The sequence below is a fragment of the Ammospiza caudacuta genome, chromosome 2 (assembly GCF_027887145.1).
Source record: "Ammospiza caudacuta isolate bAmmCau1 chromosome 2, bAmmCau1.pri, whole genome shotgun sequence".
In the NCBI taxonomy this organism is placed as follows: Eukaryota; Metazoa; Chordata; class Aves; order Passeriformes; family Passerellidae; genus Ammospiza; species Ammospiza caudacuta.
In genome coordinates, this window is record NC_080594.1 from 117,261,840 (window position 1) to 117,333,928 (window position 72,089).

Below are 72,089 nucleotides of genomic sequence, written 5' to 3' on the forward strand. Positions count from 1 at the left end.
TACAGTTAATTTTTAAAGCATTGAGGAACTACTTTAAAACAGGCCTGTGAATGGTAAATAAGAAAAACGTATTTTTTGTTAGAAAGCTAAAATTGGAAAATGGAGACCCTAATCTTTTAGCAACTTTTTTTTGGGGAGGGAATGAAAAGGGGTGAATGGCCTAGAAGACAAATCAGAAAAATCAGAGTTACAACCAGCAAATTAGTAGGACAGCGACCATGCTAAAATATGTTTAAGTGATTGTTATAAAATTAAAAAAAAAAAAAAAAGGAAGAGAACACTTATTAAGGGCTACTTCTTTTTAAATTCTAAAACTTACCTTTTGTGTTTTACTTTTTGCCTACCTCAAAAGAAATTCTGTGTGTGCCTTCATGGTCCAATGTAAAAAATTCCCAGTATTTCAAAGACTATCTGACCAAAGATCCAGGCAGATACAAACCATTCTTATATTACCACTGCACAGTCATTGATATCAGTATGTTTTACGATTTCCTGTCCTGCTATTTCCCAGCTGGGGGGAAAAAACAGCACTGAGTTACACGGAGAGGGGAATATTCAGCAGCTGGGCAATGATCCTACCCAAAGATGGTTGTGTCCTGTGCTCACCTGGGAGGGGATAACTCCCAGGAGCACCAAAAGGCACCTTGGAGTGCTGGTTTCCAAAATATTCAGGCAGGTGGAGCCTTGCCAAAGGAAATGGGGGCTGTGGGATGTTGCACCTACAGCAGCTGCTGTCTCCATGTGGCTTTTGTGGTTTGGAGCCACCGCGCCCAGGGGTTTGGCTGAAGGCATTCCCAAAGAGAGGGAATAATTCCCATAACCAGGATGCTGGATTACTGCCAAGCCTGGATTAACACCTAATTAAGCCTCAAAAGCCAGCAAATCGAACTGGCTCAGAAGATGGCGCCTATCCCGTTACCAACTTGTCTTCACTTCTCTCAACAGCAGCCAGAAATGAACAATTTATCAGTCAGAGTCAAGTCTGACAGGAACTAATGTATTGGTAAAAAGTACAGCCCTTTCTGAAAAGGATCAATCTCTTATGCTCTTGCAATTTTTAATAAAGCTAAAGGCATCCTATTTATTTTTCTCTCTGTAATTCCTTTTAATTGCACCTCCATAGGTCACTGTACCAGCACCTTTCATTACATCACTGATATTGCTGTTTCTGTTTGTGTCTGAGATGAGGATATGACAACCAACACCAGCCCAGTTGTTGGAAACCCTTATGAAAATCAAAGAAACTTCCAGCAGCACAATCATGTTTTAATATTGGAAAATTTAAGGATCTCTCTTTCTCTCCCTGGCAATGTGCAGTGCTATGCAACTCTCACAAGCCTTTTAATATTTAAAAGGAAAAGCTTGGTAGACAAATGGCTCATCCTTCAGTAAGACAAAGGCAGCCAATACACAGCAAGGAACTGGATCAGGGTGATTTTTTGCTGATGAATTTTACAGCTGTTGACAACAGGAGATACCAAAACCCCTTGATACATTGCATTTAGGATGACTCAACATGCACATCCTAAACACAATCCTTCACCTTAAAAACAGAACAATCCCCTCCACCTAACTGCTTTTACAGCGCCTTTTACAGCCTCATTAAAATGCTTCATCTGTTTCCCTTAGCATTTAAATTGCTCCAAAAAGCCCATGACAATATTTCTAAAAGGCAGCGGGATAGAATTAACCTATTCCCAGGGCTGGGCTTGGGTTTAACCACTGGAACTCCAACCACACTCCCTCCAATCCCTGGTGATGGCACCAATGGTTTTAAATTACCTGCAAGGCTGCAGCCAGGGCAATGCAGCTTCCTGACACTTTCCTGGGACGTGGTGTTACATTCCCATCAGGGGAGAGCTGGGTCAGCAAGAAATATTGATATTTCTTGCAAGGGATGGTTTGGAGAGCTGTGATTTGGAGCATCCTGTCTTTCATAATAAAGGATATTTTTCTGTACCATCTTTATTCAATACTCTTTTTTTCATTCCCCTTCCCTCCTTTTTTTTTTTTTCTTCTTAAGGTGTGGTTTATTCTTACACCTGAAGTTAACAGGTAACAGGAACATAATATACCTCACAACATATATATTTTTTTGAAATATATCAGGGAAAGAGATCACTGAGAGTTACCAAGTGACTACACTTGGTTATGGTGTAGTCTATCACTGTGTTTCATCTTCCACACAAAACTGCTCGAGAGCATTATTTTTCTTAATGTGTTGTAGGCTAAAAATGAACCCTCAAGGGTTTCCATTGCTCTCCTTGTTGCCAGAGCAACAAAGCAATGCTCACCTGAATTTCTGCCACTGTAACTATCAATTTACAAGCCCAGATGAAGTTTGTGCTGCTCGCAGGTGTCACTCACAGCATTTTTACTACAAGCCACGTTTTTAGTGTGAAGGAATGCCAGGAAAACTCAAGAATATATCAGTATTTCTACTTGGTTATTGCTCCTCTTAATTCAAGTGTTTCCCTTCAAATATCTTGACCAAGGACATTCAAAGGGAAAGGGTAATACTTAAATCTTTTACATGAAATCCAGAAAGTCACGATGCAGGGTATTTGGTGGGATTTTCAACAAAAATTTGTTCACCAACTCAGAAGAAATCTCTTTAAAAAGCCTACTCAGAACCTTTCCCAATAAATTCCTTCCTAAAATTCTTTGTGGTGAGGACATAGGAGGTTCTGAGGTGAGGGGAGCAGTGATGAAACTTTTTAAGAGCATACAAGTTGTTTTCACTTTCTGAATTGAAAGAGGGTTTATTGTTTAACACTACCCATCCAAAATCCATATGGTGTTTCTGTTTGAAACAAGTGACAGAAGCAGAACTTCTATTGCCATACTGTAGAAAAAGGAGGAACACAACTCTCGAGTTATTTGTTTCGTGTAAAACCAAAGCCAGGAGGACGACGTGGAACTCTTAATTAAAAGATATTAATAAAGAGATATGGAAAATAGAACACTGAGACAACAGTTAAGCTCTATGGCTTATTTCATGTAATTCACAATTTTTCTCCTCTTAGAAACTAAGAGGCAGAGGAAGAAGGAGACAAGCTCAAAATTCCTTCCTGTTTCCAACTTCAAATTCCACGAGAAATCATTTTCAGACGTTGGATCACAGCATCAATTATTTTACTCCACTGAGCCAAGCAATCTGAAAGTGCAAGAATTGAAAAGAAAACCACAGGCACTTCCAGTTATGACATGAAAGACGTAAGGTAGTTAAAAAAAAACCCCACAGTGTTTTATTTTCACACACATGATGTGCACCTCTGTAAATGCACCATTCCTGAAAAAAAAATTAAAAATCTTTCCTTATTCCATGCAGAGTCAGATGCAGAGGCAGTGTGAATCACAGAGCTATATGAAGGGATTTTGGGCAGAAAATTGTCTAGGCAAGGGATTGAGAAATTCAGAGCTAAGCTTTTTTTTTTTATTTCCTCATTTCCCATACAGATATGCAAACTGCTCTGCTATCAAAATGAAAACAAATATTTTTTCCTTTTTTTAAATGTATAAAAAACCTCACAGCCTTGCACTCTTTTCAATCCAAACACTTAGGCCAGTGTTACAGAGAAGCCTGAAACTAGAGAAAAGAAAAATTGTCCTATCTGCAAAGAAAACACCTCATTCCTACCCCAGCATGAAGATCTGCACTTGCAGGATGGAAGCCTGGTCAATACACCCTCCCCGGCTCTCTCCCACTATTGTCTCCAGTCCCACCACGTGTTTGTTTTCAGGCAGGACACACACACACTTTTCATTTGATTGATGCCAAACTGAACATCTCAAGCTGAAAAACAAGCCAGCATAAAGACTTTCACTTCACAGCCTGTCCATAAAGACAGGTGCTTCTCCTTTGAGTTTCTAGGTTGCTGAGCTCAGCCAAATTAAAACAAACCAAAAAGTTGTCGTTCTTATTTTGTTTTCTTTCTGTTACACTCTCTCTAGAAATACAGCAGAACACAGACCTTGCTGTCTTGTCTGTCCATACATATGCAGATCAGCCTTTTCTAAATATCAAACTCAGAAAAAAAAACCAACAAAAACCCCACACAAGAGGGGGAAACTGAAAAGTTTCTTTTTTTTTTTTTTTTTGGTGCACCAAAGTGGAAAGTCGTGAAGTATTGATTTTTATAAAATCCCAAAAAATTCAAAGCCAAGTAGTTCCATTTGGTTGTATGGAGCATCTTTTGTGCTTCAAGACCAGTTCTAATCCACACACTCACCAGTGGTAGCATCCTTGTAAATTAAGAGAGGTAGTCTTGTTTTACTCTAAGGCTGAACAAGTTTGTTTCCCAGTTTTCACCACCTTGGACTATATTTTGTTACAGCTCTCAGGGAGGGTGACCCTCTCAAGTGGCAGCAGTGATCTCGAGGGAAAGAAACCACAAACCAACACTTCTTCTGGATCTCCCTTGCTTTTTCTCTGCTGCTTAAGTCTGATTTTTCTCCCTCCCCCAAACCATAAGCACAGTTTCAAAATAAACTGATGTAAACAGAAAGCAGTATTCATTTAATGCAATTAATAAGAAAGATTATTATTTTTTTCTCTTTTTCTACAGTCAGGGCTCGATTAGTTAGAAAATACTGACAGCTCCTTTTTCTTTTGTGAAAGAGAGATGGACAATTTTGTTCAGACAGTGGAAGAACATCATGGTGTGGCTTTTTATCTTTTTTTTTTAACTTTTTTCCATTTTTTTTTTTTTAAAGAAGGTACTGTAGAGAGCATAAAGGCTCCTTTTACTGCAGTAACAAATCCAGTACCGTAGCACTTCAGAGGTGGTTAACAGTGCTTTGGTTCAGAACCGGTGTTAGAAAATAAAGCTATAAAAGTCACGATGCAGGGGATTTGGTGGGAATCTCAACAGCGTTTTCTAGGAACGTAGGAGGGACTGAGGAGGCATTGGCTTCTTCCCCTTAGCAGAGCTCTTTGTCCTTGGTCCCGTTTTTGAGTCTGTTTTTGGGATCCAGCCCCTCACTTCCAGCGGTGGCGCACGAGGGAGGACTCGTCGTTGACCACGTCGTTGTCGGTGTAGCGGTGCTGGCAGCGGGGTGGGATGAGCAGCAGCACGATCAGCACCAGCAGGATGGCCCCACACAGGCTCATCAGGGCGTAGGAGGCGATCCAGAGCACGGGCTCGTGGAAGGAGACGCTGGAGACGCAGTTGCTGGCCACGTCTGCCGTGGTGAAAGGGCCCTCGATCTCGGAGACGGGCGCGCCGTCAACTTCTGGGGAGCCACAGAAAGGAAAGGATCAGGCAGACATCATTAAAAAGTACTTGTACATCCCTCTGTCATCACAAATCTCAATACACTAGAGTTTTACTGTCACAGACATCTTTTATGGAAAATCCTTTCCTTAGGATTTTTTCTCCTGAGAAGCAGGGAGGCCTCAGGAACAAAATGTAAAAAATTATTATCTGCTGCTGTGGAATGCAACAGGTGCATCTGGGATTGGTCTCATGTGGTTGTTTTTAATTAATGGCCAATCACGGCAGCTGGCTCGGACTCTATCCAAGACAGAAGCCTTCATCATCATTCTTTCTACTCTATTCTTAGCTAGTCTTCTGAGGAAATACTTTCTTCTATTCTTTTAGTATAGTTTTAATGTAATATATATAATAAAATAATAAATCAGCCTTCTGAAACATGGAGTCAGATCCTCATCTCTTCCCTCATCCTCAGACCCCTGTGAACACGGTCATATTTTACTACATTTCTCATTGCAATTAAAACGTGTCTTAGGTTGAAAATGGGTGTGTGTGTTCTATTCCTATCAGTGGGGCAGTTCTCTGCTGTTCCTGGGGCAGTTTTTCCTTTCTCTCTCCCACAGCCAACCCTCCCTGCAGGAGATCTCTGCTGTCCATGGCCACTGAGTGTCCCTGCAGGGCTGATCCAATCCCAGCATCCCATGGGGAGATGCTCCGCCCAGGGGAGGAGCCAAGCATTCCTGCCTGGATCCAATCTGGGCCTGGCACAGCACAGCAGCCTTTGCCCCCTGCATTGCCAGAGGAGCAGCTTTCTGCTGCCCTGCATGGCCAGAGGGAGCCCAGGCCCATCTGCAGCAGCCCTGGAGCTGCAGAGGAAAACTCCCCCCTTGTGCAGGATCCCTGCTGCAGCAGAGCCACAGCTGGCACTGCAGGAGGGCTGAGCCCCCCTGGGATGGGGCTGGGACACCGCCCTGACACACAGGGGACAGGGACTGCTCTGACTCTGGCAGGGTTGTTTTGTATTACTGCATTTTCATTTTATTTTTATTTTTTTCCTAATAAAGAACTGTTATTCCTATCCCCATATCTTTGCCTGAGAGCCCCTTAATTTCAAAATGATAATAATTCATAGGGAGGGGGTTTACATTTTCCATTTCAGGGGAGGCTCCTGCCTTTCTTAGCAGACACCTGGCTTTTCAATGCAAGACAAAACAAAAGAATCCCATGTTTATGAAAAGGGACTCTGAAGCATAAGGAGACTGTGACTCTCCCACATCTCCACAGGCTGTCCAGGAGAGGACAGACATTTCAATTAGTCAAAGCCCAAACCATTGGATCACTTTTTTACCTCTGCACTAATCATTCAAAAATATCCATGTAAATATCCTACAACATCCACCCTGCTGTAGGGCAAGGCTTGGGAAGTTTTTTGCTCGTTTCTGGCACTTCCAACAACTGGAAAAGCACCTCAGGTGAATCTTTGATCTGTGTTTGCTGTCTTCTTAGGGAGCAGCAGGAAGGTTCATCAGTTTGACAGATACCTGAAAGGACTTTACCCTGAACACAAGGTGCATTGTGGAAAGCAGCCCAGACCTTCTTGTGGATGAAAATCCAGAAGGAAGGGGAGGTGAGGCAGGAGAGCTGGGTGACAGATATCCACAAAAGGGGAGTGGATGAGAGGAAGGTCAGTGTCAGGAGTGAGGAACAGGCACATGAAGGAGCAATGGTGCTGGGCCAGGAGAACTAACCCAGCAACTCAAAAAATGATGACAAAGTTAAGGCAAGGAAGCAGTCATAATTCACTTCTCTAATCAGCCACTTCCATGGCACATCTGAATATTTTTTCATGAGGGCCCCAGTTTTAACTGTCCTGTCTATTTCTCACACATTTTACATACAGGCACACTCTTGCCTGATTGGAAGCGATCCCACTACTAAAAACTGCATCTCTTATTTTCACATATCTTAGTCACAACTGCTGAAACCACATTTAAAGAGACTACCATAAACTACCCCCTTGGAAGGAAGGAGGGAGCCTGGATTTTGCAAAGCTAACCTTTAAGGTTCTTCAGGTTTAAAAAAAATGCAGAATAGGTTGGTTCCTTTAGCTGCATAGATTTTGGTCGTCATTCAGTGCCTGGCCTCACAAGACCTTGTATTATTTTAAGATTTAGGTTTTGTTAGATTCAATTCAATTCAATTGTGGGCTGGTGTTGAAAGGGGCAATCCTGCACCCTCACTCCTGTCCCTCACAGCCCCGTTGGTGTTGGAGGAGGGAATGGGAGGCTGCAACTTGCAGATCAGATGGGACACCAGCCTTCACAACAAACAAAATGCCCAAACAAGGAATTTTCTGTGGAATCACTCATCTGAACCAGCCCTTTCTCCACCCCTAAGTGTGGGAAGGCTCCTTGAGCAGGAATATGCTGTGAGAGCAAACTGGGGGCATCCGAGGCTGCACCCACGAGGACCCTGGTGCTGGTGAATAACCAAACACCCACTCCCCAAACTCATTAGATGGTAAAAACTCTGCCTAGAAAGGTCTGTGGAAGAAATCCTTTTTGTCCAGAGCCCCAGGATTGCACTTTGCAATTATTTCTTGTGCAATTATTTCTAATGCAATTATTTCTTCTGGACATCTCACCCCCTCACACCATTGGTTTGTCTCTATGAAGTTCTGCAGCAACACCAAACTCAACCACATTTAACACCAATTTCAAATGCAAGGCCTAGATATCATTATTTAGTTGTATTTTGAAGAAGTGAGGGAGGAAAGCAAAAGCAGCACAATTTTCCACCTTGAAAATTACTTTGAACATAAACAGTCTCTAATTACTCATTATTTGGCTCCAGCACAATAATTACGCCTATTAAAGAAGACAATACAAAACTGTTGCCATAGTGGCTGACATTTTAAATTGCATTTTGAGAATGCTTGATAGCAGCACAGCCTCTGCTTTCTTCCCTCCAAAAGGGAAAAAAGTTTTCCCTCACACTCTTTCACCTTCAGGGAAATTGAGAGGAAATTTGCCTAAATTGTTCAAAGAAACCCTTAACATAAACTAACAGTCACACACTCAGCATATTGCACATTAACTGAATTAGAGGATTTTGATGTATTATTTTAGAATATCTGGTGGTACCTAACTACAGTACTTGTATAACCTTGAATAAATGAGATTTTCTTCATTGTTGGTAATTACAGGACAAAAAAGGTGCCTCTGGAAAAATGCTATTTTCTAACATTTGTGTAGAACTCAACACATGCTAGCTCACCCACTTGGATGGTGACAAAAGCAGTAAACCTGGAATCAGATAAAATTCATAATAGAATTGTGAACTACAGCTTGAAAGGGGCCCCTGGAAGTCACCTAGACCAGGATCCTACTCAGAGCAGGACTGTCAGAATCAACAGATCAGTTCTGCTGCAGGTTTATCCAGCCAGGCCTTGTAAAACCCCGAGGATGGGGACCCTGTTTCAGTGCTGTGCCACCCACCTCGTGAAGAAAAAACTCCTCATGTCCAATGTTCCTGAATGTCCCTGGTAGATGTTGCTCTTTGTTATGTAATTTCATTTTCACCTTCCTTAGCTTGCATTCAGCTAAGGGTCTACCAAACCCCAGTTCTTTTCCCACAGGGTTATTTATTTCTTCCTGATTTTTTTTTTTCTTTGCTTGGAAAGGGACCTTAAAGATTATCTAGTTTAAATCCCATGCCACGGGCAGGGAACTTTCCATTAGACCAGGCTGTTCAAAGCCCCATCCAACCTGGCCTTGAACATTTCCAGGTTGCTTCACTAAAACCAACTCGTTGATCTGAACATCCTGTCTCAAGAAGGAACCTGATCCAAAAATCTGTCCTAGTCGTCCTGTAAATACTAGATTATCAACAGGCAACTCATAATTATTTGTCTGAATAAGCCTTAAAGGGTTTCATGTAATGAGTTAAAGGCAAATTTCCTGCTGCAATGGAAGAGCTTCTTGCAACTATCTAACTTTCCTGTCACACACATCTTTTATGGAAAATCCTTTCCTTAGGATTTTTTCTCCTGAGAAGCTGGGAGGCCTCAGGAACAAAATGTAAACATTGATTATCTGCTGCTGTGGAATGCAAAAGGTGCATCTGTGATTGGCCAATGTTGGTTGTTTCTAATTAATGGCCAATCACAGTCAGCTGGCTCACTGTCTGTCCGAGCCACAAGCCTTTGTTATGTTATTCTTTCCTTCTTTCTCTATTCTTAGCTGGCCTTCTGAAGAAATCCTTTCTTCTATTATTTAATATAGTTTTAGTATAATATATATAAAAAAATAATAAATCAGCCTTCTGAAACATGGAGTCTGATCCTCGTCTTTCCCCTCATCCTTGGACCCCTGTGAACACCGTCACACTTTCCTCATTCTTGGTACATCCTGGAGAATAAAAATGATCAAAGGAATAATATTGAATAAGCCAGTTCTCAACTCTAGCCAGGCAACCTGGAAGTAACCTGGAAGTTCAATGAAATTAAGGTTTTTAGTGCTGTTCCCATAATTTGTGTAATCATCATGTACAGCTCTACCACCTTAGAAAATCAATTGGATTTAATTTAATGTTCACACTAAGAAAGCAAAAGTCATTGCAAAGCCACACTGAACAGTCTTTAACATTCCTCTGTTCCTGAAGATTGGAGCCACCAGTAATTCAGTTTAATTTATGCTCACGAGCTGCCTAGAAGGCTCCCAATAAATGCCATGAACACAGTTGCTATGGAGGGCAGGGCTGGCCTCCACGGGAAGCTCCATCCCTCATCCTGCACTCACAGCCGTGGCTCTCTCATCCAAGGGCTGTTAAATATGGAAACCACAAGCTGTGAAGGAGTAAAACTCAGCATCACTGGCACAATCCAGCAAAATGTCATCTGCCTCATGTGAGTGGAATCTGGCAGCTCCGTGCATCTCGTCTCAGCTGATTCCTCAGGAAGCTGAGTTCCTGTGATGCTGGTGAGACATGTGCAGAGAACGTGGACAAGGAGACCAGGAGGAAATGGCTTGGAGCACCAGCTGGGTGTAATCCCATGTCCAAGCTCATGGAAATTCCAGTGGCAGCTCTGTTCAGCAAGCTCAGCTCTTCCTCTCCAGCAGAACTACCTGAAGTGGCCAAACTATGCTTGCAGGGAGCAATACGAACACCACAATGTTGTTATTATGGTTCTCAGATTATTTTTCTCACCAAAGCAGTTCCAATGCACAGCAGCTCCCCTGCTGACCATGTGTTCTCTCTGATGCCCCTTCCTCCCCACACTGATGCCTGCAGCAGGATGGGGCAGGAGGCAGCTCCACTCTTGCTCCAGCTGCAGTCAGGAGGCACCAGGAAGAATGAAAGGCAGGGAAACCTGGCCTGCAGCATTTGTCCAGTTACACTCTCCTGCCAGATGCATTCAAAATGTGTCTTTCATCACTGCCTGGCACCTCACAGAAGTGTCTATAAAGCAACTCGTATCAATATCCAGATTTTCACTGAAAGCAAGCTGAAAGCCAACAAGTCTGAGCTTGTTAACAATGGCAAGAGAAGGAAGGAAGGAAGGAAGTGGCGGAAGGAAGGAAGTGGCGGAAGGAAGGAAGTGGCGGAAGAAAGAAAGAAAGAAAGAAAGAAAGAAAGAAAGAAAGGAAGAAAGGAAGAAAGGAAGAAAGGAAGAAAGGAAGAAAGGAAGAAAGGAAGAAAGGAAGAAAGGAAGAAAGGAAGAAAGGAAGAAAGGAAGAAAGGAAGAAAGGAAGAAAGGAAGAAAGGAAGAAAGGAAGAAAGGAAGAAAGGAAGAAAGGAAGAAAGGAAGAAAGGAAGAAAGGAAGAAAGGAAGAAAGAAAGAAAGAAAGAAAGAAAGAAAGAAAGAAAGAAAGAAAGAAAGAAAGAAAGAAAGAAAGAAAGAAAGAAAGAAAGAAAGAAAGAAGCTTTAAAACTGCCCTAGAGCTGCAACTCAGCCTGCCAGTATCTCTGTTTTTCCCTTCATTAAGCACTCCAGTTCTAACTACCTTTACCTTCTCTAAGACCTTAAAGAAGCACTGCCACCTCCAGTCCTTTGTCTCACCTGAAGTTTGCATGAGAAATGTTTTTCAGGGCATAGACCATTCCTGTTTGGGACAGAGACCTGAATATGGGTGCAGATCCTTCCCCTCATCTCCCACTTGTGATGTCAAAGCAATGTCTGAACAACAAGGGGAAGAAACCCCAAAGCTTTTGGGTTTTAGCTGCCTTTGGTGAGAAAAGAGAAATCATGAAAGTTAACCAGCACAGTAAAATCAGCCAGAAATGATGAGCTTCCTCACAGCTAATTGATAAATTAATGGCTTTCAGCTTACAATGAGAAAAGTAATTGTTTAGAATTAACACAAACACTACACAGTCTTAATGTGAGTCCCATTTTCACCTCAGTTCTTTCTTTGCCAATTTCTGAGGGGCTGAACAGGCTGAATTTACATTAAGAGAAAAGTGTGAGCAAGGCACTTCACTGCACACTTCAAGAGTTGGTTGAAGAATCCATTTATGCACAGCTCAGAGCAGGAACCAGCCCAAAATGAAGCTGCATTAAAAAAAACCAGGGACTCATCTGATCTAACTGTTGGGGAAAATGCACACACAGACAGATGTCCCAGAAAGATCATCTCTGTGAGAGGGAAGAACCCAGCAGATACCCAGAGCTGAGCCTGATTCACTTCATGCCAAAAGATATTGCAATAGTTTTCGGTTTTATTTATTCTTTTCTTTCCCCCCTTCCTTTGAAATGTGAATAACTTGGAATTTCTTCAAAACACACCCTTCACACTGCAGGAGTACCCGCACTTTCTGCCAACAGATACGTGGCAAAGGTGTTTCTCTGATTTTCCTCACTCCCCAAATCCTGAGAAATTTTCCTCTTACCTGCACAGGGACTCACTGCAAAGCCCACTCTCCTCTGGGCTCTGTCAAAGATGACATAAAATCCTTCCATGACTGTAGCACCAATGACCAGAGCGTTTGTGGAGGAGGAGATGCCGAATCTGTAGCACTGCAAATTATCCCCTATCACGAGGATGGGTTGAATGTAAAGCTGTTAAAAGGAAAATATAAAAAAAATATATTACATATATTATAAAAATAAAAATAAAGCCAGAGTATAAAAAGCAATACCTTACAGCAGGTAGAAGTTCAGACTTTTTCATTTTTATAGTTCAGGCATGAAAATTCCACTGGAAATGGAGAATGGATAGGGGCAAACAGATTTTTGTACATGATTTAAAACTGGTCAAAGCTAACAGGCAGGTAAAGAGGTAAAGCTGGTGGATTCTAAAATGAGTTTGAACATAGTCAGTCGCTACATGCAGGTCAACAGCAAATTCTCAAGATTCTCACTTTTTACCATATTTTCCATAAGGGAAGGGTGGCTGAGGCAGAGCCTGGGAGATGAACTCAAATTAGAGAATTAGTTATTAAAAGAATTATTAGGATGGAGTTGATTCAGAGAGCATTCACTGTCAGCTGCAAGGTTCTAGATTTTATAAATTCAAGTCACATTTCACCCCCTGTCTCCTCGGGGAAGATGAATGATTGTCAAGCTACATGATCAATACAGAAAAAGCTTATCATAAGGCTTTACTATATTTCAAGTTAAAATGTACTTAATAGGTTCATTCTTTCCTTTGCTCCTGCCTGTCCCTTGAGGTAAAAGAATGTATTAGTAATGTTAGACAATACCAGCCTGTACTGCAACTGACACTGGGAGGAGAAGCCAGAGAAGAAAAACAAAAGTGGCACATTATACTCTAAATATAATGGAATAGATGGAATATTAATAAAAGATAAACCAGGCGAGTTGCAGAAACTGGTGAAGAGCTCACAAAGGGTCATTGCCAAGATTTTCATATTCAGAAGAAGTGCTCCAACTCAAAATGCCACGAGAAACAAATCAATTCCCTTTCCCAAACGAGAAGATCAAAACGAGCAGAGACATTCTGTATTGACATCTGATGTGGCCAAAGCTCACGAAAACAAAACAGAAAGTTGCCTGTTTTTCCAGACAAATTGAAAAAAAATCATTCCCAACTAGATGGACTGCACTGAGAGGGAAACTGTGCTTTGTCCCTTTCTTTTTTGCTTTTAGGTTTGAGAAGTTTGTTATTTTCCCTATTTAAAAATTGATTTTTAAAATTTGATTTAAAAAGGTTTCCCTTTGCACGCAATAAGCCAGTTCTCTGTTAATGCTAAAAATAGCTCTTATTTCTTAAGAGCATGTGCTTCATAATACTATTTACTATTTTATAATAGTAAAAATAAATGCAAAGATGAATAAACAAAGAGACCTGTGGTAGGATAGAGATCCGAAACGACCTACTGGAGTTTTCATCCCTCAGGTAAATGGAGAGTTTGGGAAATAAGGACCAGGGTTTTTCACTTCTATCCCAGCATGCAAGCTGTGTGCCAGTCCAGAATTCAGAGGAGAATTCTTGTATCTGTAAAACAAACCAACCAAACAAAATTATGCTTAAAGGTTACAGCTATTTTGATAGGTTTTTGTGAATCACTGCCAGTGTTTGATACTTCTTTCATTTCCACGGAGAAATTCAAGAACACAAATCTGAGCTGCTTCTTTAAGGACCAAGGCAAAAACCCAAACCCCAACACCCAAACTGAGATGTGTCATGACCCAGCATGACCTGGAGAAGGGGGAAGAGGCAAAAGCAACTTTAGCTCTCCCTTCCCTCCCTGTTTTTGTCCCATTATTTCCTCTACAACAGTGAACACGTGGCCTCCCTGAGCAATCACTTCCACAATGGGATTTTACTGCCTCCCTCCCTCCCATCTGACCAAGCACCAATGGTTTTGCATTTTACATTCTATAAAAAACACAAACCAAAGCACAAACCACGTGAATGTGTCATGAGATAATGAGGTCACCTCCCTTCCTCATGCACCTACAGCTTCAGAGCTTTGAAGCCAAGGGCTAAGCCAAAAATCTCCTGGCATCTGAGGGAATCAAGGTTTGCTGTAAAGGAAAGAAACACACCCTCTGTCTCTTCTGAAGCCCTGTCACTCCCTACCAGTACAACCTGGTATGCTTTTGAATTAAACCGATTAACAGCATTTTGTAACACATATCAATGGAACTAACAAAACAAAAAGCCAACCCCTACAGAGATTGTTTGGCTAAGACAAACATCTTGCTCAATGTTCCTGCTCCCTGAAGCTGACCTGCTGCCAGATCTGAGCAAAGCCCTTCCTTATTTTACTGCATTTCTTTGGCTGGTTCTTGTTCCCCCACAAGGCAGCAGAAAGGAGGAGCTTGGTCTGAGGCTGCACAGCCAGAGGCTCCCATCTGGATGAAGGAAATAATGGAACCCAGCCTCTGCACTCTGCTCACTTGTATTTATCTGTGAGATGGATCATTCTGTAAGCATCAGCTCATTCATTAAAATATGGCATTTTACAGGTGGCAGGCCCTCACCATTGCCACACCAGCCAGTGAAGGGTTTGTTAGGGCTGCACAGAGACTCCTGTTGGGAATTCTGCTGGTCAGAGTGACCCTGAGGAGAGTTGGAAAGTCTCTTTTCTGAGCCTGGCACTTGAAGAAGGAGTCAGGGCTCTTCATTTCTCTGTCTCAAGGCTGTTTATTCTATCTTATCTATAAAAAAGTTTTCTCCTGCCCTGCCGTGGTCCATCCAGCAGGACAGTCCAGGCACTCTGCCTGCCCCAGGGCGGTGTTATCTTTATATACTAAAAACTACGTGTACAATGCTTACAATTACTTTCCAATACCTATCACCTATGTTAGACAGTGAGCTTCTACTCCAAACCAATCTGAAAGTGCCAACATGACAGCAGAAGATGGAGGCCCAGAAGAAGAAGGAGAAAGGCTGGTCATGCCCAGATTCCTCCATCTTGCCCCTCTGAATCCCTATTCTACAAACCCAAAAATCTACTTTTCCACCCCGTGATAACTTCACTGTTATTCTACCTAAACTGTTGTGGCTTGCTGATCTTCATCTAAGGTTGGTAATTTGCTCCACGGGTCATAATCAGAACCACAGGGGCATCTTGGGCTCTGTGCCAGGGTCTCTGAGCCCCTGGCAGGGTCTGGGCTGCTCAGCACAGCCAGAGGGGTGTCCTGGGTTCCCACAACTCCTTCCCATTTCCAGGTGCTCTGCTCTTGGGCCTCAACAAGCAGAGACTCATGTGAACAAGGAGATTTCCCACCATGAGAGGCCTTTTACCCTGAGCTCTCAGCTCCTGCTGAAGGGCATCCCTTGGCACAGAGCAGAACACTCTTCCCTCACAGCTGAGTCCCAGGCCAAACCTGCTGAGAAATACAGTTCTCCTCTCTTTCCTTTTGGTCTTGAAAAGCAGATCTGAGAAAAATTGCAAGGTACCACCCAGCCAGGTCAGGCCAAGCCTACAAAGTGCTCTGTTTTAAGGGCCTGCTTTAATTTCCCAGAATGATTGCTTAATGCACTTCATTTCTTTCCCTTCCTTCTGCACACTGCAGCAATGCAGGTGGGAGATTTGAGTGCATGATCCCCAAAAGGCTGTTAAAATAAAGATTTTAGGATTATCTGAGCCTTCCTGTGTTTAACTTTTTAACTGAACATTGTATTCCTGCTGTCCTGACCTCAGCTCAGTGAGGTGTAGTAGGTGTAGTATCTGCCAAAATCACCACCCTTCAACACCAAACTGCATCATAACAGCTGCTCCCTGAAAGCCTTCAGTCCAGATAATTTAAGTTTAAAAAACCCATCTGCACCACTGAAGAGCTCACAGCCTTGTTTTTGAACTGAGCTGAATAAAGAAATGTGTCACACACAGTTATCCCAGTTTGTCTGAGGGGGAAATAACACCTGGCTGGGTGCTCATAACAAGCTATGAGGAGCAGGAACTTGTTAACCTGGCTCACCTGTGGTCAGAAAAGTGTGTCTGACCACAGCAGATTATTTTATTGTTTTTTTCAGTGGTACATCTCCTGCTAGAAGCACAGAGCTGCAGTACAATTGCTGAAAATACCCATTTTCCTGACATTGCTCCTACACAGCTGGAATCCCATCCCTGCACCCCATAACTACTTTTCTTATTTAGCAGACTATCTCCTTTGTTTTGAGCTGTCAAGGTAAATTCTGGGCTGTGTGGAGGGAAAGGGGTCCTAGAGATTAAAAAGAACTCAGAAAAAAACGCTGCTTTATGCATTTTTAATAGGAAAAAAAAATTAAGTAGAGTGAATGTTTCCCTTCTAATACCTTATTGATCTATGCACTGTTTCCTTGGGAGGTGGAAGGCCCCAGTTCAAATGTCCTGACAGCATCAGAGGGGGGTGTGGATCACTGTGACATTCCCCAGGAGGATTCCTTATCCACAGGGTGACATTACAAGAGTTCCTGGGCTGGATTCTCTCAGTTCTCCCCCCAGGGACTGAAATTGTTCCGGCCAACATTTGAGTGTTGTGCAAAGAGGAGAACTCGTAACTGGTACATTTATTTCAGATCCTGGACATCTGCAGGCAGTGAAGGACACTTCATGCCAAATCTCTGCTCTCCATCAAGCAGGAAAAAGGATCTCAATCTTGAATTATCAGCACACAGGCAAACACTGTCTTTGGGGAAGCTGCTTTACTGTGTTCCCTGTGATTTGCATCAACAACCACTGGCTGATTGTGAGCCCATGACAAAAATATCAAGTTTGTTCACACTGAAATAGCTGGTGTTTATTCTTCCTCTTTAACCTCCTTGGTGCTGTTGCTTGTATTGAACAGAAATTTATGAATAGTTTTTATTAAGCAGAAAATGCTGCCTCAGCCACTCTGCACACAGAGAACTCCACCATCCCCTGGCCCTACTGCTAAAGCCCACTCTGTTCCCAAAGAAAGATGCTTTTGAACATAAATAATTCAATAATGAAGGTCAAAAGCAGCTTTATTGATATGAATAATCCTAATGAATGGCATTTATTCTAGACAGCACTAAGAATTATACTTGGAAAGGAACTGCTTGCAGCAGCAGGTTCTCCCACTTTACAAAAACTCTGTTTTGAATGAAAAGACTGAGTTTTGCACTCTTAATACTTTGAATCAGAGCAATGGGGATTATGTCTGTGTTTCTGAAATACTTAGAATAAAATACACCATTTTTGCCCTATTTCTGATGCATTTCCACACTCACACTTCTTGTCTGCACTTGTGTGTCGCAAACATCTTCTCATGAAAAAAATCCTTTCCTTAGGATTTCTCCTCCTGAGAAACTGGGAGGCCTCAGGAACAAAATGTAAACAATGATTATCTGCTGCTGTGGAATGCAACAGGTGCATCTGTGATTGGTCTATGTGGTTGTTTCTAATTAATGGCCAATCACAGCCAGCTGGCTTGGACTCTGTGTCCAAGACTGAGACAGAAGCTTTGTTATCATTCCTTTCTATTCTTAGCCAGCCTTCTGATGAAACCTTTTATTCTTTCAGTATAGTTTTAATGTAATATATATAATAAAATAATAAATCAAGCCTTCTGAAACATGGAGTCAACATTCTTGTCTCATCCCTCATCCAAGAACCCCTGTGAACACTGTCACACTTGTGCCCTCCCTTTTTTTTCCACCTCTCCCTTTCCACTAAAGTAATTTCTGCCTTATTAACAGGGCTAGACAAGGGAAATTTCTGCTCCCCTCAGGTGTAAAACCATGACTTGCAAGCCAGGCAGCAGAGCTGACACCCCTTTCAAAGCCCCTGTGATCCTTGAACTGGAATTTCACATTTCTAAGCAGGTCTCACGACATTTTCTTACCAGGGATGTGCGAGCTATTGCCTGCACCACAGCACTGAAGACTTTCTCTGGCAGTCGAAGCAGAGTGGTTCCACTGTCTACTATGGCTTTATCAGCATTGTACTGGGCAGGGGAGAGAAAAAAGAGAGAGAAGTTGTAAGCTGTAGTTACTGTAATGCAGATCCCAGTGTCTCCTGAGCAGAACAAAGCTGCTCCTTTTTGGCAGCTGCCTTCCCAGAACTGCATGTCATACTTGTCAGCAGCTCTCTCCAGCTGACAGCTTCAATTCCAGTGAAATCTGAGAGGAAAAAAAAAAAAAAAAAAAAAAAGAAAAGGCAAAAAAAAGCAAGATACTATCAGATACTATCAGCCTAGACACAAGAGTGGGTTTATCTGCACCGGTCAGGAAATTACTGTGTCATCACAGCTGGTGCAAATGGCCTCACTGCTGTGAAAAAGTGGATTCTGGCCCCTCTCAGAGGGAGCAAAACCACTTTGATATTCAGCAGAGAGGTGTTAAACACCCTGATGCAGATTCCAAGCACTGAATCAGGGTCTCTGCTAGCATGAGAACAGCTCTAGTTTAAACACAGCATCCTCTTTTATTGGCTGGCATATCTAATATAAGAATAAGCAGAAAAAATTAGGTCTCATTACACATCTGTACTGGTTCAAGAGTACAAATGTCACACCTTTATCCCTTGACTGCAGAAAACCCCTAAAACACAAAAAAAACCAAACCAACAAATACAAAGAAACTTGAAGTTTGTCTTGCTGCCTTAAAATCTGCATAAAAAACCACCCATAAGAGAGCAAACACCTCTCTTATTACTGTAATGCTGTTCAACCCTAAAATTAAGAGACCTCAGCAAACTTCAGGTACAGTCAATGAGGTATAAACTTTTAAAAGGGTAAATCCTTTTTCATGAACTCCTTAAAAACTATGATTAAATGTCGGGGGGGGGGGGGGGAAGCAAGTAGCAGTGGCAGCTATTTGCATTAACTACATTTGCTGCCAGCTTAGGCAGAAGGATTAATATAACTGAGCTGTGACATGTTTATGGCATAATCATAAGACACAGGATGATATACAGCCTAAGCTACTTAAGAAGAGGTCAAACAGCAAGTGAAATTTAAATACACTGGTTTGGATGTTATCAAGTCACATGGAGTCCCTTTAGGGCAGTGACAAAAATAAAACCCACCAAAAAAAGTCAGAAAAAAGTAACTCTTGACAGTTATTTCCACTTTTTTTTGAAAGAGCTGCTATGGGGCTGCCATACAGAACTGACAGAAAAGCAAACAGGAAATAATTTATTACACACTTGGGAATACTTCTAAAGAGTGGAAAGAAATGCCAAGGCCTTTTGGAGTCCATTTTAACAGGTTTGTACCACAAAATACACAATCACTGGCATCCTGGAATACATGGAAAAAATGTATTTTTACCACCCTTGGGGGAAAAAAACCAAAAGCAGTTATAAGGGTTGACCATTGATATAAACCTGTGCAAAAATCTGGGAGTAGTGGGATTGCTCACAGGGATACTGAGCACCTGGTCTTGCCTTCTTGGCTTTGCTGGTTAATATTTAGCTGTGCTGGAGTCCTGGACACATTCCCAGCACTGGACCAAGGGGACAGCTTTTCCCTGGCACGGAAAGGAAAGGAGCAGTCCCTGGTGATGGCTGTGAAACCAAAATGTTCCATTTCCTATGAAACAACAGAGAGGAGAGAGGGCACAGAGCTCCTCATCCCAGAGTGAATCATGCATCCTCTGCATGCTGCTCCTGTTTCACTGCTCTTCCTCTGAATTTCTCTGGAATTTCTGTGGGAAGGTCTCCTTTGATCCTTCTGCAGCAGTGAGAGCAACCCCTGGCTCAGAAAAGAGCAACAATTACAGGAAACCTTCCTGACACACCGCTGAATTTTTCAGCGAGTTGTTTTCTGGCAACTGCATGTATTAAAGCACTGAAGGGCTCCCCTTCAAAAAACATGCTGGCTGTTTTTTAAGGCAAGAAAGAAAAGCAAACATTTGTTTTAAGGGACCAGTGGTTTTGCTTTCCTAACTGCACAATAGAGAGAGGCATTTAAATAGACCTTGTTCTGCTTGTTGAGTTGAAAGGTGCTGTGACTCATTTTAAATAATTGATATGGCAATATGATTTCAATATTTTGCATGGGAATGCAATATTTATGCACATGTAATACTGAAATAATGAATTTCACTTAATTTATACGAACTATAAAAACTTTAAACTTATCACATCCCATTAATCTCCAACTAAGAGCATCAGTGTAGAATGAAATTAGGATGTCTAAAGAAATTGGGGCATAAAAAATACAGAACTAAACTCAAAACATGAATACCAACAAGCAAGAGTAAGAAAGAGATAAAGCACAAACATACACATATAACCTCCACAAAAAAAAAAAAAAAAAAAAAGAAATGCATTTGGAATAAAAATTGCAAGAGCACAGCCTCATTAGACTGATCTAGATACAGCAGAACATTATTCCTAACAGAAACAGAAAGCTTATCCATCAGGAATAATAACCGCCAGCCTCAAGAGAGCAAAAGTTGATTTTTACATAAGAATAAAAGAAGAACAAGAACATAAAATAAAAAAGGCAGCCTAGGATGAGAAGTTCAGGAAGCAACCCAGGGTGACTCCTGTCCACTGCCATCATGAGCTGTGAGCTCAGACAGCTCTACAGGGTCAACCCAAACCCTCCCGTTTCCCTTGTTTGACCAGAATTGCTTTAATTCAGTTCTCAGGACACTGCAAAGCACATCTGCTTGCCAAGACAAAACTGACCAATCAGTTTTTTGGTTTTTTTCCCCTCAGCCCAACTTGCATTTCACATCCCAGGGCCAGTACCTCTCTGCAGTCCAGCTGGAGGTTCTGTCCCCCCACCTCCAGCCTGAGGATTTCCACCTGGTAGTACCACTCCTCCTTGATGGGTGTGTACCAGATGTCCCCTGTGTACAGGCTGGGCTCAATTCCACCCAGCACCTAAGGGACAGGAGAAAAAAAGTCAATTTAAAAGAAGTCACATGTCTAGTTTTACAAGAAGTCACATGTTTAGTTTTGGGGCAAGTGCACACAAAAAGGGGGATGTTTAATTTGTGATACTCAGGGGCATCAAAGTTTTAATTTAGCACCATTTGTTAGGATTTTGGTGTCAAGTTCTCTGTCAATAACAGAGCAGTAAGAAACATTAAACAGACTGTTCTTCAAACAGAATTCCCACACTGGGCCAAATTATCAGCCAAATTATTTTTATCTACAACCTCACACTGATTCTATTATGAAAACTCCTCTGTTTTAATTTTAAAACCAGCATCTTCAGTGGATAAATCTAGGCAATGTATAAAAATGGGACAGAATAATAAACTTACATGTGAATAATTTGTTTTATCAGATCATAAAAACTTTAATACTGCCTAAAAAGATTTTATTTTTTCTTACACACATCCAAAATGGAATCTCATCCTGTCACTGCTACCACTTTTAGCTTCCATCAAAACCTATGCTGAGGAGGGCTGGGAGTGTTTGTGGATGCTCTGACTCTGAACTAAACTTAAGAAAGTTCTCTCTTGGTCTTCAGTTATACAAAAAACATTTACAATATAAGAATTCTCCTCAAAATAAGTGTTTGTGATCAGCTCCTGTGCTGAGATGTTTATTCCAGCATCATGTGGGAACAGTTATTCCATCTCCCAATTCCAGATACAGAATTCATGGGCCAATTCATGGTCCCACTGAAGATGATGGAAAGACTTCCCAGAGTAACAGCCAGCAGGAGATCTGATCTACAGATTCTTCCCTTTAATATGTTGTTGACAAAAAAAAAAAAAAAGAAAAAAATAAAAGACCCTTGATTCCTCTCCCCCTTTTCACATCACATAAAACAAAAATACTGTAGCATTTTGATGAGATTGAACAAATTTATCAGCTGCATAAGGGACTACTCAGTTTGAGAAATATAGCAGAATCTGCCCTGAGGAAACACCACAACATTCACGTTTTTCTTTGTTAAAAGATGAAAGTTTACTCAAACTTGAGAGAGGAAAAAATAGAATTGAGAATGAAAATAAATAACACAAATTTTGCCTAGGGGCTTAGCTTTTCTTTAAAAAAATACAAAACACATTTAAAATACGAAAATATCTTTAAACACTAAATTTGGCAGAAGCAGGATAGTCAGAGAAAAGAGGGAGAGAGATGAACAGAGATACATTTTCCCTCTCCTATTGACAGATACCCACAAGACTACCTCCGTTGGTACCACTTCCAGAAACAGGGAGTCCAGCACCACACATCTGCAGGGAGAAAATGTTGGGGATCTTTGCCTGCCTCACGAGGGAATCAAAGAATGTCTCCACAGAACTGGAAGGCTTCAAGGTGGTGAAAAGCAAAACAAACAAAAAAAAAGAATTTTAGGGTTCGTTTGAAAGTTACTTCGCAGAAATCAGCAAATCATTCAAACAAGGCCACTTTTCATGAGTAAATTGAATTTCTGACAAGCAGCTGATGAAAGTTCTAGACATAATAAGCCATTAAAACCCCAATATCTGTCATTTTTCTGTTTCTGTTTTCTTTAAAAACGTTTTTACTCTTGACCACTGTCAGTGCTGCTGCCACCAAATCCCTAAAACACAGGAGTAATGTTCAATTGCAGTTTCCAAACTCAAACAGAGTTTGAGCTTGGCAGAAACTCTCACTGATAATTTCTGTTTGGGAAGATCTTTGTGTTGTTAGAACACTCTTGCCTTTCACTCCTTCCCATGGTTAAAAAGCAGAATTTTAAAGTCAAGATTTTCAGTTTTTCAGCACTGTTGAATTCTAAGGAACTTTGAGTTGAGTGGCCCAAATTTCCTCTCTTTTCTCTTAAATAACTTCATTCCCAAGCACTTTCTCTCCAGCTGGGTGCTGGCCAGACACTGCAGGTCCTGTTTTCCTTTGCAGTCCCTGGAGTGCTGCAACTTCCCTCTAACTCAGATTGGTGTGCAGGGAGGTCAGAGGGGCCAAGTGCTCTCACTGCACAAAGCCCAGAGCAGCCTCAGAAGCCAACAACCCTGAATTCCTTGGAAGAAGGGAAGAACAAAAGTCCTGAGTACTCTGCTTGCCCAAAGCAGAGTCTGAGAACAGCTTCCCTTCTCCTTCTTTCTTCTCTCCTTTCTCACTTTGGGATGTGAAAGTTGCAAATGGTAACTTTGTCTTTTTCCAATCACGTTTTCAGTTTTAGATTTTAAGGTTATACATTTGGATTATTAACTTCAGGTTTTAATTGAATCGTCTGCCTGAATTTCCTGCCTCCAGAGGAGCAGGATGTGCTTGGTTCTGTGTTCCTGGAAATACTGTGGCTAATATTTGTTCTGAAATTATCCATCCACATCTGTGGAAGCCCAGGGCACTGGGAATATTTCTGTGTCTGCTCTGGGGTGCCCTGACCCCCAGGGCAGCACTGACTCTGACCCTCATCCATGGAGAAAGTTTCCCAGACTTCAGGATAGACCAGAATCCACAAAAGTGTGAAATAGATTATAGAGAGCAGTGTAGATGCATCACTTGGTGAGACATTGAGGGTTTAGAGATTTTAGTATGTTGTGGATGGAAGCAAGATGGAGGGCACAGGGTGCTGTCCTGGGTTTCTTCTTCATGCTTCTTCTTCCTCCTTCTCCATGGGTTTGGGTGGCATTTTGTAATTGGGCAGAAAAGTCCCCATTGCAGCTCTTTGGGATCAGTTATTGGGTTAAAAGGGAAAATAATCCAGGTGCCAGTTCTTCATTGGATAGTTCAGTCTTAAAAGTCCTTGAACAAGAGATTGTTGGGCATTTTGTGCCTGTAATGAAAAGCTGCTGAACTCACAGCAGTGAGACTGTTTTACTGATAAGAAATAATAAACACCTGAATCTGAACATGAAACACCATCTCAGGTGCCTTCAATCCAGACCCAGAGAAACCCACAGCTGGTACCCTAGCACACCTCAACTTTTACTAATGAACAGAGAATGTCCTAGAATGAACTGCTGAGGACTTTGCCTTGGACCAGTTTTCAGAAGTATCCTCAGAGCTCTAAAACCTCCCTCCACACACATCCCACAACCACACTCTGGTACTACAAACTCTGTAAAAGATTATTCATTCCAGAGAAGCTAAAAGCAGCATTTCAATCACCAAAAAAGCCAAAATCCTCACATGGAGCTGTGGTACCACCACAACCCAATTTATTCTTTCTGGAACAAAGGCAGAAGATCTGTAGGAAGGAGTGGCTGGAAGGGTGGAGCCTAATGCTGACAGATCATCTGCTGGCTTGATTTTAACACCTTTCTATTTATATATTATATAATAATATTCTATGATTATTCCATTTATTGTCCTTAGGGAGGAAGGGATGGTTTACCTTGGCTAAGGCATCGTAGGCAAGGCCCAGGATCCCGTGCCACTTGACCCCTGGCAGGAAGAAGTTCTCTGACTCCAGGATGGTGGCAATGTTGATGGTGTAGCTGCCATAGAGTCCTTTGGGCATGGTGATGACATCTGTGCCCAGCACTCCAGTCCAGCTGCCTTGGCTGTACTTCACTGTCACCTCCACCCCTTGAGATCTGTATGTGCTTGACCTTTAAAAGGAAAGGACACGCTGATGCACGGGCTGTTCATTTACAATGCAAGACAACAGAATATATTCCAACTCAATTTTGCCCAGAGAGGGGGGGAAAAAAAAGGTAAATTAAGTATGCAAAATATGTATTCATACTGCTCCTAAAATAAGGAAAAAGCAGAAATTAAAAACCCCAAAAGTCAAAGCCCCATTTTTATCCAGAAGCCATCAATAACTCAGTTCTTCACAATGTGTTTTTTAAAAAAATAAATAAAATATTTTATCACCTAGTGCAGTGTCCCTGACTCAGACTGGTCCATAGAAGCAACTTTTTAACTGGAGAAGGAATGTATCAAATGGCACTAGAAAATGGAAAGCTGCTGAATTCAAATCTGAACTTGAAATGCAAAGCTAACTGAATAGTTGTAGACTAATACTTCATTAATATTTCTAAAAGATCTCTTTTGGGTAAATTGGAATGTTATTGTGAGTACCAGCAGTAAGACAGAGGTTTCCTAAATCTGCAGTTTGACCTATCTGTGAGGAAGTAAGTAGAATTTGATATTATTAACAAATGATTCACTGACTTGGAGGAGAAAAGGAACCAATTTTTTCTAGACCAGGGAAGAAAAGGCAAAGGAGCAGGTAGGTATGGCAAGCAAAAGGAGGAACTGAATTCTGTTTAAAATGCTTTAAAAGTAGTAAAATCTTCAATAGATTTTTAATTTTAAAGACCTGTAATCCACAAGTTTTGTTATATCCCACACACATCTCTACTGAAGAGCTTCAAAAGTTCTAGATCCCTCACAATTTACTTTGGATCCTCTCCTTGGCACACAGCTTCCTCTTTTGGAGAGACAGATGATCACACTCAGCTCATCTCAAAAGACTTTTCACAGCTTTTAGGGAAGTAAATTTGGGGGGGGGGGGGAAAGTGTGAAATAAATTTATAACAGCATCTTTACATGTGTGTAGAACAATAGAAAGGGCAAAGGTTTATCAGGCGCAGATACCTTGATCAATCCAGCTTTAATCTAACAGCCAATGAAGTGGCTTCACAGGCCCTGTGCCTGAGCTCACCAGCATGAATTTGGAAAATTAATGAATAATTTTCATTATTATGAGGAGCAAGCTTCAGATGGAAACATGGACAAGTCCCATAATTCAAACAGCTTCTCCTGAGGAACACTTTGGCCATGTGGACCATGCAACTGACTCTTCCAAGGCAGGAGGCCAGGCTCTATCCCTAAGCAGTTCTTGACAGTCCCAAGACTTAAACCTTCAAGGGTTAACATCCAAGGCAGCAGAAACATATGAGATAATATTTCAAAATGCAGAAATTCCAGGTAATAGCAGTAATACCTGCACCTGATCACTTCCACTGCTTCTGTGTGATTCTGCACTTGTGTGACACACAAAGGAACATCTCTGCTCAGGCAGGGTCCTCAGAACACCTCTGTGACACTGGCAGGACATTTTATAAATCAAAATAGAGTCTGAATAATTAGCAGCATAAGGGAAACTGCGGGGGCAATAAATGAAAGGGAGAATGCTTTTCTTCATGGAGAAAAGTGCCTGGCTGAGCAGCAGAAGAGGAAACATCTGAAATCAGAGAGAAAATTGAGTGCTGGGAGAATAAAGTGAAGCAAATCTGCAAATAGCAGCAGTGCATGACTAGAACAGCAGCACACAGCTCTTCTTCCAGAAGTAGGAAGAGCTCTGGACCAGGACACAGAAAGACTGGATTCACTTTCCAGCACAGCTGCTGACCTTTCCTGCTTCCTCACCATTTGTGCCTCAGCTTCCCCACCTGTAGAAACAGATATAAACACACTCATCTCATCTGTAATGTTCACAAATGTCATATTGAAGAGGAGACTTTATTACTGCCTTCAAGGAGCAAAATGGGTAACATGGGGAGGGATCTTGCAGTAAATTGCATTCTGTTCTGCAAAACCACTTCCCCATCCTCTTGCAGTTAATCAGCCACAGGGTTTTTTCACCTTTCCACCTCACTGATCTAAAGGAAGAAAACTTTAGAGGTCAAAACTAGAGACTAGTTGTAATTCATGGGCTGAGTGTTGTAAAACAAACACACAGCACAGGAAAGAAAATTACAAACAAGCTGTTTTGGCTGTGATGAGGAAAGAAGAAATTCACATCTTCCAGCAGGACAAAGTAGAAAGAGGCAAGGAATAAGGACTCCTAGATCACGGTCCTGTAGGGATCCTACTCCTTTCTCCCTCTCCTTCCCATCCCTATCTTCTCTCCAAAGCAGCCACCAGAAATTGGTCCTCAAACCTCACATGGATCTGGAGCCCCAGCTGAGCAAACCAGCAATGGGGTAATTTCCTCTTGCAGAGTTAATCCTCATTACCAGCACACAGCACAGAACAAAACACAACCAAAATCTTATTTCTCATGTCACAATCCCTATTGCAGCAAGCTCAACGTGGCAACAGCAAATCCCCCATGTGCACGAAGCCCTGCCTAACACTGACCTCACCAAACAACTTTAAGACAAAGCAAACATGAAAATACAACAGAAATTATTGATTTATAGCCAAGAAGTCCTGTCTAATCTGCAGGGCTTCCACAAAAAATTTTTTTTATAATTTTTTTTATAATTCACCCCAAGCCACAACCTGTACAGTGCACACAACCATCCTGGCAGGATTACACTGCAAAAGCAGCAAAACAAGCAGCAAAAGGCAGCAAACAAGTTTCTTTTGTTTGATGGTGTATAACTTATTGTATTACCTCAATTTATTGCCTGTATTTCTCTTACCTCCCTATCTCTTGGAAAGATCAACTCTTGAGCAGCTTGCTTTTGAAGCTTCAGATAGTGAAGCAGTAGTACTTTTTATTTATTTACTGAAATAAAACGGAATACTGTTCCTGAATACTGAAAGCCCTGAGCATGTCAGATTTACATACTGCTGCAGAGCCATCACCGATCACTTGGGTTCAAATGTAAAAATCCCTTTATTTGTCTGTTTAAGTAGCTCTTTTATCATAAGTAGAGTACTCAACAAAACCACTTGTTATTTTCAACAGCATGAGAAACAAACACAGTGATTTCTTTTCAGATCAGGACAAATCAGGTAATTTTGCAAAACCTTATACATCATGGTGACTTATAGAGCATGATTATCACAGCAAACTCAGAACTTTTTACAGCAAAGGTTTGTCAGAGCCACTCAAAAGCCCAAGTTGTAAAAGAGTGCGTGGTAACAGCTTTACTCACTTTGTAAAGAAAGAGGCAGATAATTAAACAGCAGGATTATATCACATAGATTATGTGATACACAACATAGTTTAACAAGTTAGTTCTGGAATTGCTCCAGGAGGGTTCTTCCTGAAAAACACACTCTCTGGCTCCTTTGAAACAAAGACAATGCCTCTCCCATGCACCCCCTCAATTTCAGTCAAAAAAGAATCATAGAATCAATTTCTGATTTTGATCATCTGAATAAAATTAAACTAAGAGTGTGGCACCAGGAAATTAAGCCCCATCACTCTCTGCAACACAACATGAATATTCTAATAAGCACACATCTATAACTCATAACCCATTAATTTAACAAATTACTAATCTTTCTTCCTGCCTTGTCTTCAACTTGCAGTTTAAGACATCGGCAGCACTCCATGACAAATATGGAAAAACTGCAGGACTGATTACCAGATGAGAGGAAACCCCTTTATCTAATCTCAAGTGTTCTTCCTCGGAAGGAATACAAGTGCCCACAGGTTGTTTTTCTCATTTACACGTGGGCAAAGGTCACTCTTGGGTAATTTTACAGACCCAGCTGATGTGGTATCAATGCCCCTTGTTTACCATCCCTCAAAATCATGACAGCCAAGCGTGCTGCTTTGGGCTGGGGATGGAGTTAATTTTCTTCACAGCAGCTAGCACAGGCTGTGTTTTGGATTTGTGCTGGAAACAGAGCTGAAATATAGAAATGTTTTTGTTATTGCTGAGCAGCTCTTGCACAGAGTCGAGGTCTTTTCTCCCTCTCACCCCACCCCAGCACTGCCAGGCTTGGTTTGCACGAGAATGTGGGAGGGGACACAGCCAGGTGACCCCAGGGATATCCCACACCTCAGCAGATACAGCTGGGGGAAGAAGGGAGAAATGTTTGGGGTTTTGGTGGAGGAGTGGCCGTGTGGGGCTGAGTTGCCATCAGGGTTTAAATCACAGTGCCAGGGAAGGTGTTCTGACTGCTGGGCAAAGTCTACTGTAAGCCAGTCTCAAAAAGAGACAAACATCAGCACCAAGGAAGTAGCGGTGACTGGGCTGCACCTTCAGTCAGGAGAAGTCTCAGATAAAAGCTCCTGGAATCTGTTTCCAAGCATGTGAAGGACAGTCATGGAGTCACAGCCACATCACACCTGACCCATCTCACTCCCCTCTAGATCAGGACTGGAGGCACAGATGAGGAGAACCGTGGCTGTAGCACATCTTGGCTCCTGTCAGGCTTTGGACACCAGCTCCCATGGCATTGCCATTTGGAAGCTGAGGGTGTGGGGCTGAACAAGCCAGCCATGGTGTGGGCTGAAGGTGGGCCGCACCCCTGGGCCCAAAGGAGCCATTGACTCGTGACAAGCAGAGCCCCAGGGGTTGTGAGTGGAGGAAAAACTCCACAGTCTGGAGAGAAGGAGGCTCAGGAGAGACTTTCCCACCCTTTACAAGGCCCTGGCAGGCAGCCAGGTGAGAATCAGGCTCTTCTCCCATGCAACAGCAACAGGACAAAAGGACACACACCAGCTGTGCTGAGAGAGGCTCAGGCTGGACTCCAGGAGGAATTCCATCATGGAAATGGTTGCTAAACACTGCAAGGGGCTGCCCAGTGAGGTGGTGGACTCATCCACCCTGGAGGTGACCAAGGAAGGCCTGGAGGTGGCACTCAGTGCTCTGGGCTGGTGACAAGGTGGGCATTGGTCATAGGTTGGACTTGATGGTCTTGGAGCTCTTTTCCAACCTCAGGGATTCTGTGAAGGTCTTCATCAAGAGCCTACATGAAGGACAGACTGCACACTCAGATCTGCATCAAAGGGAGAGGCTGCCATGGCACCAGTTACATTTTTTGAGGTTCAGGTTGGACAACAGGAAATATTTCCTCCCCAGGACACTGTGGCATGGCACCCTGCCTGGACAGATCATGGGTTCTCCATCCTCAGAGGGTCACAGGCCTTGGCTGGGCCCAGCCATGGCTCACCTGCTCTGGTGACAGCCCCAGCTCATTTTAGGTGTGTGCCAGGTGACCTACAGAGCTTTCTTGCAACCAACGTTTTTAAAAGATCTACCTGATTTCACTGGAGCCAGGATCCCTCCAATTTATTTATTTAAATGTAGTTAAAATATTCAAAATGGAAGAAGCATGGTGTCCCCAGGAGTCTGCTAATGTTTGTATTGTGAGCCCACTGCAGGACTCCATCAGTGCAACCCGAACCAGAAACTCCTGCTGCAATTGCTCTGGACTTGATTGACTTTTAAGTAATGACTTAAAATCAAGTAATGACTTGATTTTGAGTAATTTTACAAAGCACCCTTAACTAAGTCTTTGGGGCCTGGACTTCAAGGTTTCAATATTAACCTTATATTAAAGTTCTCAAAACACAGCGTCCACTGAGAACACGACCACAGGCTGTAACCTTCACATGATTTCAGTCTGTCTTTCCCCACACACAAACTCTGCTGTTGCTGTTTCTACTGGTTTATGTTTCTGATGAGAGAGGCCTTGTCCTTCCAATCTCAATAACATCAATTAAAAGACAAGGGAGAAAGAATGCTTGTGCTTTTAAGTCTAGCAATTAAATTTTCTCTAGCCACTTCCCCTGGAAGGGGATAGCTGGCTGGCATGGAAAACCCTGCAGTAGTGCAGAAATAGCCATCAAGTAGTATCAGAAATAGCTCTCCAAGATTCTGGATTTTCCAGACCTATCATATCAGCATGATGTGAAATATCTCTATTAACATCTAAATATATGACAGGAGGTGAGGCTACTCCAGTAAGCAGCAGGGAAATAACAGATGTCCCTCCATTCCCAGTGCATCTTACTGGAAAAAAAGTGTAAAACCCTATGTTAAAACACATGTGAAGTAGTGAGAAGGGTGATACTCCCCAGTTTCCCAGCACTCTTGGTATTTTTATCCATAGACACTACATTTTGGAGAAGTTTACCTGAAATAATTGAAACCAGAGAAAGGCAGAAAGGAAGGAAGAAGTGTGATTCAGACAGACAAAGCCTGGCTGTGATTAATGTCAGCTTATGCTAAACACAGCAAATTTAGTGCATAACAAACACCAGAAGCACCAAGTTGTATTTTATAAATAACCAGATTCATCAGGGTCTGTTCAGATCACTGACTGATTGAGGCCTGTGGCCAAACTGAACAACTAATTAGGTTTTGACTAAGTAATTTTGCTTCTGGATGAAATGTCAAGTAACTGATACAATTACCAACTTTTAATTTTCGTTTTCAAACAGAGGCAAAGCATATTGAAACTTTTAATTCCTTGCAAGTCTATTCAGGTAAGAAATTGGCTGAAATTGGTGTGATTTTTGAAAATGATTTTTACCCTGTAATCATCTTCTCTTTCCTCCAGTTCTAATTAGTGCTGCTGATGTTCACTCAGAGCTCAGCTGTGCTGCCACCAGTGGGGCTGCTCGTGGTGTCAGGCATCAGGCAAATCCAAAATTCCCACCAGGCAGCCAAAATCCCACTCCCATGGGATGTCACAGGAGCCCCAGGAGCTGCTGCCTTATTATCCTGTCTTGCAGAATCCAAAATAACCCCCCTAATTTCCACCATGGGTGCAGAACAGGTACTTACAGCTCAGGATCGAAGTAGGATGTGACATCAGGATCAGGCACACCTGCTACAGCAAAATTGCTGCTCCCAGTGTCAACCAGAATATTTAACTGCCCAAAAAAGAAAATAAAAGAGAGGTGATTTGCATACCAAATTAAACAAATGAACAACAATAAAACATTGCAGTTTTTGTCTAAACTATCTTCGGTTTTAAAATCATGATGAGCATTGCCCTGGGAAATAAATTTAGTGTCACTTTTGGGAAAGATATGCTGCTGCAGCCCATCCAAAACAGCTGATCCTGCTGAAATTTTTTAAATAATCTGTTCCTGGAAGGGGGAAAATCCGCCAAGCCCACATTTACACAGCAGATGAATTCCTGATCATCTCCAATTTCTTTTTGGCCCAAGCCCACATTTGCACAGCAGATGAATTCCTGATCATCTCCAATTTCTTTTTGGCCCAAGCCCACATTTGCACAGCAGATGAATTCCTGATCATCTCCAATTTCTTTTTGGCCCAAGCCCACATTTGCACAGCAGATGAATTCCTGATCATCTCCAATTTCTTTTGGCCCAACCCATGAGTCTTGGCTGAATTATGGACTGCTTAAAGTTCTCTTTGTCTTAGAGCTTGTGAGATTTCAAGGCAGGGGCAGAGTACAGGTCTGGACAGAGATAAGCAGAAGCATGGAGCTGTTCTGTGGGTTGGAAAACACAGGAGCAATGCCCAGTTCATCCTTTACCACCTTTAAAAATGAGGATGACAGATATATTAACACCATGACTGAAAGGTGGCCTAAGAGGGGGCCACTTGTTTGGTTGATTTAGGCTGAAAATTGCCTAAAAATGGACAAAATGGGACACCTCTTTCCCCCATCTAGTTCAGGCAACTAGGCTGGTCCATCACAGCTGCACAATGGCAAAGCAGGGTCACTTGTTTCAGCGAGACCTGGAAACCACATAGGTACAGACCATTAAATGGTAAATTTAAGTCAGTCAGAGACTCTACTGTGTCACAGACATGTTTTATGAAAAATCCTTTCCTTAGGATTTTTCCTCCTGAGAAGCTGGGAGGCCTCAGGAACAAAATGTAAACAATGGTTATCTGCTGCTGTGGAATGCAACAGGTGCATCTGTGATTGGTCTCATGTGGTTGTTTGTAATTAATGGCAAATCACAGTCCAGCTGGCTCAGACTGTCTTGGTGAGTCCAAAGCCTTTGTTATCATTCCTTTTCTATTCTTAGCTAGCCTTCTGATGAAATCCTTTCTTCTATTCTTTTAGTATGGTTTTAATATAATGTATATCATAAAATAATAATCCTCGTCTCTTCCCTCACCCTGGGGCCCCTGTGAACACCATCACACTACTGCTACCAGATCAATGGTCACACTTTCCCCCTGCTCTTGGCTGGATGCCTCCCAAGCCTCCGTGGCAAAGCCACAGGGCTGTGATGCAAAGCATATCAGGTTCCTCACCTACAGATACCAAGAAAAAACAACAATCTGCCACACCAGAGAGCAACACCAATGGATGTGGTAGGAGTAGATACCAGAAAAGGGGGATTCCCTCCCTTGGGGACAGCATGGCCTCAGATTGGCTTAAAAGAGCTGCTCCCCAGAAAAATATTAAAGAATTGGGTGTGGAAGCCCAGGGCACTGGGAACATTTCTGTGTCTGCTCTGGGGTGCCCTGACCCCCAGGGCAGCTCTGACTCTGACCCTCATCCATGGAGAAAGTTTCCCAGACTTCAAGATAGACCAAAATCCACAAAAGTGTGAAATAGATTATAGAGAGCAGTATAGGTGTATCACTTGGTGAGAAATTGAGGGTTTGGAGATTTTAGTATGTTGTGGATGGCAGCAAGATGGAGGGCACAGGGTGTTGTCCTGGGTTTGTTCTTCATGCTGCTTCTTCCTTTCTCTCCATGGGTTTGGGTGGCATTTTGTAATTGGGCAGAAAAGTCCCCATTGCAGCTCTTTGGGATCAGTTATTGGGTTAAAAGGGAAAATAATCCAGGTGTCAGTTCTTCATTGGATAGTTCAGTCTTAAAAGACCTTGTACCAAGAGATTGTTAGAAGGCCATTTTGTGCCTTCTAATGAAAAGCTGCAGAACTCACAGCGGTGAGACTGTTTTACTGATAAGAATAATAAACACCTGAGTGTGAACATGAAACACCATCTCAAGTGCCTTCAATCCAGACCCAGAGAAACCCACAACTGGTTCCCCCACAATTAGGAATTTTCCTGTAGGAGGGAGTGAGACATGAAGATTTGGTTGCCCATGGCTTAAAGCAGCCCCTTTGATCACTCCTTAAGATGGGATGTAGCTTGGGATCTACCACAGGAGGGGATATGGAAAGGGCAGGAGACAACATCAGGGAAACAAGTTTGGTGTTGACAAAAGAAGTGAAGAAAAAAGGCTGAGCTCAGAATTGAGTGCAAACACAAAGGAGGATAAAGCATTTTAAAAGATGTGCTGAATCCTTCTCTAATAAGACTGAGTGTAGACAAAAAGTGTGAGTCAATGTTTAAAAACATCTTTGGTTTGCTCATAGATGAGAAGGGAGGTGATGGTTACCCTTGTTTCACCCTTTTCATATAGCATGGGACTGAGGAACTCTGAAATTTAAACAAGCACACAAAACCAACCAGTAATTTCTGAGAATCTCTCCTGAACTGCAGACACACTCTGTCATTGGTATTCCCAGCCCTAATCTTGCAGAAATTTTAAGACTGAAAAGAAACAAACCAACAACCCTTAGCCAAGCTGCATCCCAGATTTTAGATTAAGCAAAGACAATGCATTAAAATTAATTTTGCAACCACATGAGCTAGACAGAGTCATCTAAGAACAAAAGGACATCCACAAGTTCACTTGGCTCCAGGAGCCGAGGCTTTAAAAGAAAATAAGAATCTCTGAGGCTCTGCAATAAAATCCAAAGTTTGCTACATAGTTCATTTCAATGCTATCAAAAGCCAAACATTTTTTTCAACTACCTAACAAAGTGCAAACTATTCATTTCCCTCCCTTCTCTAGCATAGAAATCATATTAAAAATAAACAACAAAGAGCAGCTACAACGTGTGCCTGCATCTATCAGGACTGACAAAATTTGCCTCAAAGGGGTGCTGCAGGGCTTAAATTAATTAGCCTTTCTGAGGTAGTCTGTGATGCTTGAGCAATGGGCACCATACATCAGATGCATAAATACATGTAGGTGTTGCCTTAGCCTCAGCGATATGCATGGCACCATAAACGGAGGAGGACTTGGGGGAGAAAAAGAAAACCCAACCAAAACTAAACAAAAATCACTGAATATGACACACATGAAAGATATTTCACCCCCACACCTTAAACACGATGTTATCACCACAGAATTCACAAACCATCCAAGGAAAGGGCAGATTTACTACCCACAGGACGGAGCAAATCAAGATTTCCAGAATAAAATAGATATCCCCCACAAAGAAAAAGGGAAAGCACAAAGCTGGCTGAGCATGCAGGCTCCAGCCCACTCGGACACAGCAGAGCTCACATGACAGATGCTATTGAGGCTGACATTCTCCATCCACATGTTTGTGCATAACGAGATGCAGGCAGCCAGGGCAGACACTGATTTATTGTAGTCCTCACAATAGCGCCAGTGATTAGCAGCTCATTCTGGGCTGGGTATAACTGACTGAGTTCCCTTTCTCTCCTGAATTTTCTTTAGTGCTTTCATGTCTCATTAAGAGGAAATTTCATGTTGCCTCCACTGGAGCCTCCTTGATTCCTCATGGAGCTGCTGGGGCAGCTTCAGGCAAGCTCTGGAGAGTCCCAAGGTGGCCACTGAAGGAGCCAAGGTCTAGGGCTGTCCATCCTGTCCTGTCTGAACCACAGACAGCATAATGCTGAGAAGGATTTTGGGGTGCTGATGGGTGAAATGTTGGACATGTCCTCGGAAATGTCAACTTTCAGCCCAGAAACCAACTGTATCCTTGGCTGCATCCAGAGCAGTGAGAGGGGGAAATTTTGTCCCTGTGTCCCCTCAGGTGATTTCCCACCTGCAGAGCTGCTCCAGCCCTGGCCCAGCACAGGGAGGAGCTGGAGCTGCTGCAGAGCCCAGAGGAGGCTCCAGGATGGGCAGAGGGATGGAGCAGCTCTGCTGGCAGGAAAGGCTGGCACAGCTGGCATTGCTCACCTGCACAGGAGAAGCTTTGGGCTGAGCTCAGGGTGGCCTTGCAGGGCCTGGAGGAGCCCCAGGAAAGCTGGAGAGAGACAATTGCCAGGGGATGCAGGGACAGCACACAGAGAATGGCTTCAAACTGCTAGACTGGGTTTAGATTAGATATCAGCATTAAAACCAATGAAAAACTACTTCCCTTTTGCTTTTGGAAGAGGCAAAGCCTTTTATGGGGATTTTTTTTTTTTTTTGTGGTTTCCAAGTTCAATTACAGACCCACACAACAGACACTAAGAGCAAATGCACTAAATTGTTTCTTCCCCTGTGGACAATGCACATATTTTATGATTGGCTTTTTGCAAATATTCAAATGAATACTATATGTGTTGTGTTAGTAAGTAATGCTGTATTAATTCTCTTAAGTAGGGTGTTAAATATAGTTTTAAGTTATAACAAAATGTTAAAATAGAAACGATGCTATGTAGGATTTTTTTTTAAAGAAAGGACTTGCAGTGAGACAGCAGCCACAGGACACCTGAATCTTTTAGAGAAAGAGAATTTATTGCTCCATTATCAGAAGAAACAAACTTCTTCCTTCCTCAAAGGTGCTGTCAGGATTCAGAGGAAGAAGCTGATGATGACCAGACAGAATCCTATATTTGAATGGAATTTATGCATCATGTATGAAGTGTATGAATATACAACAGGCTATTGTTTTTAAGGGTTAATCCTTTGTTAATGTGTGTCCTTTTTCTGTTGCCCAGAAAAATGTACCCGGACTGTCCATAACTCTTTGTCTTTATTGTCTCATATTGTCCTAATTCAATTTGTCCAATTTATTTTTACTCTAATTGTATTACTATTTTTATAACCATTTTATTACTATTAAAATTTTAAAAACAAGTGATTGGCATTTTTCACACCCCCTAAAGGTCACCTTAACCTCAGCTATGGGACACAAAATCTGCACCTGGTAAAGTACCTGGAGATTATTTTGCTGTCTGCTTTTCCTGTATGCAAATAGAGCTGTTATTATTAACAGGAGGCACATAAAGATCCCTATTTTACAGTAAGCAAGACAGGAACATCCACCTCTGCCATGACAGACTCACAGAGGGAGCCTGACACTATCTGTATGCCATTAGTTCGTGGTTATAAAAAGAAGCAAATCCAAACTTGTTTACTGAAAGTCATGAACACTGAAAGCAGAAGCCTCAGAGGTCATGCATTTTACATTTTTTTCTATTCTGAAGGGGTAGAGACACTAAAAAATCCCCAGTCCCAATGATTTCTTTCAACTGGAAGTCAAACACTTTGTCAATACTTCAAGGATCCCTTAAACTTTCCAGTGCTTGATTCAGCAGCAGCATCAAATAGCACTTACTGCATGCTACACAGTTTCAATAATTTAACTTAACACTGTGTCTTTAAAATTTTTAAGCCTTACATTGCTAAATAGTACATGCTAAATATAGAAATATTACATATATGTATATGTAATATTACATATATATATGTTTTATATATATATATAAATATTACATGCTAAATATATCAGAAAACACCAAAAATTGCATAATGATGTGTTATCATTTTTTCACCCAGCAGAGCTTTGGCTGTCTGTGGTTCAGGCACCTGCCCTGGTTCAGCAGGTGATGTCAATATGACACATCCCCATTAGACTGGCTGTTATTCATGCCTCATTTAACTGCCTGGCCTAAAACAATTTGCAGTTATCCACCATGCATTCAGCAAGTGACTTCCTTCACTTTTCAAGGGAAAGTGAGAGCAGCAATCATTAATTTTTTGTTGCAGAGAGGTTGCTCCTCTCCCTTAGCTGGGACAGAAGTTGCCTCTGTTCTGGTACACACCTGCTCAGACTTTGCAGAAGTTCCTCTTCCCTGTTTTAGTCTGAGGTTGGGAGGTTTTGGTAACTTCCAGAAAAATATACTAAACAAATCCCACAGGCTGAAAGTACAAAATGGATTTATTTGAAGCAGCTGTGTGATTTAGCATCCACAGCCTTTTCCAGGTGTGGAATCCTGGGGCTTGCCTGCAAACCTGCTGCTTTTGATGTGATTCCCCAGGTCACCCACACTGAACTAGGGATACTCTTCATCATTCCCACTAAAGACTGGTCCATAGAAAAATCCACTGTATTTTTTTTTTCCAAGTACACGGGTCTGATCAATCCTTTTAGGTCAAGCAATAAAGTTCCACCACTAGACAGGCTAACTTTCTACAGCTACTTAAAAGCAGGTTGGAGTGAGCTGGTGTCAGTCTTTTCTCCCAGAAAAAAGTGACAGGATGAGGGGGAATGGCCTCAAGCTGCACCAGGGGAGGTTTGGGCTGGATATTAGGGGAAAAATTTTCCACAAAAACTGTTGTAAAGCACTTGACCAAACTGACCAGGGAAGTGGAAAAGTCATCATGCCTGGAACTATTAAAAAACCATGTGGATATGGCATTTGGGAAAATAATTTATTGGTGAACATGGTGGTGGTGCTGGGTTGATGGCTAGACTTGATCTGAAAGGTTTTTCCCAGTGTTAACTGTTGTCATTATATTACAAAGGCTCCATTGTCATTGCATTGCAAGGGTTCCATACCTCCTTGATGTTTCTTGTAGACAGCTCCTCTAGGCACTGACTCTTCCTTGTCCTCACAGCAGCCAAGTGACTCCAGTTCCCCTCAACCAACCAATTCACTCTTTTGTAACACTCTTCTCATTGGCTACAGCTGTGGCCTGTTAAAATCAGGCCTGCTCCTAATCCTTAATAATTGGCTCAGCTGCAACTCTTTAGGGGGTAAAATTACTTTCTATACCACCTTCATTCACCCATCCTGTATCCCCCTACAATCCCCCCTCTCTCTTTTAATTACAGAGTTGCAGCATTTCTACAAGTACATATTCAAATAAATTAACATTATGACACATTCATATATTTCATTTAGAACTAAGAGCTATACAAATGTTCAGACAACATATAGTACAAATACATATATTTCTGAGTGTTGGTTCAGTTTTGCAGCTTTTTTCAGTTTACAAAGTAAACATCTTCAAAATCTTTTATACTCATATTTAAACACTAATAGCTGCAATTAATATATTTTACCAATAGTTTATTTAGTATTCAAGTCCTTTTCCCCAAATCCACGGGATTATATAGTCGAATCCTTTTCTCCTGAATCTGTGGGGTCATATAGTTTAGCATTCGAGTCCTTTTTCCTGAATCATGTTGGGGTCACCATTTGTTGTCATTACAGCGCAAGAGTTCTATTGTCATTACATTGCAAGGGGTCCGTATTGCTAGTTTTGTACCTCCTTGACATTTCTTGTAGGCAGCTCCTCTAGGTACTGACTCTTCCTTGTACTCACAGCACCCAACTGACTCCAGTTCTCCCTCAACCAACCAATCCACTCTTTTACAACCAATCCACTCTTTTATTACACTGTTCTTATTTGCTACAGCTGTGGCCTGTTAAAATCAGGCCTGCTCCTAATCCTTAATAATTGGCGCAGCTGCAACTCTTTAGGGGGTAAGATTACATTCTATACCACCTTCATTCACCCATACTGTATCCCCCTACATTAACTATTCTGATAAAATGATTCTGGAAAGAAACCAGACTGCAAATGAAGCACAGGGAGTGGGGAAAAAAAAATGGCCTTATGCACACATAAGGCCATAAATACAGTAAACAATCTCATTCATCCTTACATTTACTCTGGGGTTCAGTCAAAACTTTAGTGATAATAGATAGTTTCCTTCACAAGGCAGCAAAGCAAAGAGGGGGCTCTGTAAGAATTCACAGAATCCCAGAATGGTTTGGGTTGGAAAAGACCACAAAGCCCATCCAGTGCCACCCCTGCCATGGCAGGGACACCTTCCACTGTCCCAGGCTGCTCCAGCCCCAGCGTCCAACCTGGCCTTGGGCACTGCCAGGGATCCAGGAGCATCCCAAACTTCTCTGGGCACCCTGTGCCAGGGCCTGCTCATCCTCACAAGGAAGAATTCTTTCTAGTATCTACTCTAAACCTACTCTCTTTTAGCCATGATATCTCTTTTCAGGATGAAAACTACAAGCCATCATGCCTCCTCCGGGATTTTAACTTGACCCAAGGGCCTCCTTTTCTTTTCACTTTTCTCTTGTCCTCAGTAAAGAGCACAACCATTCCACACCAGTACCATTCATGTGCCACTCAAAATCTTCTCATACTTTCATGATTTCTCCCAGAGCACCCACTCTAAAACAGGGTTTGTAATTCTATGTGCTTGCTGGAGCATGTCACACAGTGAACTATGACAGAGTAAAAAAGTTTTTATCCCTATGCAGAGGCCAGAAATAGGAATCATCCCCATTACCTGCTCAGGAGCTGTTACCACACATCACAATACAGAGGTAGAAGTCCACCCCATCTCACCCCTGAGCTTGTACCATCTCTTAATTCTCTTTCTTATTTTGTCCCACACATAATAAACCCTCCAGAAAATAATCTGATAGACAGTGCTTCAAAAAAAGAAAATTTAAAGAAATGCTGCTTCTTGTTAGGGATTAGCAACTAGAAATTATTTGGGTAACAGCTCTTCTTTTTCAAGCTGGTTAATAGATAGGAAAATTAGTTGGCAATTTAAATGCTGCCTCATTTAACACAATGATTCCTAATTACATTATCAGCCCATCTGGCAAGAATTGCTTACAACCATCACACAGAAAAGAAAACACCAGTAACTATATGCTGTGTTTGCCCACAGTTATTACATGTTATTATTGGCACTGACTGTCACTCAGGTTATTTCAGCAATTTGTTTCTACAAATTAGTAATGTTACAATATACAGTGGCTTTTTAAGCACAGACATTCTGGATGTTTTTTTTCTCCCCTGTGTTACTTAGAGTTAGCATTTACAGCCAATAAAACTACTTTCCAATAAAAGAAAAAAAGTATCAGAAGGCTAGGCTTTAATATAGATTCTTCATCTGTTCCTCTGAAGATGCAGAAATAAAAGCAATTTAAAAGATTAATCAAGAGAAAATTTTGGAAGCATTTCTAGGTGTAGAAGACTGCAAAGTCAGACATAAACCTGAAAAGCCTCCACAATGACAGATTTCTGCTTGTAGAATTTTGTGCACCTTTTTTAAATGGTAAGACTGTAAAAAAAAATAGGTAAATTTGTTGGACTGGCACATTGCCCATGAACACAGGCAGGGATGGATTCTCCCATTTCTCTGCTCACAAGCAGTGCCTGCACTGGAGGAACACCTCACCCCAAAGCCAAATGATCCTCTGCAGCTTGGATGGAATCATACTTCACCTCAGAGGAAGAAGAGGAGGAGGAAGAGGAAGCCAGATGCACATTTTACACCAAGTCCGGGAAGGGTATTTCCAGTGAAGTCACCTCACCAGAGAAAACAGAAAATCTATCTGCTCCTACCTCCAAAAAAACCCCTCCCATGGTCACAAGAAGGGTTCACCCATGCAGCCAAGATAAGAGAGGCATTGTGAGGAAAGAAAAAAAAAAAAAAACAAAAAAAAAGAATGAGATTAATTTCTAATGACGTTTGTTCAGCAGGTGGTGCCCACGTTTGGCTGCAGCCCTGGGGATGCAAAGGAAGGTGATTTATTGCTGCACGACAACATGGGCAAACCAGAAGGTCAAGTTTATCACCAAAGATAAGTCCTGCTTTCACAACAGCAGAAGTTTGTCACAGAAGCTGTGCAGTGTTTGCAGTCTGGGGAGTTAACAGGAGGAGCAGTGCCAGCAGCACACCAAGCTCTCCAGAGAGGGTTTGGCCTTTGCTGCCTTTCCCCTCACTGCATTCCCAGGTGGTGCCAGGACCTGGATTTACATTTACTGCCTATCTTCACATTCCCTCTCTTCCCCAGCCACTTAAAACATCCATTCCCAAACACTCTCACACCCCCAGAAGAACACCAAGAGTTTTCCCCCTCCATCTCTCCATGATCTGCACTGCTAGACTGGAAGGAATATTTCTTTTTTCCTGCCTGGAAAGCAATAATCTCTTTCTTTGCCAGAAGATTACAAAGTACTATCTGAATTAGCCAATCTATCCGTGTTTAAGAGCACTGCATGCTTCTGTAGTGGAGATTTGTATAAAAAACAGAAATGCTAAAATGACAGATTGCTCTGAAGTATAAACTTGCTAAACTAAATTGTGAGTTGAAATATGAGCATCTGACTGTGGGACTGATGAATAGTCATTTTGAAGAAAAATATTACAGGAAGTGCTTTATATATATTATCATTTTGACAATAAGGGAAGGCTATTATGGTTTAAAGACAAAAAAAAAATAGTCAGCCAATCAATCCTGGTAACAAAACAAAATATCTATTCTTCATTTCTACGCTCTCCTTCCTGCCAATGCCCTCGGTTCCCTGAACATTAGCATTCTTTCTGCACATGCCATCTCATGTGCTATCTTATTTTTCAGGCTGAAATTTATTTGCTGTGTCTAGATTTATCATACAACACATCCATCCTATTCATGCTATATGAACATGCTTTGCTGTTGAACATGAGCCATTACTTGCTTATCTTAGAGCTGTGTGAATCGCAGCAATTTTGTCTCATTGCCTTTTCAGAAGAGATTAACCTTTTTTCCCCTCTTTTTTATTTTTTCTCCCCCCAGATATGAGTCTCTCTCCCACCTCACACCCTATAGCAGACAAAACCAAGTGAGTGAAGCAATCCTGTAGTTCACATAAACCAGCTGCAGCTGAACTCATGCTCTACTCTAAGCACTGAGTTTTAAGGAAAATTTGGACTAATTACAGAGTAATAATGATAATCTAGAGGTGTAGAAAAAAAACCACCTGTAAATAAGGGTTGACTGGCTTTAAATGGCTTGAGAAAGACAAAGGAAAAGTGTGATACAGAGAACCTCAGGGAGCCAAACCTTTCAGAAAGAAGGGGTTGCATGGAAGCCAAGAGGTGCCTTCATCAGCCACCAACCCTTAAGCACAAGCAGAGTTAGTGATTACTGAGAGCAGCAGAAATCCCCCCAAACCTGAATGAGGAAAATCTGTGTATCTGCTGTGCTTACACGACACACATTCTTGAATGGAAAGATAATGAATGCCTAGACAAATGGAGGATGAACAAAACCCCCACAAACACTGAAATTCAAGAAGGAACGCATGAGACATCAGCTATTTGCACTTAAGTGCACACAAAGCTCTTGTTAAACCCAAAAGACTGTTTCCACCTGTTAGTAGGTGTAAGGCAACTAAATTAATCAATTTTCTGGTAATTACAGCACAGCACTGATGAGACAGGGAGGCTGTAAATGCCACTGGGAGCAACTCTCACATTTAACTGCAAGCCTCGAGAGGAATCCCAGTGCCCACGCAGCCTGGGTTTAGAGACAGCCTAAGCCCAAGCCCCGTGTCCTGAATTAGCAGGAGTCTCATGCAGAGCTCACCCCTCCCTCCCTGGAGAACAGGGTGACTTAAGGTGCTGCAGATACAGCTATTAATTGAATAATTCCATAGCTAAAAAAGAGCTTAACTCTTTGAGATGTGCTTGTGAAAGGCATCACCCATTTCACAGGCTCCTTCTCAGCATAAAACTCTTTCTCACTTGGAAACCAGAGAGTGTCACTGTTGGAACCCAGGACATTCCTCTGGCTGCCCTGGGGGACTCCAGACCCTGGCAGGGGGCTCAGAGACCTTGGCACGGAGTCAAAAACACCTGTGCCTTTGATTTTAACCCATGGAAAAAACAATTACCAACTTGGTGTGAGGAGTTACAAAGCCACAAGGGTTTGAGTAGAATGATAGTGAATTTACCACAGGGTGAAAATGTAGAATTTTGGGGTTTTAGAATGGGGGTTCAAGAGGCAAGATGGAGGAATCTGGGCCTGTCCTGTCTTTCTTCTTCTTCTTGTCTTCCATTGTCACAGACATCTTTTTATGGAAAATCCTTTCCTAAGGATTTTTCCTCCTGAGAAGCTGGGAGGCCTCAGGAACAAAATGTAAACATTGATTATCTGCTGCTGTTGAATGCAACAGGTGCATCTGTGATTGGCCCATGTGGGATGTTTCTAATTAATGGCCAATCACAGTCAGCTGGTTTGGACAGAGAGCCCAAGCCACAAACCTTTGTTATGATTCCTTTTTTTCTATTCTTAGCTAGCCTTCTGATGAAATCCTTTCTTCTATTATTTTAGTATAGTTTTAATGTAATATATATCATAAAATAATAAATCAGCCTTCTGAAACATGGAGTCAGATCCTCGTCTCTTCCCTCAACCTGAGACCCCCGTGAACACCACCACACTCCATCTTCTGCTGTGATGGTGGCACTTTTGGACTGGTTTAGATTAGAGACAGACTGTCTAACATAGGTGATAGGTATTGGAAAATTATTGTAAATAAAGTACATGTGTTTTTTTTAGTATAAAAAGCTAACACCACCCTAAGGGCGGTCAGCATGCCTGAACTCAACCTGCTGGACAGATCTCAGCAGGTCAGAGAATGAATGTAATAGATAAGAGAAAATAAACAACCTTGAGAACCAGAGCTGAGGAGTCTCGACTTCTTCTTCAGTCTCTGGGCTGGGAAAAAGAGACTTTTTAATACCTCAGGAGCCATTTCAGCAACACCAAACCTGAGATGTCACCACCATTACAGAGTGTCACCGCCACAGGAGAGACATGCTGGGCACTGTCCAGCAGGATTTTGAGCTCTTTGGGACACCAGATGGAGCTAAGGATGCTGTAGCAAGACCTGAGGAGGCTGAGAGCTTCCAGCTCCACAAAACACAGGGCACTCTCCGAGGTTAAATCTCTGCTGATCTGCTCACCAGCACTGGTTAGGGCACGATCTTTCTAAAAAGTAAAATAATGTCAAAGAATTTTAGAGGTTGGGCTTTTTTACACAAAAAAAGTCAAGTCACCAAAAAAAAAAAAAAAAAAAGAGAAATCATGCTACTACATTACCTCTCAGAATACAATATTATTGAGGGCTTTTTGCCTTTTTTTTTTCCTTGGGTTAAGGAAATGAAATCAGTAAGCCTACATTAATGTATTATACCCGGTGAATGATTACAGTTAGAAGCTGCATTCAGTTCAGAATTTCAATTTTCCGAGGCTTTTGCTCTCCGAAATTAGCTTCCAATTTATTTTGTCAGGTCATTCTTTTCTTTTCCTCTATTGCTCATTAGACTCAGTGAAACTGCTGTCAAATAAAAAAAAAAAAAAGCATTTTTAACTCTTCTTCTCTACCTAGCTTCAGTAGTCCTACAGTTAAAAAAAGAGAAAAAAGAAAAAAAGAAAAAAGGTTGTTTTGAAACTAAATCAACTGCAGTAAGGCCAAAACAGTTTTACATCTATGCACACAGCCAAGCCATGCTAGGCAAACTCAAGAAGGCTTGAAGTCACTAATTATTAAACCTTCCTCACCCTGTAGGTGAGTCACTGCCCATGTTTACTGTGCCATCTGGAAATAACAAAACTCATCAGGGAAATGAAGCCCATTCCTAATGCTCCTGAGCTTAGGCTAGGAGGCGTCCCCAGCCTCATGGGCACTGCTATTTTTTTGTGCTATCCCTTCTGCCAAAGATACCACAGTCCCCTTGTCCTTCAGCAGGAGGCAGAACCCTGCAGGAGAGGTTCAGTCCCACTCCTGTGTTCCTACCTTCTTTCAAAGGTCTCCCTCATACTTCAAACTCAATTTTAAATAAGATTCCGGCTTTCAAATTGCATTGGAGATGTGAAACCAAGTGCCAAAGCTGTTTCTTCAATACTTAAAAAGGTTTTTTGTTTTGTTTTGTTTTTTAGAGATGTTATTTATAAGAACATGGGGAATGGCTTCAAACTGGAAGAGAGTAGGGTTAGATGGGATGTTAGGGAAAACTTCCCTGTGAGGATAGAGAGGCCCTGGCACAGGGTGCCCAGAGAAGTTTTGGCTGCCCCTGGATCCCTGGAAATGTCCAAAGCCAGGTTGGATACTGGGGCTTAGAGCACCTGGGACAGTGGAAGGTGTCCCCGCCATGGCAGGGGTTGGAACAAGATGATCTTGAAGTTCTCTTCTGACCCAAGCCATTCAATAATTCTTTGATTTGAAGGTAGTGAATAACACTGAGAAAAGGCTACATTTTGGAGGCAAATAGAAAGAAAATGAGACTTGCAGGACAGCAGTGAGACAAATCAGCTTTTTCAGGAGGCTGCATGCCAGGTCTGATCTCTTACCTCTCTTCCCCCCTTCACCTCACTCTTGTAATGACACGATTCTTTCCAGGCTTTTTTTTCCCCCCTCCTCTGTCAAGATGTTAGTTTTGGAGATGAGTGTTTGTTAGCAAAGGTTTTTCAGAGCCTGGAGAGCTGTGAGGAGGAGAGGTGAAAGCAGGACACCCCTGACTCATCAAGTCTATCTGTTTTCCCTGGAATGAGCTCTTCCCAGCAGCGCTTCCATCCCCACTCTGTGGAGCACCACTCATTAGAGCATCCTCCTAGCTGCACTTGCTGCCTGCTTTCAGGAATTCCTCCTTGTGCTTTTTTAGTGCTCCTCTTCAAGGACACTGAATGCTTAGAGACATTTTCCAGTCTGTTCTCCTAAAATGTTCTAACACACCCAGAGTGCAGAAGTTTTCCCTGGGTTTTCTCTGTCTGCTCACCCCAACAGTGAAGCAACCAACCTTGCCAAAACATGGAAGTCGATGGATATGATGGCATGGGAACACCCAGCTTGGCTGCTTAAGACAAGTTCAAGGCTGTTGAAGATTGCAATGCAAGATGTTTTCCATTACCATCTGTATGGCAGGTTATCTTTTGTCAAGTGGGCAGTTTGCCTTATCTCTCTCTTTGAGTGACCACATTCACACTTCCCTTAGCAGGGGACATTGCTGATAACAGCTATTGAATGTCACTGCATGGCTGATAAGAACTACAGCATCCCATTGGGAGATGTGAGCCCAGAGGGAGGAGCCAAGCATTGCTACCTGGATATAATCCAGAGGTTTTGAGACACCAGCACGGCTTCTCCACGGGATTCCCCACAGGAACAGCAGCTGCCTCTTCTCCCACTGGATGTTCAGAGGAAGAATACATCCTTCTCTACAGGATCCCCTTGCTCCAACAGAGCCACCCCTGACACTGCAAGAGGGCTGCAGCCACAATTCCAATGGGGCTGCTGCCAACACCCTGACCCACAGGGTGTCAGGCTGGGTTCTGACTGTTAGTGTTGTTCTAGTGTACTGCATTGCTTATTTTATCCTTTTATTTTTTTCCTTTTCCCTATTAAAGAACTGTTATTTCCTGCTCCCATATTTTTGCCTGAGAGCCCCTTAATTTAAAATTTATAGCAATTCAGAGGGGTGGGGAGGGTTTACATTCTCCATTTCAGGGGAGGCTCCTGCCTTCCTCAGCAGAATCCTGTCTTTCCAAACCAAGACAAGGGCTCTGAAAGCAGCCTGTTCTCCTGGAGGCCAGGAAAGTTCAGACAATGCCATGTTCACCCAGTGAGATCCCTGGATTAGCTGGGATAATTAGGTATGGAGAGGTAAATAAACAAGCACACACCTTGGAAATCCAGCTATGAACTCCCTGTACTTCAAGGCATGATCTCTGCTATAAAAATGCCATGACTTGTTCCTCAGGCCTGGCTTGCAGCACTGCCAGACTTTATTTAACACAAGATCTGGGTTGTGTCAGCCTGAAAAGGCCAATCCCACCCTCCTGAGCCACCTCTTCCTCACCTGTCACAGCAGCTCCCACCTCTTTTCCTGCCTTTCTGCCCAGAAACAGGCACCATCCCACACTTTCACACACCTGCTGGGCTGGCAGGATGGGAAAGGGACATGACTGGATCTGCCAGGGCAGGCCAGGGAAGGGAAGGAGGGAAAGATCAGGATAAAACCCACGAGTTCATCTGTGTCAGGCACAAAGACTGGAATGTGGTAATTGTGACCGTGTTCCCTGTTAGAAAAGTTGTGCCATACCTCTGGGGAAAAGGTGTAGGGCCAGGCAGCTCTCCAGTGCTCTGTGCCATCTTTGGTGGCCACAGGAATGTGCACAGGGAGTCCCAGGTCCCAGAGCACAAACAAGGTGATGCAACTCCAGTGGTTTTATTTCCCTGGTAATTAATAAAGGGAATACAACAGATGGAAGGCTTTTGCTCCCCATTGCACCTGACCTATTTAGGATATTGCCATGCAGAGTTTGATTGTCATCATGGGTGTTCCTTGGAATTATACAAGGGAGTTCAAAGGCACAAACAGAAATCAGCTTTATGCTCCACATTAGCAGGAAGGACTATTTGATTGGGAAAAGAAAAAAAAAACTAAAAAAAAAAGCAAAAAAAGTGTTAACCAATGTCATAATGATGTGTTTGATTAATTAAAAATAAGAATCATGCTTTTTATTCCTATTTGTTCTAATGCTTCTACTTAAAAATTTGGCAGGACAATTTAAAAGACGGTTTTGATTCTCAAGTGAAATATGATATGCTTTAAAAAGAAATTCTCTTTTTTGAAAGCAGCACTGTTAGAGAACAGCAGCACTGTTCCTCCCCTGCTATTGGAGTAGTTTATTTCTCTCTCTCCTTCTCAAACATTCATACTTTCCTCTTTCCCCTGGCTAATACTGGAGAGGCAGCAGCTCTGGGAAATGAACCAGCTTCGCCCGTGGCTCATACATCATTACAATTGTTAACCAAGTTCCACTATAAAAATCTTGATTACACAGGAGAACACAGAGGCATGCAGGAACACAGCTTCATTTCCAGATACCAGATTGAGTTTGTAGGGCAGGAAGTTAAAAGACTTTGTTATGCTCTCGGGTTGATAAAGTCTGCCAGGACACGCCATAACAGCAGCTCCTCACAAGCCATTCCTCCCATTCCTTATTCCAGTGCAGGAATAAGCTTCTTTCTACTCTGGCCAGGGCTTACATCTCACTGTGTGATGATGGATGTGTGACAGGAGCTGGAATCAGGTGGTCTTGAAGATCCTTTTCAACCCAAACCCTTCTATTCACACCACTGGAGCTGATGGCGCTCAGGGCACTGGAATTGTGGAATTTTGCCCACTGGCAACTTCAAATGCTGTTGTGCAAAGCTGCCACGGAGAAAAGCTCCCAAACCTGGACAAAGAGCTGCATCTGGTCACTTGCCAATGACCAAAGGTTATTCAAGGTAAACCTGAAGGCTCAGCAGAGTGCAAATGGAAGTTAATTTTAGCTAGAAAATGTAGCACGCAGCAGCGTTCATAACCACAGCTCCTGAGAAATTCTGTGAACCCTCCCCATCCCCCACATGGTTTATCTCAGCGGTTCAAATGCAAAAATCTGGCACTTTGGATCATGTGAAATGTTTGTGTTATTCCCTGAAGGACTTTGCTGCTGACAAGTAATGAGAAGATTATTCTCTGACAGTTAAGCTGAGGCACTGTGACTGCATCAGATGTTGCACTGCCCCAGCAGCTCCCAGACTTTTGGGAAGTGTGGCCACCTTTGAACTCCTCTGTCTTATTTGCAACCCAAGAGTGGCTGAGAAGAAAAATGAATGAATTAAATAAAAATCTCTTTAGTCAGAGAAAAGGTAGGATTGATGAATCATTTTTTCTGACACGCCTCACACTTCACTCTTTGCTGTAGCAGACATCTACCAGGCAGCACAGTGAATAAAAGCACAGCCTTTCCAAACCATGCTCAAGCAGCACAGTAATACTGCCCTGAACAGCTCAAGCTGCTGTAGTGTGCTCTGGCTTGAATCATGGAATGGTTTGGGTTGGGAGGGACCTTAAAAATAATCTCATTCCAACCCCTGCCATGGGCAGGGAACCTTCCACTAGACGAGGCTGCTAAAAGCCCTGTCCAACCTGGCCTTGAAAAGATGCCACAACTGCTAATTTGTTATACTGCAGACACTGACAGTCAAGGTTTCTGTATCAACAGGTGTCATCGTGGAATTCTGGAAGTAAAGTTTCCATTTACATAGATAAAAAAGGGAGGGAAAAACCTCCCTTGAGTGTCACAGACATCTTTTATGAAAAAATCCTTTCTTTAGGATTTTTCCTCCTGGGAAGCTGGGAGGCCTCAGGAACAAAATGCAAACAATGATTATCTGCTGCTGTGGAATGCAACAGGTGCATCTGTGATTGGTCTCATGTTGGTTGTTTCTAATTAATGGCCAATCACAGTCAGCTGGCTCGGACTCTGTCTGAGACACAAGCCTTTGTTATTCATTCCTTCTTTTTTCTATTCTTAGCTATCCTTCTGATGAAATCCTTTCTTCTATTCTTTTAGTATAGTTTTAGTATAATATATATTAATATATATCATAAAATAATAAATCAGCCTTCTGAAACACGGAGTCAGATCCTCATCTTTTCCCTCAGCCAAAAACCCCTGAGAACACCATCACACTGGAGATTTCACAAAGTCACAATTTTGAAAACAGATCCAAATCCTGCAGTCAAAACAAAACACCCCACTATTTTATTTTCTATGCCAAAACTATCTCTGCCAATGACATTCTTCAAATTCTTTTCTTCCCAAATGCCACAATAAAACGTTCAAGTTGGCACATGCAGGACCCAAGCTCCCATATGATGACAAATTACATATTATGCCTTTTGTTCCTGTAGAAACCCCAAATCCTGATCCTCTATGGTGTGAAGCTTCTTAAGGAAGCAAAGTAGGAAGCAGAAAGAGCCTGGGTGGTGAAAAAACTCTCACATCTGGCCTTGACCTGAGCCTGAGCACTAGGTGGGCTCCAAGGTGCTCTGCTGAGAGCCACTCTCACAGGCAGATCCACTCACAAATATCAAGGAATTATCTGAGAGATGGCTGACAAAAAGCATCCAATTATTTCTCCCCTGTCAAATGGCAGGAGCTGGCCTTTAATCCCTCCCTCAAGTGGAAAGGTGACTCTCAGTTCTTGAGTTGTCATGTCTTTTTCTTTAAAGCAAAAACGACAGTTTTGGATCCCTAAGGATGGATTCTTCTCTGTATTTAGGGAGGAGAAGCTTACCAAGTGTTGCTGCACCCTTAATACCTTTCCTCTTTTAAAATAAGGCCAGACCAGGATGTGAGAGCAGCATTTTCCCTGAACACATTGCAATCTAGCTTAATAGCAGTTTTTGCTAGTAAATAGGTACAAAAATAAGCCAACCATAAAGTCAAATAAAATCAACTAATTTTAGAACTCGCAAGCTGAGCAAAGAGGACAAAATCTACAAGTAATTTGTTTTTCACAATATCAAATTATTAGTAAGCAGTGGTGAGGGGAAAAAAGGATTGCAGAGTGCAATTACTGTCTTAACAGATTCCCTTCAAAAGGGCCTAATTATGACACATTAATTGTATTCAGTGAATTGTAATTTTCACTCAAATAAGATCTTTTTCCCCCATCTAGCTTGTTTTCCTCAAATTCCCTCCCCATGACACTCCACAGGTTTCATCTGCTAGAGAAAGACTCTTAAAAAATAAAAGTCTAGAACATTCACTCCCAGCTTCCCTCCTTGTAAAATACTCTTAGACATAAAAAAGGCAGCGAGAGCAGCGGGAAAGAGGCAAAATGAAGAATGAGGAAAGAACTCTGAGGGAGGAGTGAGACCAGGGGGAAAAAGGTGCTGTTTTATCAGCCTTTGGCAAAAGAGGGAGCAAACATTGACTCTGGCCCGAGGCTTCCTGAAGGCTCCAGGGCTGACTTTGCCACGTGGCCGCTCTGGGATGTGCAGGGCCAAAAATCCATCAGAGAGCCACACCTAGGGCAAGGCTGCTGAACTGGCTGGGCCTGTGGGCAGCACAGCTGCTCTCAGCCTGAGGAGGAGAAGCTTTCAGAGCTCCTTGGTGAGGCTCTTCAGGTGATGGCATCTCGGGACTTCTGCTGCTCAGAGTGACTCCGAGATACATTACAAAGTCTCTTTTCCCAGCCTGGCAGTTGAAGAAGGAGTCAGAACTCTTCAGATCTCGGTCTCAAGGTTGTTTATTGTTTCTTATCTATAAAATTCCTTCTCTGGTCTGCCAAGGTCCGCTCAGCACCACGCAACCACAGCATCATCCAGCTCCCAAATCCAGAGGGCTTCCCCATGCACCCCACAGATCCCTCGGGGTGTTGTTGCCAGCCCGTCTCAGGCCACTCTGCTGCCAGCCAGGTCAGAGATCACCAACAGCCACAGCAGCTCCAGGCTGCACCAACCCCACAGCTTTGGCTTCTCTGTGCTGGCCCCTGCTTGGCACAGCGAGGGATGCAGCAGCCTGGCATTGTCAGAACCCAGGAAATCCCTCTGGCTGCCCTGGAGGACTCGAGATCCTGCCCAAGGGGCTCAGAGACCTTGGCACTGAGCCCAAGACACCTGTGACTTTGATTTTTAACCCATGGAGCAAATTACCACCTGAAGAATGAAGAATTACCAGTCGAGAGAGTTTAAGTAGAATAATAGTTTGTCACAGGGTGAAAAATAGATTTTTGAGGTTTTTAGACTGGAGGCTTGGGGTTCCAAGATGGAGGAATTGAGTGGGCCCTGTCCTTCCTCTTTCTTCTTCCTAACCTTCATGTTCTGGGTGATGGTTGCACTTTTAGATTGGTTTAGAGTAGAAGCTCACTGTCTAACATAGGTGATAGGTATTGGAAAGTAATTGTAAATATTGTACAAGTAGTTTTTAGTATAAAGACATAACATTGCCCCAGGGCAGGCAGAGTGCCTGGACTGACCTGCTAAGTAGACCTCAGCTGGACAGGAGAAAGAATTTTATAGATAAGATACAATAAACAACCTTGAGACTGAGAACTGAAGAGTTCTGACTCCTTTGACTGCCTGGCTGGGAAAAGAGACTTTCTAACGTATCTCAGGGTGATTCTGAGCAGCAGAAATTCTGAGACCCCAGTGAGCCGTGTCTTGCCAGCCCAGCTCCTCAGCACCGCAATGCAGTCGTGCAGAGAGCTGTGATGGAGACACGGGCAGAAAGGAAAGTAAGATCTATCTAGTCCTGGGCTGCTTCAAGTGCTTTGAAGGGCACTGAGCTGATGGACAGAAATTCAGGTGTAAAAGTGACCTTAGAAGATGTTCTGTGTTTGCTTCATCAGCTTGGATCTACAGAGCAAACCCAGGCTGGGAAGCAGCAAGACAGGCCTGTCAATAGCAGGAAAAAACACTTCCTTCTTTAAGGCAGCTGAGAGCTGCCTCCTTTACTTTGAAGATTTGATCTCCAGCCCTAATCTGTGCTGAAATAGAAGCAACAAGTTCCTTCACTTATTTACACAAGTTGTTTGTATGATGAAATCTGTATTTTACAGCCAGTAGGAAAAGGGGCAGAGAGGTCTGTCTGACTCCCACTGGAGAGGCACATGTGAGAGCCATTGTAGCAGCTTCCTTTTTCAAACAGAGCTGTACTTGACAATGACCAGACAACACTTCAGGCCAGACTGAGTGAGGACATTTCAAAAATTATAATATGTGGAGGCAATGTAATAGCTAAGGTGTCCTCACACACTCGAAGTCGTAAGAGCTCTTCAAGGAAATGAAGACCTCTGCAAGGGGTAGTAGCTTTTAAGTCTGTCTTGCCAGATGCAATCCCTAGAGCTCACAGTCCTCTGGTTAGAGAGGGGGAAAAAGGGGAAAAAAAACCACAAGAAAAGCAAAAGTAAGAAGAGAAAGATTTCTTCCTTAATAATCCAAATGAAACAAACACATGGAAATTCCCCATGGGCTTTCTTTCGTCCACTGTTTCATTTTCATCTCATTTCTACTCCAAATCCCAACTAATTTACACTTTGTTCAGGGAAAAGAGTTATTTGCATGCCCTCTGCTTTCCTCTTTCCACCTTTAACTGATGCTTTTTCCTTGATAAGGAACGAAATGCAAAGTGGTAAAAAATGTGAGCCTGGCACCTCTTTCCACGACTTCTGCTCCTCACAACATCTCTCCTGCCCTGACCCACCAGGATGTGAATTCAGGATTGCCTCAAGCAGAACCCCTGGATAATAAAGCTTCCATCACTTCTCTGAAGAGGAGAAAGCTCCTTTAAAGGAACAGTTAGTGGGGCTCTAATCCCTAACTCTGGGAGAGAAGAGCATCCTGAGGAATGACCATGGTGAGCCTCTTCCATTCAGTGCAAGCAGCACTCACATTTTGGGTTATTTTATAGTACAGCCTCTACTACTCCCACACAGCCTCTTTTGCCAGGGCTAATTTTGGATGGAAGCAGGTGCTAAATTGCTAATTTGTAAAGGCAGGGGCTTTTTGGTCAACCCAAACTTGGTATGTTTGCTTGCTTGTCTTGGGTCAAAAACACATCACAGCCCACAGCTGTTCACTGGGTTAGTCCTGAATTACAACTGCCAGGTGCTTGTCCTTTTTATTTTGCAGGTATCCAATAACAACAACCACCAAAATAGACTCAAATCACCATTTAGAAACAGGAATATTTTTGCATTTCAATACTATTTCCACTAGACAGATCTGGAGGGATTTTGACACTGCCACCTCAAAACACTCCAACGCACTACAGAAATTGTCTTTGCTTCTCAGGCTTTTGTTTCTTCAGCTTTCATAAAGAACGCAAAAATAAATACAAAAGACCTTAGTAATTACTAAAAAAAAGAAGAAGAAAAAAAGAAAGAGACCTGAGATGCAGCCTGCCTTCTGATATTTGAACAAAGAAAGATCACATTTTAAAACTCCTTGTGTCTAGAAATACAGTGAGCCCCTTTTCAGCAAAATTAAGAAAGTGGAGCTGAGCATGTTGGGCAATAGCACAGCACCAGAAATCAGATTACAAGAGCAGCTGAATCTTTCCTCACATCTTCATTCCTTTCAACACTCAGAGAATGAGAGCTACCACCAATTAAGGAATAATGGCTGCAAGTTCAGAACTTGTTAATGTGCGTGTACATCACCCTCAAAACACGAAGCCATAAATTCTGACTCCACGACACACTAGAGTTATTTAATACATATCCTTCTTTATCATTCCTCTCTTTAATAGCTGGAAGAAATGGAAGGGAAGATAACCTCCCACCAATTATGTGGGAACTGAAGTTTGTGTTTTGCAGCGGGGGCCGTTAGACCCAACATCCAACCTGCTGACCCTAAAACTTGGGAGCAGGTTTATAGAAGGGCTTTTTGCTCACCCCGTGCACAGAACAAACTGCCATTAGGATAAACAGCAGATTTAAAAGCCTCTTCATGAACAGAATGAAGAACTGACACTGAAAGAAAGGAGCTGTGGCATTCAGAGCACAAGTTGGATCCTTGTGTGGTTAATCAGACAAGAGCTCTCAGGGGCTGTACACCTGGTATCTCTTTCACAAAGGAGTAGCAGGATTAAAAATTACCTGTTCTTAATAAAAACACAGCTTGGAGATGCAGTGGGATCACCAGGACTGCCACCACCTTGTACAAGAGGCAAGATGAGGCAATGGTACTGTCCCTGCAAACATTTAATGCAGTCCAGATGGACTTCAAGAAAGCTGTGAAAAACATGAGGTTTTTTAAAGAGTTTGACTATTCTTTTGGTCAAAAGCTTGTAGGAGAAACAAAATTAATATGAAGAGAACTGCAGTGAAGATAGCAAAAAAACCTAAATGATCTTGGATTCAGTTTCTCACAGTTCTCATAATCTCAGGGTAGGTAAAATAATACAAGATAGAGCAAAGGAATTCCATTGGATTATTTAAAGGAATAGCTGAGAACATTGCACACAATTCATATTGGGCTCTGGCCACCTCTTAAATCTGGAACTGGAAGTGCACCTATGCAGACAGGTATAAAGCCCATAATCCATCAGGAGTAGGACACATAATTATACATCCATGAAATAAGGGACAAATACATCACACCCTTCAATACAACAGACCGTTCTCACCTTTCACATAATTCTTAAGTAGGTCTACATGTGAATGAATAAGAATTAGTGGGAGTAATAACACTTGACACCAACCTGGTAACTGGTCTGGAGATCTGATAGGATTAGGAAGGATATTGTATCATAAAACTGGAAATGATCAGATACACTTTGGCTGCAAACACTTTGCAAAACTGGATTGACTGCATTGAAGTTTCCTGTCTTGGAAATAAAATAAATTTTGACTTCACACAGCTGCTCTATTTTTGTACCGTCAGAACAAGTGTTTCAGAACTGCCATTGTGAATCGCAGCTCTGTGCTCTGTTTATCTGCTATATGACAAATCAGAATTGGAACGAAAGCCAAAAAGTATGCCTTAAATGACCTGAAAAACGAAATTCTGTCATAGTAGCTTCCTTCCAAGAACAGGAATTAAAAAAGGAAAATTTCTAAAAATGCAGCTGAGCAGCAAAGCAAGCCCTGTAGTGCTGAAGCCTTTCACAAATGTTCATTCCCCGTTCTGGCACAGCAGCTTCCAACACTTGACGCACACGCTCCCGAAGCCACTGGGCACCAACACTGCTGTAACCACCACATCAAATCTGCTTTCTCTTCTCACAGCCCGCTGCTTGGTCGTGGTGCACCACTGCCCTGGGAGCATTTCCCCATCTCTCTGCTCCTGTGCAGAGCAGCAGCTGTGCCGTGCACCTTTCTGCTCTGCAGCCGCTCCGGCGCTCCTGGCTGCCAGCATCCTCCTTCCTGCTTGGCAAACTGTCAGGGCAGCTCCCAGGGCAGCTCCCTGGGCTGGCAGCGCTGGGACGGGCCTGGCTCGGGCAGAAAGCTGGGAAGCCCCAAGTTGGAGGGGTGCAAGAGCAGAGCAAGGTGTCCAAGCATCGCTTCGCAGCGCGGCTGCTGACGTGGAGCGAAGTCAGGCTGGGAGGAGCATTTAAATCAGGAAAAGATTTTCCTTTTCTACACCATCATGCACAGCCCACTCCCAACTCCAGCAACCGCTTGCCCAAGGAGCTTAACACAATCCAACGCTTGGCACTATCCAGACACTTGCTTTTAGTAGCAGCATGTGAAGCATTCAAGCACCAACAGTAGCAGCTCTGTGGCTTTATACTACTCGTTGCAAGGCAGAAAAAGCAGAAAGTACATTTGTGATCTTAAAGTCTTCTGGTTTCAGGCAGGGAACGAGCTAACAAATTCATCCTCATCAAAAGTACAGAAGAAATTCTAACTGCACTCCACTGAGTCATTACACACCAAGATCTGGTTTGGGAAACAGAAGCATTTATAATCTTACTTACAACCTCGGTGGGTCTACTTGTGAATAAAACCTCACATGTGCTAAACCAGTGGTAGTCTTTAAAATAATTAACTTTGCAAGAAGTCAGAACTAGTTCAAAATAGTAAAAGCTTTGCAATCAGATTCAAAGCATGGGTTTTTTTTATGTGGAAAAAAAAAAAATCCGAGGCAAGTCTAGCTGAAACCTTCCATCACCTGTAATACAAGTGATACGAGCTGTTGAGCATAAGTGAACCCTGTGGGTGTACTGAGGGCAGCACATTTCTCCCTCTTAGACCTCCAGTCATATTATGAAAGGCCTGTCACATTTTTCCCCTCTCCATTTCTTCCCATTTCAGAATCCCCCTAGACATGTAAGGAGATAATATGCCTGATAGTCACTTTTCCTACCTGAAGTTTTTTTTTTTTCATCTAGGACATGCTGAATTGGGTGATTAGTCCAATCAAATCTGGTGCCTCAGTTCTGGCAGAAGCCAATATTGAATGTTTGAATGTTCCCTGGAGTTATGAAGCACACACCACACCACACCAACAGAACTAGTCAAATATGCATCACTCAACAAGGAGGAAAAATTATTTCATGGCCTCCATGGCTACTGGGCCACACCTTGATATGTCAGACCTAGTTATGTTTTTTTTTTTTAATTTTTTAATCTCTATTTATTGATCATAAAACAATGCCAGCCTTTCTCAATGCATGTATTGATCCCAGTGTGATACCTTTTGATTAGAGAGATGATGTGGCCAATCCTCTTACACTCGAGGGGCAAAAAAAAGAAAGAGCTCGCAGACATCCAAAAATGCAATGACGGCTGAACACTCCCCACGGGCTGCGCATTTTGGCATTCACTGGCTTTTTATTACGTAGGGGAGTTAAGCAGAAGAATAAAGATTTTTTTTTTTTTTCTTTCTGTCTACACTGGGAACCTCAGGACCTGAACTCCTGAAGCAAACGCGAAGTTCTGAAGGAAAGCCCCGAGGGCTCTCAGGAAATTAATCCCCACTCAGCTGACCAGTCATGCCACGCGCAGCCCGGCTCCGCTCCTCCTGGGATCTCATGACACACATGAAAGAGCAACGGCAAAAAAAAACCCAAAACACCCCAAAAAACATCTCGAAACAAACTTCAGCCGCACTGGTGGAGGCAGAGAGGGAAGATTCAAGGCAACACGGTTTGTCTGAAAGCACTATTCAGAACACACAGGTTCTTTGCCCCGTTGATGAGCAGCACATGGGTTCCCGAGAAGGGGCTGGTTGTGCCCAGCCATCACTTTAGTTCAGCAGGAAGATGCCGAGCGATTCTCCCGGGAGCACCGGGAAGATCTACCAGAGCACCCAATCACGACGCAGAGCAGCTTAAAAAAGCAAAGAATAACCAAAAAAGCATCCTCTGTCTCTAAAACACGGTCAGTTCGGCTGGCAGAACAACTCGCTTCGCCGTGACAGAGCCTACAAGGAATCCTGGGGACCAGATCCGCAGATTTCCCGAGCAGGGGCAGGACAGGGGATGCTTCTCTCCTTTCTCCCCTCCCTGCGGGTCCGCGGAAAGTCGCGCCGGGCACCGGCCCCGTCTCCCGGGGAGAAAGGGGAAGGGAGGAGGCGCCAGCGCCGAGCACCGGGACAAAGTTGCGTTGGAGCCGGAGGGGTGGGGGCCGAGTCGCTGCCACCCCGGAGAAGTTCGGTCCCCTCCTCCCCATCCATCCCTCCCAGCGCCCCCAGCCCGCAGCCCCCGGCCCGCTCCTACCGCCTGCGGCGGGGTCCCGATCAGCATCTCCAGGTAGTAGCCGCGGCCGGAGTCTCCCTGGAGGTTCTCCACCATGGCCAAAAAGTTGAGGGTGCCGCCGGGGTCCGAGGCCAAGGCCAAGCCGTCCGCAGCCCCAGGGGCATCCTGCTGCCGGCTGCCGCCGGCCGGCCGCAGCACCACCGGGGCGGGCGGGGAGCCGGCGGGGGCGGCGGGGTGGGACACGCGGAGCGGGAGGGAGAACAGAGCCCGGCAGAGCCCCGCGGAGCCGGCCAGCAGCAGCAGCAGCAGCAATCCGGGAGCCGCCAGCGGCGTCCCCATCCCGGGGCCGGGAGGAGTCGCTTCCCAAGTGCGGCGGCTCCGGCCGGAGGCAGCCTGGCTGCCAGACTGGAGCAGCCGAGGGGGGAGGAGGAGGAGGAGGAGGAGGAGGAGGAAGGAGAAGGGAGCGGCTTACCCACGCCCCGGAGCGGCTTACCCACGCCCCGGCTCCGTCTCCCCCTCCCCCGAAGCGAGCTCCTCCTCGCGTTTCTCCCGCTCGGCCCCGGGGCAGCCGGAGCGCTCGGAACTCCGTGAGGGGAAAGTTGCTCCGACCCAGCGGCCTCGGGAAAAACTGCTCGGCTCGGCCCTGCTAAGGGAGAGGGCGGCAGGGCGGGGAGAAAAGTTTCCGAAAGGCCTAAAGGGAGAGCGGAGAGCGGGGAGAGGCTCCGGTCCCCTCCCGGTACACGGGGCTGGGGGCTCCGGCATCGCCATCCCCCGGGAGCGGGGCTGTGCTGGGCAGGAGGAGGTGGAGATGGGGATGCGGGGTCACTCGGGGATGCGGGAGTGTCCCCGCGTGCCGCTTCACACCGTTGGTGTTTGTGTGTGTGTTTGTGCGTGTGGAAATTCAGCTGCTGCACCGGCTGGAGCGAGGCACGCAAAGGCGTCTGCTTGAGAGAGCATGCGAGGCTTTAAATGTCTTCATCATGCACGGAATTAATAACGGCAGCCAAGTGAGGCCTTTTGAAAGATGGGAACACTTAGGGTGGAATTAGCCTCGACATCTCTGGAGTAATGGCAGTGCCCTGATGGATCGCTGGATGGAGCGGAGAGTCCAAAAAACCTTGAAATGTAACACTGGGCAAGTCTAAGCAGAGTCACTCTGTGGCTGTTTCTGGCTCTTCCCCCGGTCCTCGGCTGTAGATGAAGTTGAAAAATATCCAGCTGAAGTCATGTGTACTCTGGGTGTCCCCTGATCAATTTGCTGTCCTAGGCAGCCACCTGGTCTCTCCCTGTGTGTAAATCTGTGTAGAACTCTGTGCACTGAGATCCCTCCTCTGCCAGAGTAAACTGAAAGAGCTCCCCCCTTCCCTTCCTGGAGCTGGAGTAATCGTCCACAAGATTTCCAGGTGTTTCGCAGGTATTGAATGAAGTTTTATTAAGAGGCAGACAGTGTTCATTCCTGGGAAGGCTGTTTGGGGTAAGGCTGTTAACTGTAGTCATTTCTCAGAATTGCTTGAAGAGGATAATCCTTAAAAAGAAAGTGGGAGCCCACCTTCCCTTGCTGAAGGAAAAGAAGTGTTTTCACATTTTTTCATTGATGTTTTTGTTACTCTGGCTCTGTCACCTCAAATCTGGAGCCCTTTGTAGGGCTTCCCTTGGATCAGTTCCGTGCTTCTGGTGCAGCTGGATGCTTTTCCTCCTGCATCCATGGCAGGAGGGGGATGCAGACCCTGTCCTGGCTGGTGGAGCCCTCAGCAAGAAGGAAAATGCTGCAGGGGAAGCCTACAAGGACCGTGGCCTGGCTAGGGGCTGGAGGAGAGGTTATAAATGAAACTTCCTCTCAGAAGGTGGCTGTGCTTGTGGGGAACCACACACCTTGCTAAGAAGTGAAATTGTGCAAAGTTCCCCTGCTGCACAAAGCTTTCTGTTTGCCTGACAAGTAGGAAGGTGAAATATTGCAGCCCTGCTCTGTCTGGTCTCACCTGCTCCAGGCAGAGGGAAAATGCAGCTGAGCACCTGAGGGAGGGGCGGCCAGGCTCACACAAAGAGGTTATCTCCGGGGCGCTGCAGTAATGGCTTTTCCTAACGTGGCTGGGATGGTGACAGGCTGCATTGTAGGGCCTGTCTAGTCACAGCTGAAGCCAAAGGGGAATTTAAATGCTCGGGGGCTCTTCATGGGTGAGCTGAAAAGTGGAGAAATGCCCCCGCCCCTTTGGAAAAGGGAATGGGAAAAGTAATCAGGAGTATAATTGAACACCCCCTCAGAGTGGTAGGGATGTATTTAGAACAGTCAGCAGCTATGTGCATTTTGTTTTAATTCTTTTACAGTACAGTAAGTCTTCCCCCTTGCTGCTGTTGCTAAGATACATTACCACACTCCTGGCTAAAGCAATTCCAGCCAAAGGAGTGCATAGTTTTCAGAGCATAGAAGATATAGCATAGCCTTTAAGTGTTGAGGAGAAAACTTCTCCTTTTTTGTTCATGCTGTTTGGTAAAAGTTCTCTTCCTGTTTTCCACAGCCCTGGATGAGTCTCACAGTAAATGCTCATCAGGCAGCTGCTGTGTATGAGATGCTGTGTGTGAAACCTTCCTGCCCTCCCATGGCATCATCCCAGCAGGGCTGGGTGTGCAGAATGGGGTGTCTGCCTTGCTCCTTTATTTATTTAAGTATCTGAGAAGAATTAGGCTGTGCCACGTACAGGTGAGAAGTTCCAGTGCATTTCTGAACACTGGCAGGAATGGGCCTGAAAAGTGCAATGTGAACAGCTGCTTGGGAAAGGAGATGTAAAAAAAGTCCTCCCAGAGAGCCAAATGTGACTGCATCCAAGATGTTCCTCAGAGGGGAATTCATCTGTATGCAATGAGTGCCACAGTCAACATGCACATTTGGGTTTTTTTTATGTATCACGTACAGAAAATAAATGAAATGCCAGAAATAGACTCAAGTTTAAGTGTCTGTACACTTTGTGTTCTACAGTATTTGGTGAATCTTGTTTTTCTCTAGTTTTGTGATTCCAAATATGTGTTCTTTGAGTAAATAATAATAAAAGTATTTTTAATATCAGTCTCTGTGAATAAGCCTTTTTTTTCCCCTTAAAGTCAGCTGTCTAAATATAACTTTTCAGGTAAATCTTGACTTTAATCCAACTCTGTATTAATCCAATTTGATGGCACCATGGTGCTTTAAAGCCACTTGACAGTGAATTAACATTTGTGTCTATAACACAACTTTCCACCAGTATTTACAGAATACAGAGCATCACAGAAATACTCTTGACAGTGAATTAACATTTGTGTCTATAATACAACTTTCCACCAGTATTTACAGAATACAGAGCATCACAGAAATACTCTTGACAGTGAATTAACATTTGTGTCTATAATACAACTTTCCACCAGCATTTGCAGAATACAGTATATTTTTTTCTTTTCTTTCTTACAGTAAATATTCTTTGCAGAATGTTTACTGTAAATACATCGTAGAAATGCAGCTGCTCTGTGCTGTGGCCAAGGTGTGTGAACTCAGTCAGAGGGGAGAGTTGATCTGTGGAGATGTTAAATCAGGCCTGCTGAGAAAAGCAGCAGGAACAGAGAAAGCATCTGAGGATGCAGAGGAAGTGCTGGAGCTGATCTGAGCAGAAGGAGCTGTGTGTGGCTAAAAAGAGATCTCTCCCTCCCCAGGAGGAAGCTATTAGGGGACTGCTCAGATCGAAGTGTTTCTGTGCCCAGCTTCTGAAGGAGTCAGGCTGACCTGTGCCAGTGTTACACAATGGTGAGGGCAGATGGCCACAAAGGCTTCTGTCCTAAAACTGCTGCGTCTGCTTTCTGTCTTCTTGCTCTTAGCATAATCAATACTTTGGTTTTAAGAAGAGTGATTGCTCCTTACTGTAATTCCACAATGCTCTGAAGGAAACCCAGCTGCACCTGCAAAGGGTTAATTCACAGAATTAGGTAGCTGGAGGAGAGGAGGGGTTTTGTTCTTCCTGGATGTGACTGGGAAAAGGTCTTCTCTGTCTGTGGCTGTCTTGCAATCAGCTTTGTCATATTTTAGGCCTATTCCAGTGGAACATTGCTTGTACAAGATGAGTGTAAACAATCAAGGGGCAGCAGAGGCCACAGGGTCTGGCTCTGTTTGCCCTCAAATGAATAAAACAGCTGGCCCATGGGATGAGCAATGTTCCCCTCAGGAGAGCTGTTCCAGTGCCATTCCTGGGGCTCTGAACTGCCTCCTGCTCCAAAGGGGGGAACATGGACGCTTCTGGGACTTATTAAAGGATGGAGTGTCTGTGCTGGGTGTAGAGCTCATGCAAGATGTGGCTGAAGATTCTGTGCTTGGGGATGTAGCTGCAAATCCTTATCACCATCCAGCTCTTTATTTTGGGTAGAGGATCTGTGGGTGGGGGTGCCTTCTTTGGTCACTGAGCAGTGAGTTTTCTGAATGATGGTATGCAGTTGAACATGTGAGGTGTTGTAGAGCCAAGGTGTCAGAGGGATGGAGCTGCTCTCCTGTGAGGAAAGGCTGAGGGAACTGGGATTGCTCAGCCTGGAGAAGAGAAGCTTCAGGGTGACCTAATTGTGGCCTTCCAAGAAAGACGGGGAGAGACGTTTTACAAGGGCATGCAGCGACAGGACAAAGGGGAATGGCTTCAAAGTGACAGAGAGCAGGTTTAAATTGGATGTCAGGAAGAAATTCTTCCCTGTGAGGGTGGTAAGGCACTGGAAAATGCTGCCTGGAGGAGCTGTGGCTGCCCCTGGGTCCCTGGCAGTGCCCAAGGCCAGGTTGGACATTGGGGCTTGGGGAACCCTGGGACAGTGGAAGGTGTCCCTGCCATGGCAGTGGGGATGGAACTGGATGAGCTTTAAATTTCCATCCAATCCAAACCATTCTGTGATTTTATGATCACTTTTTCTCTAACAAAGTGGCATGTTGTTGAGTTTGCAGGGGTCCCCAGGATGAGGTGAGAGATGAGTGAATCTGACACCATGTTCTCAGAAGGCTGATTATTATATTATATTATATTATATTATATTATATTATATTATATTATTAATATAATATAATATATTACATAATATAATATGATATAATATTTATTATATAGTATATATAATATTTATTATATAGTATATAGTGTATGTTATATGTTATATATTACATTATATTATATTATGCTGTACTAAAACGATACAAAAGAAAGAGAAGGAAACAGACAGAAGGCTTAACAACAATGATTATGAAAAACCCATGACTGACTCCTCAGAGTCCAACACAACTGGTGGTGATTGGTCATTAAGCAAAAACAATTCACAGGAAACCAATCAAACCTTCATCTGTTGGTAAACAATGTCCAGACCACATTCCAAAGCAGCAAACACAGGAGAAGCAATCAGACAATTATTGTTTTCATTCCTCTCTGAGGCTTCTCAGCTTCCCAGGAGAAGAAATCCTGGCGAAGGGATTTTCCAGAAAATGCGACAGTGACAGAGTGTGACCAATCAAAGGGCAGGGATGCAAAGTGCTCTTTGTTTTGTGCTTGTGCCAGTGCTAGGGCAGAGGGGCTGTGCAGGAGCCAAGATCCCTCCTCCGTGGAAAGGAGCAGGAACCAAGGAAGGAGAGGCACAAACAGCTGCAGGTCCACGAAAAGCCTGCTCAGACCACACAATTTCAAAGGGCATCAGAGCTGAGGTTAAGAGAAGGCTCATGAACACCCTGGTGCTGCAGCACCATCGACATATTCAATATTACGTTTTCTTTGAATGTTTATCACCTTCTGTTTGGGTATTTCTGGTCTGGTGTAACTCATTGCTGCCTGGGGAGCTCCTGCCCCACATCTGAGCTCGTGATAAATGCATTGAGCACTCTCACACAAAAGTGTTATTTCTCCTCAGAAAGTTCTGCAGGCTTCCTCAGCTCCATTCTGCATCTGGCACCAGGGAAGAAATAATTTGTGGGTTAGACCTTCAAATGATCCAATATCGACCTCCTGATTCCAGACCTTCCTACACCACAAACAGCAATGGTTATAAATTCATAAACTATGAAAAATTAAACATGCAGTGAACTACAGCAGGGCTTTAAAAACAACACAGGGAGAGCTGGCACTGCTGAGAGTACCCGGGTATAAACGTGGGGCTGCAGCCTACTTGCCCAGAAGTGGTGGCCTATTCATTTATTTATAGTAAGAATTGTAAGAATAGTTTGTGGCTGGGAAATCACTCAGCTTGGTTAAGACTTTTCAGAAGTGCTTGGACTCCACAGCATTTACTTGGAAGTGGAGGGCTTGGGATAGAGAACCCTCAAGGAATTCTAGACAATAGCTGTTCAGCTGGAAAGTTCAAGAAATTAAGGAGCTCACACAGGGCAAAATTAATTCCTGCAGCCTGTCTTTATAATCTGCTGGGTTTTGTGGTCCCCCTTTCTTTCTGACCCTCATGCTGACCCTCTGCAGACTGGTAAATTTGGTCATAATCTATGAAAATCTGCAATTTCCTTAACTTGGGGTCCTCAACTCAGTGACTGCCAGCTGGGCAGTGAAATTCCTTCCTTTCCTCTCTTCCTGGGCCAGGACATTTCTGGATTCTGGTTTAGATATGCTGTAAATTCAGTAAATTGTTGTAAATTCAATCTGAAATGCTGAAGGCTGAGCACAAACCAGGTTCCTGAGTGATGCTGGGATGAAGGAGAATTAAGAGGAACAACCTAAGTACATGTAATTAGTGGGATTAATGAAGGTTTTTTTTAACAACCTGGGTGTTTTTTTTTTTTTTTTGATAAAAGATTATTTGCAACCTGACAATGAGTTATTGAGTTTTCATTTTTGGAATTTTGGTTCTTGAAATTATACTTTTTAAATTAATTTTTTGGGGGTTTTTTTTGTTTTTTTTTTTTTTTTTTTTTTTTTGTTTTGTTTTGTTTTGTTTTGGAGGTTTTTTTGTATTTTTTGGGGTTTTTTGTTTGGTTGGGTTGGGTTTTTTGTTTTGTTTGTTTGTTTTGGTTATTTTTTTTTTGTTTGGTGGTTTTTTTTGGTTGGAGTTTTGTTTTTGTTTTTTTTTTTTTTTTTTCTTAATTCAAATTAGTAATAGAAAAACACTGGAAAAAATTGTTACACTCTTCCCAGTGACCTTGATCAAATTAACTTATTTTGTATCCCATTTCTTTCAAATTAAAAAACCAAACCCAACAAAACCCATTTTAAAAAAACCCCAAAATTGAGCTCTGTTTTCCCAAGATTCTTAGAAAGGTCGAAGTTTCTCAGTTCATGCATGTGAAGACAAACACGTGCATGACAAATGAAAATGTCACCAGCAAAGCCGTCCACAGGCACGGAAACATTCCTGGCTTCTAAGCCATGGGGAAAACCTGCTGTACCAAAGAGAGGTTTGCATCCATCAGCTTTGCAAAATGAGGTCTTCTTGTCATCCTCCTGGGCCTCTGGAGATCTCTGAGATGCCAGGGGAAGGTGGAATGGAATTGTGTTTTACAGAGTGAACTTCCAGTTCAGGATGTACCAGGGTATATTTAGACTTCTGAGAGTCTGCGTTAATGATAAACCCAAAATGCTACTTAAAACTCTCACATACTCTAAAAAAGAGTGATAATGAACTGTTTTCAGTTGTGAATGTTGGGCTTTCTGCAGGATAGAGCTGAAAAATGGTTTAAGTAAGTCAATAAGGAAAAGGACTGTTACCCTGCATTTACCTGGTAATGACAGTAATGAAAATGGTCCAGGAAAAAAAAAAAATGTCCTGAGGCAACACGCTCTGATCCGTTTCTAAAAAAAATGAGTAAAAAATTGTCAACTTGGAAAGTTGATTAAGTTATTAATGTGCAAAATGCTACATGACTTTGCACTTCAATTGTTCTGTCTTTCCAGCAGTTCATTATTCCCCATCAGACACAGAGGTCTGCTCATAATTTATGTCTCCTGCCATTTGTTTCCAGCGCCCAACAATGAGAGTAATTATGCTTGCCTCTTGGAATTCTTTGTTTTCAGGAAACAATACATCAGGGAGGCTGTTTCAGAGCTGCAGCCTCTGCCAGGCAGCCAGCCAGCCAAAAAGAGGCAGAAGGCTGAAAATAAAGCCTGAAAAACTTCAGGTGATTCTTCCCTCGTTTGTAATGGCAGGGCCCACCGAAGTGAACCAGATTGATCTGCAAGATCTGGTAATTTTACTTCAATTTGTCTTTCCTTCTTAAATAGTTTGCACATTTCTCATGTTGGGCATCAGAAATATATTTCTTGGAGTTGTTTGCATGATTTCTGATTGATAATGCAGAGAACACTGAATTAGAGAAGCTTGTAACTGCTGAAGTCAGGGGCTGAAGTCTTTTGGGCTGAGGGTCCACCAGAGACTCAAAAATCCTATTTTCTGCAAGTTTGTTCCTGGCTGTTCTGAGGAATGCACTGGAGAAAAGCATATTGTGCTCTGGCTAAAAAAAAAAAAAAAATAATAAAAAAAATCAGTTAGTTTGGGGTGTTCATGTGTGAGAAGCAAATCTGGCATGTCCAGGTGCTAGAAAACAAAACAAATAAACAAAAAATTAAAAACAAAAACAAAACTAAAACAAACAAAAACCAACCAAAAAAAAAAAAAAAAAACCCAAAAAAAAAAAAACCAAAAAAAACCCACCCAAAACCCAAAAAACAACCAAAAAACCCCCCAAAAGCCCAAACCCCCCCCCAAAAAAACAAACAAAAAAAAACCAAACAAAACTAAAACCACCAAAAAAACAAAACCCAAACCCCCAAAAAATCCAAAAAACCAAAAAAAAAACAAACAAAAAAACAAACCACCAAACAAAACAAAAACCACCAAAAAAACAAGACCCAAAAAAACCAATAAACCCCCCAAAACCCCCAAAAAAACAAAAAAACACAAAGAAAAAACAAACACAGAAAACACACAAAAAAACCCCAAACAAAAACCACCAAAAAAACAAGACCCAAAAACCCAAAAAAACCCACCCAAAAAACAAAATAAAAAAACAAACAAAAAAAAAAAAAAAACAAAAAAACCCCAAACAAACCAAAACCACCAAAAAAACAAGACCCAAAAAACCCCCAAAAAACCCACAAAACCCAAAAAACCAAACAAAAAAACCCACAAAACAAACCAAAACAAAAACCACCAAAAAAACCAAAACTCAAAAAACCCAAAAAAACCGCCCAAAAACCTCCTGGAAAAAAAAACAACAAAAAAACCCCCAAACCTCAAAGGAAATCAGCCTATGAGGTATATATAACAAACCAAATGTGAGCATGGTTATTTTCCTACAAAAAAAAATCAGTTTCCATGCGCTCAGTGCAGCCCATCTGGCAGCTCCTTTCCTCCCTTTTGCACCAAATCCCTCTCCCGGCTGCTCTGCACCCTCAGCCTGGGGGAAGCTCCTGGGTCCTGCTGCGGGGCTGGGTCAGAATTTCCTTGGAGCTGCTGCTGGGCAGAAATCACAGGAGTGACAAGGGACTCCGGGGACAGCGCAGGGAGGGAGGCAGCTCCAGCTGAAGGGACCTGGAGATATCAGGGGGGCACAGGGGAGCTGTGACAGCACAAAGAGAAAGGGACCTGCACGGTGACGTGACTTGGAGGAGAAAAAGGGCCCTGCTGGGGTGGGAAAAGGGTGTTCCTGCCCTGCTGGGGTGGCAGGATCAGGGACAGGAGCACAGGAGCTCTGAGCACTTCTCCCCAAATGAGGAATGTGAGCGCAGGAATCCGACGCGCCCCGGATGAAGCGGTTTGGTAACCAATTAAGATTTTCCATGCAGGAATCTGCTCTGTATTATTTTGAGAGCAATGAGACCTTCTGGATTCTCAGAGGTCTTTTCCTTCTCAGTCTCTAAGTTTATTGACTGCATTTTAACTGTTTCTGAAGTAGCACAAAAAAAAACCCCCTCAGGGTTTCACCTTCTACTCTGGTCCCCGTGACAAAGGTTTGGGTGGTGCTGCTTTGGAATATGATTTTCAGGATTTAGTACTGGAAATCCTATTAGTCTCTTTAGGAAATGAAAAAAAAAAAAAAAAAAGAAATAGAAGCTGACTCAGTGTTGGAGGTAATCTCCTTTATTAGACTTGTATGAGAGAATACACTTTCCAAAGAGGAAAAGCACTCAGGAATTTCTGCTTCATCTTTCCAGGGTCTCTTTCTTGTAGGCTGAATATAACATTTGTGTGAAAGGACTGAATAATTTTTTGGTTACCTCATATTAGCAATACCCTTATCCATCTCCTGCACTCCATTAACACTTGGGCAAATCTTACCCCTTTTTAAAGAGAGCTACAACACATAGTTTGGGTTCACTCCACCTTGTATAAGCAGGCTCAGCTTTAAATAGTTCATAATAAGCGTTTAGATTTGAAGGGGAATTGGCAGGAATGCCTTCTGCCAGGTGACCTTTGCAAATATGTCTGCTGCTGCTACATGTAGTACCTAAGGAGATGGTGTTTACTGCACTGGTTCTCTCCTGGGAGCTGGGAAAGAGGACAAAGCAGCTCTTTGAGGCTTGGCAGAAGATAATCAGAAATGTCACTCCCCACTCCATTCCTGCCAAATGCAATTAGGACTTTTGCCGGGGAGAAAATCATTTAGGGGTTGCACTCAAATCTTAGAAGGCACATGTGAAAATGCTTCATTTTCAGCAGCTGATGCTGTAAACAGAATGTAGATACGAGTAATGGAGTAGAATTTGTTTTTGTTTTTTTTTTTTTCCTCGCAATGAATGCAAGGTATAAAGTGTTTATTGACTTAAAAAGAGAAACTGAACAAACAGAATAAAGAAGAAAGCATTCACGGCTGCTTTGAAGGAAAGAATGTTTTTATTTCATACTTTGAAGAAATTGTTCAAGTAGTTCAGCCGTGTAAAAATGTGACCCCCTCTAATGCTGCCAAGGGCAGTGAGATCAGGGATAATCTGCTGAGGAAATGCAGCTCACGCAAGCCAAAGGCAGTTTTAAACTTACAGCACCAATTTTTTTTTTTTTCCAAGAGGGAAGCATGGGCAGAAGGATTTTTTTTTTTGCTTCCTGAAGTATCCCATTACCTGTTTTGATGAATGTTCTCTCTTTGCTGCAGATGCATGTGGATGTGAGGCACAGTCTGACACATCTTCTCCCTCCATACCCCCTTTGTCTTCCCAGTTAAAAGCTCCACAGAAGAGTAAAGGGGCTTTAGGAAAACTGTATAAAAGTCACCTTTCATCTTGCATTATTCTTCTAAAAGAATTGCAGAATAAGTGCTAGAAAAAGTAGACCAAGCTTGTGCTTTGCAGAACATTTATGTTAAGCAGGGGCACCTTCCACTATTCCAGGTTGCTCCAAGACTCATCTGACTTGTTCTTGGACACTTCCAGGGATGGGGCAGCCACAACTTTTATGTGCCAGGGCCTCACCACAGTCACAGCAGGGAATTTTTTCCCAATATCCAACCTAAATCTGCTGTGTTTCAGTTTAAAGCTGTTTTTGTGGCCACAGAGAGATGAATGCTCTCATCATTGCTGTGGTGAGAGGTGATGTGCGCACATCAGGCTCATCACAGTTCTGGGATGTGCAAATTACTCTTCATATTTTACTCTTCACATATACAGTGTGGTGCTGTAGTGCCCTTGGACACTGCTGTCTGCACCCTCTGATTCCCAGTTTGTGCTGGAAAATTTTGGCAGTGCTTCATCTCCAGAGGAAGAATGGGTGGAGAACTTTTCCTCCTTACCTGTCCCTTTGGTGTCAGTGCTGTGTCTTAGGCTGGAAATGGGGATATTCTGTTGTCATCTGTCAGAGCTGGGGCAGTTCTCTGCTGTTCCTGGGGCAGTTTTTCCTTTCTCTCTCCCACAGCCAACCCTCCCTGCAGGAGATCTCTGCTGTCCATGGCCACTGAGTGTCCCTGCAGGGCTGATCCAATCCCAGCATCCCATGGGGAGATGCTCCGCCCAGGGGAGGAGCCAAGCATTCCTGCCTGGATCCAATCTGGGCCTGGCACAGCACAGCAGCCTTTGCCCCCTGCATTGCCAGAGGAGCAGCTTTCTGCTGCCCTGCATGGCCAGAGGGAGCCCAGGCCCATCTGCAGCAGCCCTGGAGCTGCAGAGGAAAACTCCCCCCTTGTGCAGGATCCCTGCTGCAGCAGAGCCACAGCTGGCACTGCAGGAGGGCTGAGCCCCCCTGGGATGGGGCTGGGACACCGCCTGACACACAGAGGGACAGGGACTGCTCTGACTCTGGCAGTGTTCGTTTGTATCACTGGATTTTTATTTTATTTTTAATTTTCCTAGTAAAGAACTGTTATTCCTATTCCCATATCTTTGCCTGAGATCCTTTTAATTTCAAAATTATAATTTGGAGGGAGGGTGTTTACATTTTCCATTTCAGGGGAGGCTCCTGCCTTCCTTAAACAGACAACTGTCTGTTCAAACCAAGACATGCTGCCAGGTCTGTGTGTTGCTGTGAGTACTGAGAGGGTGTCTGAAAGATGAGTTGTGACATAGGTGGTCCTGAAGTCCTTGCATTGACACAAGAGAGATGAAATATCCTAGAGCAGGTCTTTAAAATTAGAGAGAGTTACCACCTCCAACACTCTGCTTCTCCTAAAATGTCACTGACTTCTTGTTCCTGGAATATCATAATATCTCTCTTTGCTATTCCTGTTGTGAGAAAACTCCAGTGCAATTGCTCAGTAGTCTCTCGCAGTTCCAAATATAAAGTCCTATTTAAAACAGGCTGCTCCAGGGGGCCTGAACCCCCAAAGAGTTTTTGGTGCAGTGAAGAGGCACCTTCTGGCCATGCCCTGGGTTGGGTGTTCAGGGTTGCTGTGAGTGGATGGACTGTGAACCTGACCTTCAGGGTGGTGTTTCCTAGGACAGGGTGGGTGGAAATGTTCAGGGCACTGGTGAGGCCACACCTCGAGGGCTGGGCCCAGTTCTGCTCCTGCAGGAGAGCCCTGGAGGGGCTGGAGCGTGTCCAGGGCAGGGAACGGAGCTGGGCAGGGGCTGCAGCCCCAGGAGGGGCTGAGTGAGCTGGAAGGGGCTGAGGCTGGAGCAAAGGAGGCTCAGGGGCCCTTGTGGCTCTGCACAAGTCCCTGCCAGGAGGGCACAGCCGGGGGGGTCGGGCTCTGCTCCAGGGAACAGGGACAGGAGCAGAGGGAGCGGCCTCAGGCTGGGCCAGGGCAGGCTCAGCTGGGACAGCAGCAGCAATTTGCCCATGGAAAGGGAGCTCAGGCCTTGGAATTGCCCAGGGAGCTTTGCAGTGCCCATCTGTGACCGTGTTCACAGGGGTTCTTGGATGAGGGAAGAGACGAGGATCTGACTCCATGTTTCAGAAGACTGATTTATTATTTTATGATATATATTACATTAAAACTGTACTAAAAGAATAGAAGAAAAGGTGTCATCAGAAGGCTGGCTACGAATAGAACAGCAAAGATTGATAACAAAGGTTTGTGGCTTGGGCTCTCTGTCCAGGCCAGCTGACTGTGATTGGCCATTAATTACAAACATCCAACATGGGCCAGTCAAAAATCCACCTGTTGCATTCCACAGCAGCAGATAATCATTGTTAACATTTTGTTCCTGTGGCCTCTCAACTTCTCAGGAGGAAAAAATTCCTAAGGAAAGGATTTTCCATTAAAGTTGTCTGTGACACCCATCCCTGCAGGTGTCCCCGGGAGGTGGCACTCAGTGGTCTGGGCTGGGGACAAAGTGTGCATCAGTCAAACTTG

At 43.3% G+C, this 72,089-nt stretch overlaps 1 protein-coding gene across 1 annotated transcript; it reads right to left on the bottom strand.

The window, feature by feature from the left end:
- Nucleotides 1–296: 296 nt before the first annotated feature.
- BACE2 (beta-secretase 2) lies at nt 297–31,484 on the bottom strand. The gene is made up of 8 exons (XM_058824870.1): nt 31,403–31,484; nt 24,367–24,583; nt 22,229–22,357; nt 20,838–20,972; nt 17,980–18,081; nt 13,526–13,675; nt 12,108–12,276; nt 297–5,235 (listed from the first exon to the last, which is right to left on the bottom strand). Exons 2-8 carry the CDS (start codon nt 24,490–24,492, stop codon nt 4,982–4,984), a joined length of 1,065 nt encoding a protein of 354 aa, XP_058680853.1. The 5' UTR covers nt 24,493–24,583; nt 31,403–31,484; the 3' UTR covers nt 297–4,981.
- Nucleotides 31,485–72,089: the final 40,605 nt, after the last annotated feature.

What these genes read in the sequence shown, in the direction of transcription:
- BACE2 (XM_058824870.1), bottom strand. Translation starts at nt 24,492, where the DNA reads ATGCCCAAAGGACTCTATGGCAGCTACACCATCAACATTGCCACCATC. An exon ending in TCCAGCTGGACTGCAGAGAG is followed by an intron (nt 18,082 to 20,837) that starts GTACTGGCCCTG and finishes TCCCCTGCCCAG; the next exon opens with TACAATGCTGATAAAGCCAT. An exon ending in TGCAGTGAGTCCCTGTGCAG is followed by an intron (nt 5,236 to 12,107) that starts GTAAGAGGAAAA and finishes GTGGCTCCCCAG; the next exon opens with AAGTTGACGGCGCGCCCGTC.